The following is a 62,580-nucleotide window of genomic DNA, read 5'->3' as shown; positions in this document are numbered from 1 at the left end:
AGTGAAAATAACAGCAGCAGAGTAACAAAGACAGCTGTAGTGATTATAGTAAACAGCAGGATTAAAATACTGTAGGCACAGGGATGGATGAACGGGCGTTGCATGGATGAGAGAAACTCATGTAACAATCAAAGAAGGGCATTTGCAGATAATAATAAAACGGTGTCCAAGTACTAAGCAATCCATAGGCATGTGTTCCATATATAGTCGTACGTGCTCGCAATGAGAAACTTGCACAACATCTTTTGTCCTACCAGCCGGTGGCAGCCGGCCTCTAGGGAATCTACTGGATATTAAGGTACTCCTTTTAATAGAGTACCGGAGCAAAGCATTAACACTCCGTGAACACATGTGATCCTCACATCACTGCCTTCACCTCCGGTTGTCCCAATTTCTGTCACTTTGGGGCCTCGGGTTCCGGACAGCAACATGTGTATACAACTTGTAGGTAAGATCATAAAACAATGAATATCATTATGAAACAATAACATGTTCAGATCTGAGATCATGGCACTCGGGCCCTAGTGACAAGCATTAAGCATAACAAGTTGCAACAATATCATCAAAGTACCAATTACGGACACTAGGCACTATGCCCTAACAATCTTATGTTATTACATGACCAATCTCATCCAATCCCTACCATCCCCTTCAGCCTACAGCGGGGGAATTACTCACACATGGATGGGGGAAACATTGCTGGTCGATGGAGAAGCATCGGTGGTGATGATGGCGATGATCTCCTCCAATTCCCCGTCCCGGCGGAGTGCCAGAACGGAGTTTCTGGTCCCGAGACGGAGTTTCGCGATGGTGGCGGCGTACTGGATGGTTTCTAGCGACTTCGACTTCTTCTCTCGCGTTTTTAGATCGAAACCCTTAAGTAGTCCAGAGGGAGGCGTCAGAGGCTGGCCGAGGGGGCCACACGCTAGGGCGGCGCGCCCCCCCTACAGGCCGCGCCGGCCTGTTGTCTGGGGGGCCTGGGCCTCCCCCAGGTCTGCCCTTCTGGCTCCGTGATTCTTCTGGAAAAATAGGCCCTCTGACATAAATTCCGAGGATTTTCCTGATAGTTGAATTTCTGCACAAAAATGAGACACCAGAGCAATTCTGCTGAAAACAACGTTAGTCCTTGTTAGTTGTATCCAAAATACACAAATTAGAGGCCAAACAATAGCAAAAGTGTTCGGGAAAGTAGATACGTTTTGGACGTATCATGCACACACATTATTAGAGGCACCCGCGCCTTTGCGCATAAAGTGCATGCGTATATATATAAGTGTGTTTCTTGGCCACCAACGATATATAGATCGAGAGAGAGAGATTGAAATATACATATATCCAAAAGAATATGTTCAAATATATATTGAAATATATGCACGAATGATATGCAAGGTATTCCATGCGCGCATGCACACTAATTATATATATATATTATGAGGCAACTTAATCAAATGTGTTTTCATTCGAGAGAACTTGTCAAGATTCAAGTTAATTAATTTATCAGCGCTAATTAGTTGGTCGCCTGCTTGATGCGCAATTAAGTGTCGTTGGCCTATATATATATATATATAGGGTTTAATTAGGGTTTAGGGTTAGCTAGCTAGGGTTTTAGGGTTAGGGTTAGGGTTAATTAGGGTTTAGGGTCTAGGGTTTAGGGTTTAGGGTTTGGGGTTTAGTGTTTAGGGTTTAGGGTCTAGGGTTAGGGTTTAGGGTGTTTAGGGTTTAGAGTTTAGGGTGTATTGTTTAGGGTTTAGGGTCTAGGGTTTAGGGTTTAGTGTTTAGGGTGTTTAGGGTATACGTTTAGGGTATAATTAGAGATTAGGGATTAGGGTTTTAGGGTTTAAGGTTTAGGGATCATCGATTGAGTGCACACACACATTATTAGAGGCACCCGCGCCTTTGTGCATAAAGTACATGCGTATATATATAAGTGTGTTTCTTGGCCACCAACGATATATAGATCTAGAGAGAGATTGAAATATATTTAGGGTTTAGGGTTTAGGGTTTAGGGTTTAGGGTTAGGGTTTAGGGTTTAGGGTTTAGTGTTTAGGGTTTAGGGTTTAGGGTTTAGGGTGTAGTGTTTAGGGTTTAGGGTCTAGGGTTTATGGTTTAGTGTTTAGGGTGTTTAGGGTATAATTAGGGATTAGGGATTAGGGTTTTAGGGTTTAAGGTTTAGGGATCATCGATCGAGTGCACACACATTATTAGAGGCACCCGCGCCTTTGCGCATAAAGTGCATGCGTATATATATAAGTGTGTTTCTTGGCCACCAACGATATATAGATCGAGAGAGAGAGAGATTGAAATATATATATCCCCAAGAATATGTTCAAATATATATTGAAATATATGCACGAATGATATGCAAGGTATGCGATGCCCGCATGCACACTAATTATATATATATATATTATGAGATAACTTAATCAAATGTGTTTTCATTCGAGATCGAGAACTTGTGAAAATTCAAGTTAATTAATTTATCAACGCTAATTAGTTGGTCGCCTGCTTGATGCGCAATTAAGTGTCGTTGGCCTATATATGTAGGGTTTAATTAGGGTTAGGGTTAGGGTTAGTGTTAATTAGGGTATAGGGTCTAGGGTTTAGGGTTTCGTGTTTAGGGTTTAGGGTTTAGTGTTTAGGTTTTAGGGTTTAGGGTTTAGTATTTAGGGTTTAGGGTTTATAGTGTTTAGGGTTTAGGTTTAGTGTTTAGGGTTTTTAGGGATTAGGGATTAGGGTTTTAGGGTTTTATGGTTTAAGGTTTAGGGATCATCGATCGAGTGCGCACACACATTATTAGAGGCACCCGCGCCTTTGCGTATAAAGTGCATGCGTATATATGTGTGTTTTTTGGCCACCAACGATATATAGATCGAGAGATAGAGATTGAAATCCCCAAGAATATGTTCAAATATACGCACACACATGAATTATTAGAGGCACCCGCGCCTTTGTGCATAAAGTGCATGCATATGTGTGTTTTTCTGGCCACCAACGATAGATCGAGAGAGAGAGAGAGAGATTGAAATCCCCAAGAATTAGAGGACCCCCTTGCACAAGTGTTGGCCATCTATATATAATATGAATCCCAATAATGTTCATACATGATATAGGGCATATGTGTGAAGCAAATTTTTTCCGAGAACTTGTAAAGATTCAAATTTATCAGTGCTAATGGAAACTAGTGCACATTAGAGGACCCCCTTGCACACGTGTTGGCCATCTATGTATATTTTGAATCCCAATAATGTTCATACATGATAGGCTATATGTGAATCAATTTTTTCTTCCAAGAACTTGTCAAGATTCAAATTTATCGGTGCTAATGGAAACTAGTGCGCACTAGACGAGCCCCTTGCGCAAGTGCTGGCCATTACATATAGTTTAAATCTCAAGAATGTTCATACATGATAGGCCATATGTGCAAAGGAATTTTTTTCCCGTGAACTTGTCAAAATTCAAGTTTATCGGTGCAAATGGAAACTAGTCCAAAAAATTACATAGAGGTCCAAAAGAACTAGACAATAACTAATAGGACCCGCAACTTTACAAAAAGGACCCCAAAACATATAGAAGAAAATCAATTGAGTCCTTCCGGACCGCACATCGGATCTCCGCTTCTGCATCCTTTCCAGCAACTCCGTCGCCGGGGACACACCACTTGGGATGGTGTCGCCGGTAGTCGCCAGGACGAAGGAGAAGAAGGGCCTCAGCAACGGCATATTGGCTCTGAGAAGGGCCGATGAAAGGCCAAGATGTTCACGGGCAAGACGGATGACGCTCGCTTCTACTGAAACAGGGTCGACTCATCGTCTCCCGCGTTCGCCGCCGCTGGAATGCAAGTTGCCGCCCCCGTCCACCCCGCCGCAGCTTGGTTAGTACGCTGGCCCGTTAGATCGCGGTGTTTCTTTAGCCATGTTTTGTGTAGTTATTTGCAGATCTCATATGACATTAACTTTCTTGATGTGTTACTTCGCATGAAGTTCGTTTAAGTATTGTACAGTACAAAAGCATTATCCGGTCGCTACCATCCTGTTCATTCTACTGACACCTGTGTGCATCCACATATTTATAGCCTTATACCCATTCATTTGCTGCCAACTGTTTTTGTACTGCATGTTATTCCTTTTATAGTCATGCTATGGGCATTTCCAATCTGGTTGTTCTTATACCACGTCATTAGCTCACCGCTAGTCGCTAGCTGTTTTCTCGTGCCTGCTATTCTCACACTGCTTTTATAATCATGCTATGTGCATTTCCAATCTGCTTGCTCTTATACCTCGTCTTTAGCTTATAGCTATTTTTTTCCATGAATGCTCCTGTCGCACAGCTTGTATAGTTATTGTTGCGTGCATGTCTGGTCTTTGTATTATCGTAGACTAACTTGTCAATGTTATTTTTCCTAGGGATTGATCATGCGAACCACTTATTAGAATATCCAACATTAACAGCGGGGACGCTAGGGAAGGTTGGAATCTGAGTTCTTGGTTGGTAATTTTGGCGGTTTACTTCCGTTATTATCTATAACCTATATGCATTGTTCCTTATGCAAGAGATTAACACTTGGAACCCTGCCATAGCAATGCCATCCATGCTTTACTATGTTTCTGCCTATTTGATATGCTTGTCTTGGAGCAACTGCGAAGGTGATTTGATCCTGATATTTGGTCATTCTTAATGCCAGTTTACTTTATGTGGAAAACCTTGGTATTACCCTACTCTAAATCTGAATGTCTGAAATTCGTATCTCATGCAAAGCAACATCTAGTTGGTTTTAATCTGATATCTGGTAAATATTGGCTTATTCATTTGGCAGCTCAAGTTTTTTGTTATTTGAAACCAGCTGACTTGGTCTTAAATGTGATATCTAAACACGGATTAAGGACAATGGAGCAGGAGGATTAGCATTTCACTTGATGGCTGAACCTAAAATGACAGGCATGTCGACCACGACTAGTGCACGCAAGAGAAGGACCTGCAGCGAGCCAGCATGTGCTTAGTACATGCATCTTATCTTATCTTGTGCTTATTTCTGCTACATGCTGTTATCTAATCTCTACATTGCGTAATACATGTTTGAATAGTTAATTGTTATAACTATGTTTGCAATATTACCAGAATGAAGTTTTAGTGAAGCAGTCATCATTAGAAGATAGTTGCCAAAGCGACCCTGTGCAACATTATGATGTAAGTCTGCTTAGTACAAGTTCCATACATTGTCTTATTTATGCAACTTGTTATTATCTTATATCTACATTGCATAATAAATGTTTGAATAGTTCACTGTTGTAACTATGTTTGCAATATTACTAGAATGCAGTTGTAATGAAGAAGTCCTTAGTAGAAAATAGAGCGCCAAAAAGGTTCCGGGGTGAGCCTATGCAACGATATAATGTAAGTCTGTGCTTAGTACTTGTGACTATCTCATATCGACAATGCTTAATACATGTTTGCATAGTTCATCGTTTAACTCTTTTTGCATTATTATCAGAATGCAGTTGTGATGAAGCAATCTTCATCAGAAGAGAGGCCCACAAAAAGTTCTGATCTTTCTTCTGATGCATCCTCTCATAGACATCAACCTAGACCATTCCTTTCATCAAACAGTAAATATCTCAAGGCTGTACTTTATAAAAGACATGATATTTCTGCTTTAAGATCTGTAGCTGATATGTTGACCAAGAGTACACAAGATTCAATCAAGGCGATTGCCAAATGTCAACGTGTTATTGATGATGCTAATAGAAGTCCTCAATGATTCTATGTAATTTTTTTATTTGCGCACATTAATTGCCTTGTAATTTTCCTAGTTATTTTATTTGTGTATGTAATTGTGTGTATCATTGATATCAGATTTTAGGCTCATGAAATTTAATGCAAGTTGACTACTCAAACAACTAGGGCCCTACAACATATTGGGCTGGCCCATTTACAGTAGTGTGGGACCCACTTTCATTTTGGGCCGCCTCACTTACTTATTGGGCTGGCCCGTTAACACGATAGTGGGCCCACCTGCTTATTGGGCCGGCCCACTATCTTGTTGGGCTGGCCCACATGCTATATGGTGGACCCCACATACTAAATGGGCCGGCCCTTTAACAGGGAAGTGGGACCCACCTGTGATTTTGGCCCGGCGCACTATCTTGTTGGGTCGGCCCACTTGCTATATGGTGGACCCCACATACTAAATGGGCCGGCCCTTTAACAGGAATGTGGGACCCACCTGTGTTTTCGGCCCGACCCACTTTCTTGTTGGGCCAGCCCACTGGCTATATGGTGGACCCCACATACTAAATGGGCCGGCCCTTTAACAGGAAAGTGGGACCCACCTGTGTTTTGGCCCGGCCCACTATATTGTTGGGCCGGCCCACTTGCTATATGGTGGACCCCAATTACTAAATGGGCCGGCCCTTTAACAGGAAAATGGGACCCACCTATGTTTTTGGCCCGGCCCACTTTCTTGTTGGGCCAGCCCATTTGATCTATTGTGGACCCCACGTACTAAATGGGCCGGCCCGATAGCAGGAAAGTGGGACCCACAGGCTAATTGGGCTGGCCCAATAACTTCTTGGGCCGGCCCACTTGCTTTAAGGTGGACCCCCTTGTTAAATGGGCCAGCCCGATAACAGGAAAGTGGGTCCCACATGTCTTGTGGGCCGGCCCTTTTGCCTGTTGACCGGTCAAATGAGTGCATTCGGCCCGGCCCACATGCTTAGTGGGTCGGCCCATTATAGTTTTGACCAGTCAACCTTAGAGGTTAGGCCCGGCCCACGTAACTAATGGCCTAGCCCAGCTATATAGTTGACCGGTCAAACTAAGTCAGCTGGCCCGGCCCGCAAACTTAATGGGCCGGCTCGCTTAAGACGTGGCAGGCCTCGTGTGGGCCTACCATCTACCATGGGGTTTCAGCCAGTTAACGCCGTTAACTGCCAGTTAACGGCGTCTGCCACGTGTCAGTTTGCATGACGTCAGCGGTCAACGGGCTCCCGGAAACACTTCTGCAACGGTCCGATTTTCCGTGGCGGAAGGGCGCCCAAGCGCGACAGACCGAAAAAAAACATCGTAGGACTTTGCCTGACGCAGTTTCGACAACAGAACCCATATCGTCGGGTTAGGCCCATAGGCGACAAAAAATGGCCCTTAGCGGACGACTTTGGGACGTTGTCTATCTGAACTTTTCTTGTAGTGATTTATCTGGTTTGAATATATGTCTAGACCTTGTTTATCAACTTGAATGCTTACCATATGACATAAGAAGACTATGTGCTTTGGTTTTTCATTTTTTTTTTGATTTTCTTCTGAATTTTTATGCCCACTTGAATCTTGGTCAAATCCTATGTTTGACCAAGATTTAAACAAGTTTAAAACATGAAAATGAAAAGGTAAGCATGTATCCTTCTTAGTCACTCTAAATTGAAGCTTTTGGGAGGTTTTTAAAATTTCCATGTTTGAAACCCAAAACCACTTCTCTTCATGCTTGACTTCACAAGAAAGAGTTTAGGGTTAGGGGTAGAGATACATGATTTTCCTGGTTTGAATATGTGCAAACCTTGTTTATCAACTTTAATACTTACTAAATGACATAAGGAGACATTGTGCTTTGGTTTTTCATTTTTTTGATTTTCTTTTGAATTTTTATGCCCATTTGAATCTTGGTCAAATCCTAGGTTTGACCAAGATTTAAACAAGTTAAAAATATGAAAATGAAAAGGTAAGCATGGATCCTTCGTAGTCACTCTAAAATGAAGCTTTTACGAGGTTTTTAAAATTTCCATGTTTGAAACCCAAAACCACTTCTCTTCATGCTTGACTTCATAAGAAAAAGTTTAGGGTTAAGGGGTAGAGATACATGATTTTCCTGGTTTGAATATGTCTAGACCGTGTGTATCAACTTGAATGCTTACTATATGACATAAGAAGACTATGTGCTTTGTTTTTTTTTTTTGATTTTCTTCTGAATTTTTATGCCCATTTGAATCTTGGTCAAATCCTAGGTGGTTTGACCACGACTTAAAAAACTTTAAAACATGAAAATGAAAAGGTAAGCATGGATCCTTCTTAGTCACTCTAAAATGAATCTTTTGGGAGGTTTTTAAAATTTCCATGTTTGAAACCCAAAACCACTTCTCTTCATGCTTGACTTCATAAGAAAGAGTTTAGTGTTAGGGGTAGAGATACATGATTTTTCTGGTTTGAATATGTCTAGACCTTGTTTATCAACTTGAATGCTTACTATATGACATAAGAAGACTATGTGCTTTGGTTTTTCATTTTTTTGATTTTATTCTGAAATTTTATGCCCATTTGATACTTGGTCAAATCCTAGGTTTGACCAAGATTTAGACAAGTTTAAAACATGAAAATGAAAAGGTATGCATGGATCCTTCTTAGTCACTCTAAAATGAAGCTTTTGGGAGGTTTTTGAAATTTCCATGTTTGAAACCCTAAACCACTTCTCTTCATGCTTGACTTCATAAGACGGAGTTTAGGGTTAGGGGTAGATACATGATTTGTCTGGTTTGAATATATGTCTAGGCCTTGTTTATCAAGTTGAATGCTTAATATATAACATTGGAAGACTATGTGCTATGGTTTTTCAATTTTTGTTGTTTTTCAATTTTTATGCCCATTTGAATCTTGGTCCAATCCTAGGTGGTTTGACCAAGATTTATACAAGTCTGTCACTTACGTGTGGTGCCCGAGTTTTTACACCAATAGGTCTGTCACTTACGTGTGGTGCCCACGCGTGAGGTCCCACACTTTAGTGAGCACAAGTTACGTGCAGTAGGTACGCAAACTCCCAGGAATCTTCTTTGTCAAGAGAAGACCCATCATGATGTGTACTGGAAGTCTCTAGGTCCTTATCCTTCCGCAAAAAAGCATCTCTCTCATTCTCGGCAAAAAAACATCTCTCTCATTCTCGGCCTCGCTCGCTCGCAGCCTCGCTCCTCTTGTGCACTGAAAAACCCTACGCACTGACAAACCCTGCACAACAGTCAGCATCACCCGAAAAAGGATAGACACCATAAATAAGAGGGGCCTCGTGACTGCTCTCCCTTCTTCTCCTTCTGTGTGATCCCTCTTCCTCCGAGTTTCACTGGACGGGAAAACACATGTGTTGCCTAGTAATAATAATAAAAACATAAAAAAATGACCTACGAATCTATGATTAAATAGGTTAAACTAGGGTTTTGTCCACTGCTGAAGATCAAGTTCAAAAAAATCCAACTACGGGGTTCAAACATCCCCATTTCAAATCCAAGCATTTTTTAAATTTTTATGCCCATTTGAATCTAGGTTAGTCTCGAAGATTATTGTTTCTGATCGTGACGTGAAGTTTATGAGCCACTAATGGAAGACACTTTGGGGAAAGCTGGGGACAAATCTACTTTTCAGTACTACTTGTCATCCCCAAACTGATGGTCAAATTGAGGTGGTGAATAGAACATTGTCACAACTGCTGAGATCCATGATCAAGAAGAACCTGAAGGAGTGGGAAGATTATTTGCCGCATGTGGAGTTTGCTTACAATAGGGCGGTACATTCTACCACCGAGTTGTGTCCCTAATTTGAGGTGGTGTATGGTTTCAAACCCAGTACTCCACTTGACTTGTTGCCTCTACCCATACATGAGAGAGTCAATATGGAGGCATCAAAGAGGGCATATTTTGTACGGAAGATACATGTGAAGACTAAAGAGTTGATAGAGAAGAAAGGCAAGAACAATGCTGCAAGGGTGAACAAGAAGCACAAGGAGATGTTGTTCAAGCCTGGTGATATGGTCTGGGTATTTTCGCAAGGATAGGTTCTCGAAGCTACGGAAGTCCAAGTTGCTTCCTGATGGCGTGTATTTCACACGTTCGTTGGGAACCCCAAGAGGAAGGTATGATGCGCACAGCAGCAAGTTTTCCCTCAGAAAGAAACCAAGGTTTATCGAACCAGGAGGAGCCAAGAAGCACGTTGAAGGTTGATGGCGGCGGGATGTAGTGCGGCGCAACACCGGAGATTCCGGCGCCAACGTGGAACCTGCACAACACAACCAAAGTACTTTGCCCCAACGAAACGAGTGAGGTTGTCAATCTCACCGGCTTGTCTGTAACAAAGGATTAACCGTATTGTGTGGAAGATGATTGTTTGCGGAGAAAACGATAAAACAAGTATTGCAGCAGATTTGTATTTCAGTATTAAAAGAATGGACCGGGGTCCACAGTTCACTAGAGGTGTCTCTCCCATAAGATAAAAGCATGTTGGGTGAACAAATTACAGTCGGGCAATTGACAAATAGAGAGGGGATAACAATGCACATACATGTCATGATAAGTATAGTGAGATTTAATTGGGCATTACGACAAAGTACATAGACCGCCATCCAACTGCATCTATGCCTAAAAAGTCCACCTTCAGGTTATCGTCCGAACCCCCCCGGTATTAAGTTGCTAACAACGAGACAATTGCATTAAGTATGGTGCGTAATGTAATCAATAACTACATCCTCGGACATAGCATCAATGTTTTATCCCTAGTGGCAACAGCACAACACAACCTTAGAACTTTCGTCACTCTGTCCCGGTGTCAATGCAGGCATGAACCCACTATCGAGCATAAATACTCCCTCTTGGAGTTAAGAGCAAAAACTTGGCCGAGCCTCTACTAATAACGGAGAGCATGCAAGATCATAAACAACACATATGCAATAACTTGATAATTAACATAACATGGTATTCTCTATCCATCGGATCCCGACAAACACAACATAGAGTATTACGGATAGATGATCTTGATCATGTTAGGCAGCTCACAAGATCCAACAATGAAGCACAATGAGGAGAAGACAACCATCTAGCTACTGCTATGGACCCATAGTCCAGGGGTGAACTACTCACTCATCACTCCGGAGGCGACCATGGCGGTGTAGAGTCCTCCGGGAGATGAATCCCTTCTCCGGTAGGGTGCCGGAGGAGATCTCCAGAATCCCCCGAGATGGGATTGGCGGCGGCGGCGTCTCTGGAAGGTTTTCCATATCGTGGTTTTTCGCATCAGGGGTTTCGCGACGAAGGCTTTAAGTAGGCGGAAGGGCGGAGTCGGAGGGCTGACGAGGGGCCCACACCATAGGGCGGCGCGGGCCCCCCCTTGGCCGCGCCGCCATGTGGTCTGGCCACCTCGTGGCCCCACTTCGTATGCTCTTCGGTCTTCTGGAAGGTTCGTGGCAAAATAGGACCCTGGGTCTTTGTTTCGTCCAATTCCGAGAATATTTCGTTACTAGGATTTACGAAACCAAAAACAGCAGAAAACAGAATCGGCACTTCGGCATCTTGTTAATAGGTTAGTTCCAGAAAATGCACGAATATGACATAAAGTGTGCATAAAACATGTAGGTATCATCAATAATATGGCATGGATCATAAGAAATTATCGATACGTCGGAGACGTATCAAGCATCCCCAAGCTTAATTCTGCTCGTCCCGAGCAGGTAAAACGATAACAAAGATAATTTCTGAAGTGACATGCCATCATAACCTTGATCATACTATTTGTAAACATATGTAGTGAATGCAGCGATCAAAACAATGGTAATGACATGAGTAAACAAGTGAATCATAAAGCAAAGACTTTTCATGAATAGTACTTCAAGACAAGTATTAATAAGTCTTGCATAAGAGTTAACTCATAAAGCAATAAATCAAAGTAAAGGTATTGAAGCAACACAAAGGAAGATTAAGTTTCAGCGGTTGCTTTCAACTTGTAACATGTATATCTCATGGATAATTGTCAACATAGAGTAATATAACAAGTGCAATACGCAAGTATGTAGGAATCAATGCACAGTTCACACAAGTGTTTGCTTCTTGAGGTGGAGAGAGATAGGTGAACTGACTCAACATAAAAGTAAAAAGAATGGTCCTTCAAAGAGTAAAGCATCGATTGCTATATTTGTGCTAGAGCTTTTATTTTGAAAACATGAAACAATTTTGTCAACGGTAGTAATAAAGCATATGAGTTATGTAAATTATATCTTACAAGTTGCAAGCCTCATGCATAGTATATACTAATAGTGCCCGCACCTTGTCCTAATTAGCTTGGACTACCGGATCTTTGCAATGCACATGTTTTAACCAAGTGTCACAATGGGGTACCTCCATGCCGCCTGTACAAAGGTCTAAGGAGAAAGCTCGCATTTTGGATTTCTCGCTTTTGATTATTCTCAACTTAGACATCCATACCGGGACAACATGGACAACAGATAATGGACTCCTCTTTAATGCATAAGCATGTGGCAACAATTATTATTCTCATATGAGATTGAGGATATATGTCCAAAACTGAAACTTCCACCATGGATCATGGCTTTAGTTAGCGGCCCAATGCTCTTCTCTAACAATATGCATGCTCCAACCATAAAGGTGGTAGATCTCTCTTACTTCAGACAAGACGGACATGCATAGCAACTCACATGATATTCAACAAAGAATAGTTGATGGCGTCCCCTGAAGCATGGTTATCGCACAACAAGCAACTTAATAAGAGATAAAGTGCATAAGTACATATTCAATACCACAATAGTTTTTAAGCTATTTGTCCCATGAGCTATATATTGCAAAGGTGAATGATGGAATTTTAAAGGTAGCACTCAAGCAATTTACTTTGGAATGGCTGATAAATACCATGTAGTAGGTAGGTATGGTGGACACAAATGGCATAGTGGTTGGCTCAAGGATTTTGGATGCATGAGAAGTATTCCCTCTCGATACAAGGTTTAGGCTAGCAATGTTATTTGAAACAAACACAAGAATGAACGGTGCAGCAAAACTCACATAAGAGACATATTGTAAACATTATAAGACTCTACACCGTCTTCCTTGTTGTTCAAAACTCAATACTAGATATTATCTAGACTCTAGAGAAACCAAATATACAAACCAAATTAGCAAGCTCTAAGTGTTTCTTCATTAATGGGTGCAAAGTATATGATGCAAGAGCTTAAACATGAGCACAACAATTGCCAAGTATCAAATTATCCAAGACATTTTAGCAATTTACTACATGTATCATTTTCCAATTCCAACCATATAACAATTTAACGAAGAAGAAACTTCGCCATGAATACTATGAGTAGGCCTAAGGACATACTTGTCCATATGCTACAGCGGAGCGTGTCTCTCTCCCATAAAGTGAATGCTAGGATCCATTTTATTCAAACAAAACAAAAAAAAACCGACGCTCCAAGCAAAGTGCATAAGATGTGACGGAATAAAAATATAGTTTCAGGGGAGGAACCTGATAATGTTGTCGATGAAGAAGGGGATGCCTTGGGCATCCCCAAGCTTAGACGCTTGAGTCTTCTTATAATATGCAGGGGTGAACCACCGGGGCATCCCCAAGCTTAGAGCTTTCACTCTCCTTGATCATATTGCATCATACTCCTCTCTTGATCCTTGAAAACTTCCTCCACACCAAACTCGAAACAACTCAATAGAGGGTTAGTGCACAATAAAAATTCACATGTTCAGAGGTGACACAATCATTCTTAACACTTCTGGACATTGCATAAAGCTACTGGACATTAATGGATCAAAGAAATTTATCCAACATAGCAAAAGAGGCAATGCGAAATAAAAGGCAGAATCTGTCAAAACAGAACAGTCCGTAAAGATGAATTTTATTAGGCCACCAGACTTGGTCAAATGAAAATGCTCAAATTGAATGAAAGTTGCGTACATATCTGAGGATCATGCAAGTAAATTGGCTTAATTTTCTGAGCTACCTACAGGGAGGTAGACCCAGATTCGTGACAGCAAAGAAATCTGGAACTGCGCAGTAATCCAAATCTAGTACTTACTTTACTATCAAAGACTTTACTTGGCACAACAAAACTCAAAACTAAGATAAGGAGAGGTTGCTACAGTAGTAAACAACTTCCAAGACTCAAATATAAAACAAAAAATACTGTAGTAAAAACATGGGTTGTCTCCCATAAGCGCTTTTCTTTAACGCCTTTCAGCTAGGCGCAGAAAGTGTAACTCAAGTATTATCGGAGAGTGGTGCATCATCCTTACCTTGGGCTTTACCCTTACCTTTCTTGTTGTTTTTCTTTCTCTTTGATTTAGGAAATGTATGATTCCCCCTGGTATAGAGGTGAAATCCAGGATGCTTTCTCCCACATCTATGACTGCTCCCAATAGTTTTAGCAGGGATCTTCCGAGTGTGATTTTTCCTGTCCCTACACATTCAATAACAAGATAATCAATGGATATTGTTCTTCCAAGAATGGTTGTATGCACACCTGCGGCTATTCCCTTAGGAATTATAACGAGTTATCAATGAGAGTTATTTCTTCTCCTCCTTCATCAACTCCCCAAAGTTTCAAAGATTTATAAATGCTCTCCGGTATAAGGCAAAATTCAGACATAATATCACAGTTGGCACGAAGAGTTTGATCACCGATAACAATTTTAACAGTAGGATCCCATAATGAAGGTTTAGAGTTCACTAAAACTTGTTCAAGACGATTACGAACATTGTGATAGTTGTCATCCAGGCGAGATGTACTTATCTTGAGATTGTTTAATCTATTATAAATGCTAATAAGGGCTGAATCAAAGTTATTAGCTGAATCATGTGATGCAACCAACTTCTTTATGGCATTAAAAGCTTGATCCCCATTGCAATGAAGGAAATCTCCTCCCACTAAAGTATCCAAAGCATATCTATAACGAATCATAAGACCAAAATAAAAATTACTAAGGAGCAAACTTAGAGTCATTTGAGGTTCAGTTTTACGATAAGAAGTAAAAAATTCTAGACCAAGCATCCTTAAAACTCTCCTCATCCCCTTGTTTAAAAGTGAAGACTAATTCTTCAGGCGAAGAAGTAACAGGTTCAGAGCTAGACATGGTAACAAAAGTAACTAATTTTTTGTATTTTTAATATAGAGTGCAAGACACTAAATAAAGCAAACTAGATAAAGTAAATGCAAGTAACTAATTTTTTTGTGTTTTTGATATAGCAAACAAGACAGTAAATAAAGTAAAGCTAGCAACTAATTTTTTTGAGTTTTGATATAATGCAACAAACAAAGTAGTAAATAAAATAAAGCAAGACAAAAACAAAGTAAAGAGATTGAGAAGTGGAGACTCCCCTTGCAGCGTGTCTTGATCTCCCCGGCAACGGCGCCAGAAAATATGCTTGATGGCGTGTATTTCACACGTTCGTTGGGAACCCCAAGAGGAAGGTATGATGCGCACAGCAGCAAGTTTTCCCTCGGAAAGAAACCAAGGTTTATCGAACCAGGAGGAGCCAAGAAGCACGTTGAAGGTTGATGGCGGCGGGATGTAGTGCGGCGCAACACCGGAGATTCCGGCGCCAACGTGGAACCTGCACAACACAACCAAAGTACTTTGCCCCAACGAAACAAGTGAGGTTGTCAATCTCACCGGCTTGCTGTAACAAAGGATTAACCGTATTGTGTGGAAGATGATTGTTTGCGAGAGAAAACAATAAAACAAGTATTGCAAGCAGATTTGTATTTCAGTATTAAAAGAATGGACCGGGGTCCACAGTTCACTAGAGGTGTCTCTCCCATAAGATAAAAGCATGTTGGGTGAACAAATTACGATCGGGCAATTGACAAATAGAGAGGGCATAACAATGCACATACATGTCATGATAAGTATAGTGAGATTTAATTGGGCATTACGACAAAGTACATAGACCGCCATCCAACTGCATCTATGCCTAAAAAGTCCACCTTCAGAGTTATCGTCCGAACCCCCTCCGGTATTAAGTTGCTAACAACGGACAATTGCATTAAGTATGGTGCGTAATGTAATCAATAACTACATCCTCGGACATAGCATCAATGTTTTATCCCTAGTGGCAACAAGCACAACACAACCTTAGAACTTTCCGTCACCGTCCCGGTGTCAATGCAGGCATGAACCCACTATCGAGCATAAATACTCCCTCTTGGAGTTAAGAGCAAAAACTTGGCCGAGCCTCTACTAATAACGGAGAGCATGAAAGATCATAAACAACACATATGCAATAACTTGATAATTAACATAACATGGTATTCTCTATCCATCGGATCCCGACAAACACAACATAGAGTATTACAGATAGATGATCTTGATCATGTTAGGCAGCTCACAAGATCCAACAATCAAGCACAATGAGGAGAAGACAACCATCTAGCTACTGCTATGGACCCATAGTCCAGGGGTGAACTACTCACTCATCACTCCGGAGGCGACCATGGCGGTGTAGAGTCCTCCGGGAGATGAATCCCTTCTCCGGCAGGGTGCCGGAGGAGATCTCCAGAATCCCCCGAGATGGGATTGGCGGCGGCGGCGTCTCTGGAAGGTTTTCCGTATCGTGGTTTTTCGCATCAGGGGTTTCGCGACGAAGGCTTTAAGTAGGCGGAAGGGCGGAGTCGGAGGGATGACGAGGGGCCCACACCATAGGGCGGCGCGGGCCCCCCTTGGCCGCGTCGCCATGTGGTCTGGCCACCTCGTGGCCCCACTTCGTATGCTCTTCGGTCTTCTGGAAGGTTCGTGGCAAAATAGGACCCTGGGTCTTTGTTTCGTCCAATTCCGAGAATATTTCGTTACTAGGATTTCTGAAACCAAAAACAGCTAGAAACAACGAATTGGCACTTCGGCATCTTGTTAATAGGTTAGTTCCAGAAAATGCACGAATATGACATAAAGTGTGCATAAAACATGTAGGTATCATCAATAATATGGCATGGATCATAAGAAATTATCGATACGTCGGAGACGTATCAAGCATCCCCAAGCTTAGTTCTGCTCGTCCCGAGCAGGTAAAACGATAACAAAGATAATTTCTGAAGTGACATGCCATCATAACCTTGATCATACTATTTGTAAACATATGTAGTGAATGCAGCGATCAAAACAATGGTAATGACATGAGTAAACAAGTGAATCATAAAGCAAAGACTTTTCATGAATAGTACTTCAAGACAAGTATTAATAAGTCTTGCATAAGAGTTAACTCATAAAGCAATAAATCAAAGTAAAGGTATTGAAGCAACACAAAGGAAGATTAAGTTTCAGCGGTTGCTTTCAACTTGTAACATGTATATCTCATGGATAATTGTCAACATAGAGTAATATAACAAGTGCAATACGCAAGTATGTAGGAATCAATGCACAGTTCACACAAGTGTTTGCTTCTTGAGGTGGAGAGAGATAGGTGAACTGACTCAACATAAAAGTAAAAAGAATGGTCCTTCAAAGAGTAAAGCATCGATTGCTATATTTGTGCTAGAGCTTTTATTTTGAAAACATGAAACAATTTTGTCAACGGTAGTAATAAAGCATATGAGTTATGTAAATTATATCTTACAAGTTGCAAGCCTCATGCATAGTATATACTAATAGTGCCCGCACCTTGTCCTAATTAGCTTGGACTACCGGATCTTTGCAATGCACATATTTTAACCAAGTGTCACAATGGGGTACCTCCATGCCGCCTGTACAAAGGTCTAAGGAGAAAGCTCGCATTTTGGATTTCTCGCTTTTGATTATTCTCAACTTAGACATCCATACCGGGACAACATGGACAACAGATAATGGACTCCTCTTTAATGCATAAGCATGTGGCAATAGTTATTATTCTCATATGAGATTGAGGATATGTGTCCAAAACTGAAACTTCCACCATGAATCATGGCTTTAGTTAGCGGCCCAATGCTCTTCTCTAACAATATGCATGCTCCAACCATAAAGGTGGTAGATCTCTCTTACTTCGGACAAGACGGACATGCATAGCAACTCACATGATATTCAACAAAGAATAGTTGATGGCGTCCCAGAAGCATGGTTATCGCACAACAAGCAACTTAATAAGAGATAAAGTGCATAAGTACATATTCAATACCACAATAGTTTTTAAGCTATTTGTCCCATGAGCTATATATTGCAAAGGTGAATTATGGAATTTTAAAGGTAGCACTCAAGCAATTTACTTTGGAATGGCTGATAAATACCATGTAGTAGGTAGGTATGGTGGACACAAATGGCATAGTGGTTGGCTCAAGGATTTTGGATGCATGAGAAGTATTCCCTCTCGATAGATATTCCAGTTGATGAGTTTGGTGTCAGCAATTCATTCAATGTGTCTGATTTGACACCATATGACGGAAAAGACCTTGGAGCGTCGAGGTAGACGCCTTTTGAAGGGGGGAGATGATGAGGACATCCCTACTACACTACTACCTCCATCATTGAAAGATGAAGACGATGCTGCTGTGAAGCTCAAGTCCAATGAAGTTAGGATTGGACCCATTACAAGGGCTCGTGCGAAGCTACTCAAACAACAGGTGAACTTGTTCCTAAACGATACTTTGATCGATGAGAACTTAATACTGCCTAAGTATTATTACTTATGTATGATCATGTATGAAGAGGGAGCAAGCATCGCACTAGGAGAAGAGGAGCAGCTAGACGTGAAGCTGGACATGGAGCTGGACATGAAGCTGGACAGGAAGACATCCCATGGATGCACGAGCGAGGAGCGGGAGACGAAGTTGTCCATGCCGGTGCCAGGCCCGGTCCGACCGGCCGCCACGCCGGCTGACCCGGTCACAGGCTCGGTCCAACCGGCTCCCACGTCGGGAGCGCCCGGTTCCGACCGGCTTCTACGCTTGTGCCATCCGGGCGGGTGTACTGAGCCACCCGACCCGCGCCCGGTCACCACCCGGTGCCAGGCCCGGTTCCGACCGGCCTGCCCCAGTCCCAGGCCCGGTCGACCGGCTCCTGAGCCGGCCGTGTCCGAGTCTGTCTCGACCAGATCCAATCTGGGTCGGTTTTCTATGTATCTTTTCGACTCCTGGTTGTCCTAAACCCCTATATAAGTGCCCAGGACGCCCCCAAATTAGGTTAAGACCACGTTTAAGATAAACCCTAGTTCATAGTTGATTGCTTTGCAACTCTATTGAATCTCTACACCATATTGCATTGATTTGGTGTCTACCCCTGAAAGTCTTGTGTGATCTGCTGTTCCATTGGGAGTTAGACGGTTGCAACTTACCGCTTCGTGGTCGGCGGCTACGTGCGCAAGTGTGTGGAGTTGCGAATATCTTGCAGGGTTGAGAGCTGTTGCATTGGTGAAAGGGACCAATCGAGAGACTTCGTTGCGTCATACAAGTTATCATCCACTTCATCATCGTGTTATCTCCGCTGTGTTCATCCCGTTATCATCATCAACACCATACTTACTGACAAGATCGGGCCACCCCTTATCACATACCTGACGAAAATTTGACGCCGAGGATCAGAACTTTTCTTGTAGTGATGACATGCGGGTCCCATTTTGCAGCAACGGTATCAACGTTTTAGAGGCGGCATGAGATCGAAAGAAAAATTCAAGAGACCAAATATCAGGTGCCAAAAATTACTCCAAGAAAAGAGACTTGACTACACATAGAGCATGACACGTGGGTCCCATTTTGCAGCAACGGTCTCAACGTTTCGAAGGAAAAATGGGATCAAAAGAAAAAGGAAGTAGCCAGAAATCAGGGTGTCAAAAAAATCCAAGAAAAGAAAGATTTTTCGTTCATAGAGGATGACATGCGGGACCCATGATCATGCATCGTAAACGGATCGATCAGAGAGCGTTGAACGAGATGGCGTGATCAAGAAAAAAAACAATGCTAGAGAGGCTGCCATTTGGGCCCTAGATCCCTGGGTGGTGCGTATTTGCGTTGACTCGGCCGACGCACCCGAGAATTCACCATGCACCACGTCTCGGGCCACCATATGCGACGTTTTCCACGTTTTCGTCGGGCTAGGTGGCCTCAAAAACAAGGAAAAAAAGTTTTGACATGCACCAGGGAGAGAGCAAAAATCGTCAGCCATGGTAACTTTTTTGTAGTGATTGTGCGCTGAGACGAAGCAAGGAGCTCGCCGGAGTTCATGTCCATGGCGGTGGAATGCAGTGATGTCTCGATTAGACTATGCGAGGAAGCAAACGGGCGGAATAAAGGGTGGAGGTGATGCGGCTGCTCACCTCGAGGTCATCGGCGAGGTGAATCAACGTTTGTTGGAATCCGGGAAGAAGGCGCGGCGGTGAGGCCGATTTTGGCTGAACTTGGCGGCTCCGTGAAGCGGACATTGAGAATGAGGAAAGCATGTTGATTCGATTTCTCTATTCATGTGACCTCGACGGCGTCCATGGCGATGCAAGCTTGCGAGGATGGCGACGGTGCTCTCGGTATGCTCACAGAGAAGGTGGAGAAAGTGGAGAAGGAAAAGGGCAGCGCAGACGAAGAAGGGGGGAAGCTAGGGTTCGGTGGAGCTCCGTGGCAGCTTAAATGGGAGAGGGGAAAGCATCGGAGCCGGTCAATCCAAAGCTCCAGGACATGGCATCCATGGCGCTCGTTTTTGCCCGATATGTGTGGTTTTGTCGACGTGTGAAGGAGGGAGAGATGGTGGGGAGCTGGCATACCATTTCGGTATGGTCGTGGGCTGGGCTGGAGTTGGGCTAGGTAAGGTGGGCCGCGCGGGTATAAGAGAGGGAAATCAGGCCTCCGGGTTGGTAGTTAGGTTTGGCTGCTGTGTTAGGTTAGGTTCGTTAGACTTTTCTTTTCCTTTTCTTTTCCTCTTTCTTGTTTTTATTTCTTTCTCTTTTAAACCCTTTTCTTAAAATTGGAGAAGAGATAATTTGAAAGTTGAAAAGGAATTTGAAATAGAGAGGATTCAAGCATTGTATTCCAACTATCATAGCTTGAGGAACTAAAAGAAGGAAAAGAATAAGAGGGAGACATAGAGAATTGAAGAGAGAGTTAAATATTTGGAATTCAAATATTTGGCTAACCCTAATGGGCTCAACCATTTGAGAATCATCTCAAGATTCAAAACATGTGCATTGCAAAATAGAAAGAGAGGGGTAGGTTTAATAGCAACCAAGAAAATAGAAAATTTTGGCATGACCTATTTGAAAGTAGGTCAAGTACAGGGTAGGTTTAGGCTGGTTATCTCTTCTTACAACATCACAAGAGGGAGGGGTGAACCAAGAAGGAGAGGAAGAACAACAAGAAATAAGAGCAAAGCCAAAACCAAATGCAAATTATAAAATCCAAAAGATGGTAATATGCATGAATGCAACATGATGACATGACAAAAATGCACGAAAGGAAAATGTGAACTAGGGTGTTACTCTTGGGATGTTACAGGTGGGGAGAAGGAAACACCACATGAGTCTTGATCTCTTTGAACTTCTCGGATTTATTTTTATTATTGTAATGCACTACTCTATTTACTATGTTTGAATTTCATTGGATAATTTAATTTCATTGGTTGAATAATTTTATTTGGGTGAATTGCTGTTCAGAAATATGAATTGTGTTGTGATAGAATTTCTTAAAGAAGACACAACTACCAAATATTTTGAATTTGAGGTCGGCCATCTAGGGGCGTGCCGTCGTGGGTATTCACCCCAAAAATGATGGTTGCATGTGCCAGTGTTGTTGCCCGACAACATTACATGGGCGCCGGTGGTGATTCTCTTAGTACCTAGTACAGTCGGCAAAGCTCCTCGATTATTTTTGAAGAACATAAATCTCTTGCCTTTGGTTGCCGAGAGGCCGCCCCTTTACGCACTTGCGAAAATATAGACTATAACTTTACTTATCGACACAATCACAACTCTTTGTTTCGATAATAACACATTTAACCAGTGTACTACTGATTTAAGCTAGGCACACACAATAGTAGTAGATAATTTAAAAATTGTTATTTAAGTGGTACATCTTCATAGGAGATCGAGTAGCAAAGCCACGCCGTCGATTGAGGTCTTAGGCCGATCAGTGGATGCATGCGAGGTTAGGGATTCGAGGTTTCCCGCAGATTTCGAGGATAACATTGACCTTGTTGGAGACATCGATGTTGGCACGAGCATTGAACTGCAAGAAGGTGTTGCAAAGGCAAGTCGCGGCATTGACGACTGGCTTCCCACGGATCTGTCGGCAGCAGAGCTCTCTACCGACCATGCCCATCCTTCCTAGGCTGATGTCGATGCACACTCCAAATGCAGCTATATCTCCCAGCGTGCACTGCCCGAAGCCACCGACCGGTGGAGGTGGCGATACTGCCCATGGAGGAGGCCATATTGCCCATGGCGGTGGCGATGCTGCTGGTGGAGGTGGCGATGATGCCCGTGGCGGGGGAGATGATACCGGTGGAGGTGGTGATGCTGCAGGTGGAGGTGGCGATGCTGCCACTGGCGGTGGAGATGCTGTCGGTGGTGGGGGAGATGCTACCGGTGGAGGTCGCGATGCTTTCGGTGGCGGGGGAGATGCTGCAGGTGGAGGTGGAGATGCTGCAGGTGGAGGTGGCGATGATGCTGGTGGAGGTGGTGAAGCTGTCGGTGGTGGGGGCGATGCGGCCGGTGGAGGTGGCGATGTTGTAGGTGGAGGTGGCGATGCTGCCGGTGGCGGGGGAGATGTTTTTGGTGGAGGTGGTGATGCTACCGGTGGAGGTGGCGAGGCTAACGGTGGAGGTGGTGATGCTACCGGTGGAGGTGGCGATGCTTTCGGTGGTGGGGGAGATGCTACCGGTGGAGGTGGCGATGCTTTCGGTGGCGGGGGAGATGCTGCCGGTGGAGGTGGCGATGATACCAGTGGAGGTGGCGAGGCTAACGGTGGAGGTGGTGATGCTACCGGTGGAGGTGGCGATGCTTTCGGTGGTGGGGGAGATGCTACCGGTGGAGGTGGCGATGCTTTCGGTGGCGGGGGATATGCTACCGGTGGAGGTGGCGATGCTTTCGGTGGCGGGGGAGATGCTGCCGGTGGAGGTGGTGATACTGTAGGTGGAGGTGGTGATGATGCCGGTGGAGGTGGTGAAGCTGTCGGTGGCGGCGGAGATGCTGCCGGTGGCGGTGGAGATGCTGCCGGTGGAGGTGGCGATGCTGCCGGTGGAGGTGGCGATGCTGCTGGTGGCGGGGGAGATGTTTTTGGTGGAGGTGGTGATGCTACCGGTGGAGGTGGCGAGGCTAACGGTGGAGGTGGTGATGCTACCAGTGGTGGTGGTGATGCTTTCGGTGGCGGGGGAGATGCTGCCGGTGGAGGTGGCGATGCTACCGGTGGAGGTGGCGAGGCTAACGGTGGAGGTGGCGATGCTACCGGTGGAGGTGGTGATGCTACCGGTGGAGGTGGCGATGCTTTCGGTGGTGGGGGAGATGCTACCGGTGGAGGTGGCGATGCTTTCGGTGGCGGGGGAGATGCTGCCGGTGGAGGTGGCGATGTTGCAGGTGGAGGTGGCGATGATGCCGGTGGAGGTGGTGAAGCTACCGGTGGAGGTGGTGATGCTACCGGTGGAGGTGGCGATGCTTTCGGTGGCGGGGGAGATGCTGCCGGTGGAGGTGGTGATGCTACCGGTGGAGGTGGCGATGCTTTCGGTGGCGGGGGAGATGCTACCGGTGGAGCTGGCGATGCTTTCGGTGGCGGGGGAGATGCTGCCGGTGGAGGTGGCGATACTGTAGGTGGAGGTGGCGATGATGCCGGTGGAGGTGGTGAAGCTGTCGGTGGCGGCGGAGATGCTGCCGGTGGCGATGGAGATGCTGTCGGTGGAGGTGGCGATGCTGTAGGTGGAGGTGGCGATGCTGCCGGTGGCGGGGGAGATGTTTTTGGTGGAGGTGGTGATGCTACCGGTGGAGGTGGCGAGGCTAACGGTGGAGGTGGTGATGCTACCGGTGGAGGTGGCGATTCTTTCGGTGGTGGGGGAGATGCTACCGGTGGAGGTGGCGATGCTTTCGGTGGCGGGGGAGATGCTGCCGGTGGAGGTGGCGATGCTACCGGTGGAGGTGGTGATGCTACCGGTGGAGGTGGCGATGCTTTCGGTGGTGGGGGAGATGCTACCGGTGGAGGTGGCGATGCTTTCGGTGGCGGGGGAGATGCTGCCGGTGGAGGTGGCGATGTTGCAGGTGGAGGTGGCGATGATGTCGGTGGAGGTGGTGATGCTACCGGTGGAGGTGGCGATGCTTTCGGTGGCGGGGGAGATGCTGCCGGTGGAGGTAGCGATACTGTAGGTGGAGGTGGCGATGATGCCGGTGGAGGTGGTGAAGCTATCGGTGGTGGCGGAGATACTGCCGGTGGAGGTGGCGATGCTGCAGGTGGAGGTGGCGATGCTGCCGGTGGCGGGGGAGATGTTTTTGGTGGAGGTGGTGATGCTACCGGTGGAGGTGGCGAGGCTAACGGTGGAGGTGGTGATGCTACCGGTGGAGGTGGCGATGCTTTCGGTGGTGGGGGAGATGCTACCGGTGGAGGTGGCGATGCTTTCGGTGGCGGGGGAGATGCTGCCGGTGGAGGTGGCGATGCTACCGGTGGAGGTGGCGAGGCTAACGGTGGAGGTGGTGATGCTACCGGTGGAGGTGGCGATGCTTTCGGTGGTGGGGGAGATGCTACTGGTGGAGGTGGCGATGCTTTCGGTGGCGGGGGAGATGCTGCCGGTGGAGGTGGCGATGTTGCAGGTGGAGGTGGTGAAGCTGCCGGTGGAGGTGGTGATGCTACCGGTGGAGGTGGCGATGCTTTCGGTGGCGGGGGAGATGCTGCCGGTGGAGGTGGCGATGATGCCGGTGGAGGTGGTGAAGCTATCGGTGGCGGCGGAGATGCTGCCGGTGGAGGTGGCGCTGCTGCAGGTGGAGGTGGCGATGCTGCCGGTGGCGGGGGAGATGTTTTTGGTGGAGGTGGTGATGCTACCGGTGGAGATGGCGAGGCTAACGGTGGAGGTGGTGATGCTACCGGTGGAGGTGGTGATGCTTTCGGTGGTGGGGGAGATGCTTCCGGTGGAGGTGGTGATGCTTTCGGTGGCGGGGGAGATGCTGCCGGTGGAGGTGGCGATGCTACCGGTGGAGGTGGCGAGGCTAACGGTGGAGGTGGTGATGCTACCGGTGGAGGTGGCGATGCTTTCGGTGGTGGGGGAGATGCTACCGGTGGAGGTGGCGATGTTGCAGGTGGAGGTGGCGATGATGCCGGTGGAGGTGGCGATGTTGCAGGTGGAGGTGGCGATGATGCCGGTGGAGGTGGTGAAGCTGCCGGTGGAGGTGGTGATGCTACCGGTGGAGGTGGCGATGCTGAAGGTGGCGGGGGAGATGCTACCGGTGGAGGTGGTGACCTTACAGGTGGAGGTGGCGATGCTGCCGGCGGCGGGGGAGATGCTATCGGTGGAGGTGGCGATGCTTTCGGTGGCGGGGGAGATGCTACCGCTGGAGGTGGCGATGCCTTCGGTGGCGGGGGAGATGCTGCCGGTGGAGGTGGCGCTGCTGCAGGTGGAGGTGGCGATGATGCCGGTGGAGGTGGTGAAGCTGTCGGTGGCGGCGGAGGTGCTGCCGGTGGAGGTGGCGATGTTACAGGTGGAGGTGGCGATGCTGCCGGTGGCGGGGGAGATGTTTTTGGTGGAGGTGGTGATGCTACCGGTGGAGGTGGCGAGGCTAACGGTGGAGGTGGTGATGCTACCGGTGGAGGTGGCGATGCTTTCGGTGGTGGGGGAGATGCTACCGGTGGAGGTGGCGATGCTCTCGGTGGCGGGGGAGATGCTGCCGGTGGAGGTGGCGATGTTACAGGTGGAGGTGGCGATGATGCCGATGGAGGTGGTGAAGCTGCCGGTGGTGGGGGCGATGCGGCCGGTGGAGGTGGCGAGGCAGATGGTGGTGGTGGCGATGCTACCGGTGGCGGTGGAGATGCTACCGGTGGAGGTGGCGATACTGAAGGTGGCGGGGGAGATGCTACCGGTGGAGGTGGTGACCTTACAGGTGGAGGTGGCGATGCTGCCGGAGGCGATGCTTCCGGTGTCGGAGGCGAAGCTCCCGGTGTCGGAGGCGAACCTCCTGGTGTCGGAGGCGATCCTACGGGTGCCGGGGGCGATGCTACCGGAGGCGATGCTCCCGCTACTGGGGGCGATGCTACAGGAGGCGATGCTACCGGTGTTGGGGGCGATGCTACCGGAGGCGATGCTCCCGGTATCGGAGGCAATGCTACCGGTGGCGATGCTCCCGGTGTTGGTGGCGATGCTACCTGTGTCGGGGGCGATGCTAACGGAGGCGATGCTCCCGGTGTCGGAGGCGATGCTACCGGTACCGGGGGCGATCCTACCGAAGGCGACGCTCCCGGTTTCGGAGGCGATGCTACCGGAGGCGATGCTCCCGGTGTTGGGGGCGATGCTCCCGGTATCGGAGGCGATGCTCCCGGTGCCGGAGGCGATGCTACCTGTGTCGGTGGCGATGCTCCCGGTGTCGGAGGCGATGCTACCGGAGGTGAAGCTCCCGGTGTTGGGGGCGATGCTACAGGAGGCGATGCTCCCGGTGTCGGAGGTGAATCTACCGGAGGCGATGCTCCCGGTGTCGGAGGCGATGCTACCTGTGTCGGTGGCGATGCTCCCGGTGTCGGAGGCGATGCTACCTGTGTCGGTGGCGATGCTCCCGGTGTCGGAGGTGAAGCTCCCGGTGTTGGGGGCGATGCTACAGGAGGCGATGCTCCTGGTGTCAGAGGCGATGCTCCCGGTGTCGGGGGTGATGCTACCGGAGGCGATGCTCCCGGTGTCGGAGGCGATGCTACCGGAGGGGAAGCTCCCGGTGTTGGGGGCGATGCTACAGGAGGCGATGCTCCCGGTGTCGGAGGTGAAGCTCCTGGTGTCGGAGGCGATGCTCCCGTTGTTGGGGGCGATGCTACCGGAGGCGATGCTCCTGGTGTCGGAGGCGATGCTACCTGTGTTGGGGGCGATGCTACCGGAGGCGATGCTCCCAGTGCCGGGGGCGATGCTACCGGAGGTGATGCTCCTGGTGTCGGAGGCAATGCTCCCGGTGTCGGGGGTGATGCTACCGGAGGCGATGCTCCCGGTGTCGGAGGCGATGCTCCCGGTGTCGGAGGTGAAGCTCCCGGTGTTGGGGGCGATGCTACCGGAGGCGATGCTGCCGGTGTCGGAGGCGATGCTCCCGGTGTCGGAGGTGAAGCTCCTGGTGTCGGAGGCGATGCTCCCGGTGTTGGGGGCGATGCTACCGTAGGCGATGCTCCTGGGGTCGGAGGCGATGCTACCTGTGTTGGGGGCGATGCTCCCCGTGTCGGAGGCGATGCTACCGGAGGTGAAGCTCCCGGTGTTGGGGGCGATGCTACAGGAGGAGATGCTCCCGGTGTCGGAGGTGAAGCTCCTGGTGTCGGAGGCGATACTCCCGGTGTTGGGGGCGATGCTACCGGAGGCGATGCTCCTGGTGTTGGGGGCGATGCTACAGGAGGCGATGCTCCCGGTGTTGGAGGTGAAGCTCCTGGTGTCGGAGGCGATGCTCCCGGTGTTGGGGGCGATGCTATCGGAGGCGATGCTCCTGGTGTCGGAGGAGATGCTACCTGTGTTGGGGGCGATGCTCCCAGTGTCGGGGGCGATGCTACCGGAGGTGATGCTCCCGGTGTCGGAGGCGATGCTCCCGGTGTCGGGGGCGATGTTCCCGGTGTCGGAGGAAATGCTGCCTGTGTCGGGGGCGATGCTCCCGGTGTCGGAGGCGATGCTACCGGAGGTGAAGCTCCCGGTGTTGGGGGCGATGCTAAAGGAGGCGATGCTCCCGGTGTCGGAGGTGAAGCTCCTGGTGTCGGAGGCGATGCTCCCGGTGTTGGGGGCGATGCTACCGGAGGCGATGCTCCCGGTGTCGGAGGCGATGCTACCGGAGGTGAAGCTCCCGGTGTTGGGGGCGATGCTACAGGAGGCGATGCTCCCGGTGTCGGAGGCGATGCTCCCGGTGTCGGGGGTGATGCTCGCGGTGTCAGAGGCGATGCTACTGGAGGTGAAGCTCCCGGTGTTGGGGGCGATGCTCCAGGAGGCGATGCTCCCGGTGTCGGAGGTGAAGCTCCTGGTGTCGGAGGCGATGCTCCCGGTGTTGGGGGCGATGCTACCGGAGGCGATGCTCCTGGTGTCGGAGGCGATGCTACCTGTGTTGGGGGCGATGCTACCGGAGGCGATGCTACCGGTGCCGGGGGCGATGCTACCGGAGGTGATGCTCCCGGTGTCGGAGGCGATGCTCCCGGTGTCGGGGGTGATGCTACCGGAGGCGATGCTCCCGGTGTCGGAGGCGATGCTACCTGTGTCGGTGACGATGCTCCCGGTGTTGGAGGCGATCCTACCGGAGGTGAAGCTCCCGGTGTTGGGGGCGATGCTACAGGAGGCGATGCTCCCGGTGTCGGAGGTGAAGCTCCCGGTGTTGGGGGCGATGCTCCCGGTGTCGGAGGTGAAGCTCCCGGTGTTGGGGGCGATGCTCCCGGTGTCGGAGGTGAAGCTCCCGGTGTTGGGGGCGATGCTCCCGGCGTCGGAGGTGATGCTCCTGGTGTCGGAGGCGATGCTCCCGGTGTTGGGGGCGATGCTACCGGAGGCGATGCTCCCGGCGTCGGAGGTGAAGCTCCTGGTGTCGGAGGCGATGCTCCCGGTGTTGGGGGCGATGCTACCGGAGGCGATGCTCCTGGTGTCGGAGGCGATGCTACCTGTGTTGGCGGCGATGCTACCGGAGGCGATGCTCCCAGTGTCGGGGGCGATGCTACCGGAGGTGATGCTCCCGGTGTCGGAGGCGATGCTCCCGGTGTCGGGGGTGATGCTACCGGAGGCGATGCTCCCGGTGTCGGAGGCGATGCTACCGGAGGTGATGCTCCCGGTGTCGGAGGTGAAGCTCCTGGTGTCGGAGGCGATGCTACAGGAGGCGATGCTCCCGGTGTCGGAGGCGATGCTACCGGAGGTGATGCTCCCGGTGTCGGAGGCGATGCTCCCGGTGCCGGCGGTGATGCTACCGGAGGCGATACTCCCGGTGTCGGAGGCGATACTCCAGGTGCCGGGGGTGATGCTACCGGAGGCGATGCTCCCGGTGTTGGAGGCGATGCTACCGAAGGCGATGCTCCCGATGTCGAAGGCGATGCCCCCGGTGTAGGAGACGATGCTACTGGTGTCAGGGGAGCCTGGGCCGATGCTACCGGTACTGGTGCAGGTGATACATAGCAATTCGCTTGCACGGAAGTCGCGGCCTGAAGGATCATGACGAGGAGGAGGAGGACCACGGAGGACCCCGTGGCTTTGGTGGTGGCCATTGTCGCTGCTGGAACGCTGGGTGGTTTTTCTTCTTCTACTTCCATTGAGATGTGTTGTTGCTGTCTTGTAGAGGTAGTGTGTAAACCGGAATGTATTTATAGGGCCTAAGCGGTAGTGAGGGTTGATCGTGATGCGGGTTTCAAGAGTGGTGATTAGTGCGTGTACGTACAGTTTAAAGAATTATGGCTCCATGGATCGCAACTACTTGGAGTACGTGTAATTAAGTACGTTTAATTTTAGCTTATGGAATGTGGACGTTTTGAGCGATTTCCAGGTTGTCAGTTTGGTAGTTTGGCAGGTTCAGTACCTAAATTTTCGTACATACGTCGAGAAAATTTGCTTCTCTCTCTAACCCATTATATTATAACCTATATCAAAGTTGAACCCTTTTACTGGAAGGATATCAATTTGGGTACTGTTCCCTCCACGTTTTACTCCAATCAAATTTAAACACGTACTCTCTTTTTACTGTAGCCACGCGAGCGGTTCCTGTAAATGCGCCAGATTTGTTTCTTTTCCTCCTTTTTTTCCGTATGTACAACTCGCGGTTACCGGGAGCCAGCCGGTGGATCCATAAATTGTGGGCCGGTTTCCTTCCTTTCTTTCCTTCTTTTTACCTCTAATTTCCGGTGTTTCCGGTCTTCACCGATCGTGCATGTCTTTGGATTTTCATGGGCATCCTCTCATTGACACGTACCTTTTTTACGTGTCCATCTTCTTTCTCCATCCTTCTTTCAACCGCTTTTTTCCCCTAAACTTCCGAGTCCATACCTAGCTTACAGGTTTGCGTCGGCGAATCCGGCGTTTCTTCCTTCATCATGTTCTTCTTCTTTCTCATTCGGATTTCCTTGCCTCTGTGTTTTGCCAGGTTCTAATCGTTTGTTTCCCTCTGCTTCTGCCTCATATTTTGCGTTCTTTGTCCTCATATTTTGAGTTCTTTGTCCTGGCTGAGTTCATCTTCTTTGTTGCAGGTTTCAATATGAGCAGGGATGGCGGGGCGAGGCCGCCGCCTCTGCATTTGCTTCTGCCACGGCGCCATGGGCTGGAGGACTTAACTTCTATCCATGCTCAGATGCCGTTCTTGCCATTGCCTGCGCCGTCGCTTCCGTCATCCATGCCCTTGCATCCGTCTTCGTCGCCGTGTAGCCGGCGTGGCCTGGATGAGCTGTCTTTTGGGTCGATGGGTCATTGCTCATCGTGTTCCCGCGGGCGTGCCCTAGGCTTCTCCGCCGCTGGTGTTGTTGGCGCCCCAGTTGTTGATTCGGTTGTTGCTGCTGCCTCCGATCATCTGCCATCTCGGGCTTCTCTGCCGCCGCTGGTGTTGTTGGCGCCCCAGTTGTTGATTCGGTTGTTGCTGCTGCCTCCGATCATCTGCCGTCTCGGGTTTTCGTCTTGTTTGCTGCTAATTCTCTGGCTGTTACGCGGCCTGGTGCGGGTGTACACCGGGGATCTGGTTGTTCGTGTGGGCGGTCACTTTTCGCTTCGGTTCATCCACCTCTACGCTGGCAGCTTCATCTGCAAGGTGTTGCTCCCGCTGCCGCTGTTGGCTGTGGTCCTTCTTTGCCAGCTCTGTGTGTTCCTCTGCTGATTGCTGGCTCTATCCACCCTTCTTCGCCTGTGCGTGGTCAGACTGCTGATTCTTCATGCTCTTGGCCAGGGTGGACCTGTCGTTAATCGTTCCATTGCCTCCTCAACTTTGTCCGTTGTTGCTTCTTCCAGGTAGAGGCTTGGAGGCGGGAGATAGGGTTAGGCAAGCACCCTGTTGAAGAGGTTCCTGATGCAGCTGTCGTTGGTAATTCCTTCTTCTGTCTTACCTGTAGTTTCTCCTGTCTCTGCAGTTTCAGAATTTTTAACTTAGCGATGGGTGGAGCAAATCAAAGAGATGGGATGTTAATGTTGGTAGGTAGCGTAGCATTTTTTCATATCTTTTTGTTTGTAAGGCAAAATAGATTAAAGGTGTAGGATTGCACCTTACACATGACACTGGGATGCTAAATTAGGGATAGTAGTACAGATGATGTGGAATAGGGGTGTTCATCTATCAAGCTACTCAACTATCAAATCGATGCCAAGTTTCAGAATTTTTAACTTAGCGATGGGTGGAGCAAATCAAAGAGATGGGATGTTAATGTTGGTAGGTAGCGTAGCATTTTTTCATATCTTTTTGTTCGTAAGGCAAAATAGATTAAAGGTGTAGGATTGCACCTTACACATGACACTGGGATGCTAAATTAGGGATAGTAGTACAGATGATGTGGAATAGGGGTGTTCATCTATCAAGCTACTCAACTATCAAATCGATGCCAGTTTTATTAATTAGGATGTTGTGTTCACATGGTTGTGTTACTGAAAAATTTAAATCAGTATGGATGGAAGAAAACCAGCATCCACCAAAAGAATAAGAATATAGGATGCTGTTTATTATATTCCTGATTGTTTACACTTATTTGCCTACTTAGATCTGTCCAATACCCTGCACTTTACTGTACATTTATCATGGCTACTGATTTTCCAGATTTCTATATGTTTATCACGGGTGTCGATGTTTACTAATCATCCTATGTTGCAGGATATTTGCAGTAGTAGCAATGCAGGTAACCTCGGTCAGAGATATCAAACCTCGAGGATCTCCGAGGCGTGCTGTTCTGCGCATCACACGGATGTGGGACAATATGAACAAACAGCATGAGTGCTATGAGATAGGCTTCATGTTCGTTGATCATATGGTACTTTCTTCACACCAGCATGCATTACCGATCCCTTTACCGTTTCCTGCACATGAAACATATGCAATTAGTCTACCCTTAAGATCCAATTATTTATCAATTTTTACATACTCTGAGTAATTAATCCATCAACAGTTTTGTTGTCTAACATCATGCAAGCCTATTTAGCTATCTTTTCGTACTTGCTCTATTCTCCTCAGCATTACCCTTTGGTACCTTTACTTTTCGATATATATCATCACTGCCTGCGCGGACACTTGTGCTGTCCATTCAGTCATAGTCGCCTGCACTCAAAATGCATGCAATCAGCTTCACATTCGCGTTCTATTGATATTCTTACAATGTTACACATAAGCCAGTAAGTCTTAGTCACAGACAACATGTCCCATCAAATGTACATTTACATTGTACTGATGCTGCAGGGATAGAAGTTTCTCTACTCTCAGACCGGATAGACCAATTTAAAGACGGACTAAAGGAAGGCATACTTTACAAGCTGTAGTCGTTTATGATCGTTGCCCCCCGGAAGAACTATAGAGCAGGAGAGCACTGTTATAGGATTCGGATTTCACGGAACACAAAAGTAAGGAGAACATGCCTGAGACTGTGAACTTCCCCCTATATACATCGTTGCAAAGTCCTTTGATGCTCCTATCAGGTTTCTATTAGAAGCAAGCAAGGCATACATTGTACACCATGCTGTCTACACATGCTCATTTTGTTTCCTATGTATGCGCCTGCTAACAACAGTTAATCTACGCAGGTACAAGCTGAAGGTTAGCGTAACACATGTGGAACCAAACGCTGACAATGTGCCCGTCACTGGCCACTTGACGTTCCTCGGCGAGAGCAGCGAGGCTCTCGCAGGAAAAGAGGCAGATCTTGCTCCACTCACTAAATGCCATCCTAATTATGTCCCCGCTGCTATTAGTGCCATAGTTGGCAAGAAGTGCACTATCATCGCCGAGGTAGACCAGGAGACCTACGATGCTGATCCTCGGATAGTGTTTCTTACCGTCTCGAAGGCCCAGCTAATCACTAACACAGTGCCTCAGATCTTCTACCGACACTAGCCTTGCAATAGCTGATAAGACGATCGCTCCAGCCGATGACCTCGAAGGCACACAGGGCCACCTCCCAGAAGGCTCCAGCTCACAGACAACGGCTCCGAAGGATATAACTGGACCAGCCGATGATGACGAAGCAGAGGTAAAAAGTAGCCTACACGGTTCTCTATAAATAACTGCTCCGATGTGTTCTAATTTCTTTTTCTACCAGGACATGGGTAAGGCAATCAAACATAAGAAGTGAAAGAACACCAACGACAAGAAATAAGGACCTGCCAAGTGAAAAGTCCGGTTTGAACATGGGTGCATGTGAACCCTAGTTGAAAATGCATTTTCCAAATGTTAAAAAATTCTGAAATAAAAATATCCGGGTACGTACGCATGTTTCATGTGTGCGTAGAAAGTTTTCGCGGAGAAACCACTTTTTTATTTCAGAATCTAAAAAAGACAAAATACGTCACATATACACTACTATAAAGCCCTGCAAAATTTCACATTTTTGCCGAGACAAAATAAAAAGTTTTTTCGTCACGAAACTCATGTTCAGGGCACATATTTGAGATCATCTGGGAAATCATTTTGTGTTTCGATTTTTAAAACATGTTTTGACATCACAAACGGAACTTTTCAAAAAGTGGGTTCACATGCCCCCATGTTCCATATATGCACACTCCCTGCCAAGGCATTATTCAAAGGGAAGAAGTAGCATTAGCCTTGCCAGGTTATTGTCTAGCCCAGCTGATGATTATGTACCTCATATCTCATCGTAACCATCCACTGATTCTACATGTTATTTTGATTATAGGCTGTCATCGCAGGACAAGGCTAGGACAAGCGCATCGTCAAGGAAATCAAGCAAGTAAACCAACCACCCAGCTGCAAATAAAGCTTCTCATCAACCTGCCAGCTTATGCTATTAGGTCTATCTTCTTAACTAATAGTATCCTAGGTGAATAGCCTTGCAATCTCCTAAGATTGCATACCCAAAACTCAATGTGTGAGTGTTTGCTCTTCAAATCTCAAGTACGATTATCTATGTACAGTTATCCAATATGCATACCTTTAATTATCCACTACTATATGTACCCTAAGACTTAATAAAGCACCACCGTTCTAACTATGCTACCAATCTATCCTTTATTACTGTTAGTCTGGTACTTTCTTCCGTTGGCTTACATATACCGCGGCGACTCCATCAGTTGTTGCTAAGCCTGCCAACTCCTTCATTATTAACCTCCTGAATGTGCCTCAAGGTCACACAGAACCTGTTATGAACTATTCTGCGTCTTTTCTCCTGGTCGTCAGACTGTAAGAAAGCTCCTGTACGTCACTACAACCTAATGCAACAGCCAACAACGCCCCTAGATTCAAATATCAAAGAGGCTTATCTGCCGTCTCTCACATCACCAGAGAAGAGACTAAAGTAGCTCTGTTGTCTCTTACATTGTTACACAAGAGGGTATAATGTCTTGCCAAATCAACTGTTCCAAAAACAAATACATCTGTGCAACTTATACTTTATCCCCATTGGTTTTGTTTGTACAGATTTAAATCTTACATAGATCCTCCCTCAGTACACTACGAAAAAACTATTTAAATTGTTCTTTAAAATTTATTTTTCTGATTACAGATGATAAGCCCACATACAAGAAACTCTTACGTAGATTCTCCCTCACTACACTACGAACAAAACTATTTAAATTTAAATTGTTTTTAAATTTTTTTTTTCTGATTACAGATGATAACCGTATACTCCTGTTGCACAACCTTTACTGTTTTCAGCTATTACATTGTTCCTTTTAGCTTATAAGAAACACATAGTTCTCTACTCTTTCGATCTAAATACTCAGATTTCTTCTTACGGTGTCTCCTCCAGATGATGCTGCTGTATATGCTATGCATTTTAGCTTCCAAAACATGCACACAAGCAATTCAGTTACGAAAGACAGTTTTGCAACCAAATTTAAAGCAAAATTTCCCCACATACACGAGCACGGAGACGGCAGAATCATACCAGACCATCTACCCCGTCACGGCGGACGGTGGCAATGACGACCAATCGCTGGTCGCAGCAAAGTCGACGGGCGCCGCCTCCACCCAGGCACAGCCGACGGGCCCCACCTCCGCCCAGGCACAGCTTCGTCACGAGAGAGGCATCGTCACCTCCCTCTGCTCGCCCTATGTGCTCAGCTGCCTCGGCTCCCGGGCCGCCGCGGGCGGAAGTGAGTTCGTGCTCGGCGGCTCACTCGCCGACGAAGCGAAGAGGAACGCAGATAGCTTCGAGGAGGGTGCCGTCTCAGATCCCCGCCTTCTTCCACCGATCCCACCGCAACTCCGCCCGCCACTCAGGTGGATCCTATTGCAAGGATTCAGCAGAGGCATAGCACGACTGAACCATCCTCTGGGGAAGAAGATAGAGCTAGGTGATAGCAACTCGATCCACTTTTTTTTTTTTCCTCTTAAGCAACACCAAAGGCACTCACTGATTCACTGGCTCCCCTCCGCTGACTTCCTTATTTCAGTTCACGTTACAGTCTAACGGGATGTGCTTACGGAAAGTGCTTACGGGAATGACGTGGTAACAGCCGGTTGGTTCCTTTGTTTTTTCTTCCGTGATTTCAGGCCCATGAACCTGCTTTTCACGTGAGCCCGTAAGTCTAATCCCGTAAATTATTGCCCGTAGATGTAGTATTACTCGCCATAAGTTTTATATATTTCTTAACAAACAAAAATTAAAGATAATTTGAAATCTAAACCACATATTAGACAGCATGGGCGCGGCGTGCGCCGCGCCACAAACTTCCTAGTATCTTTTAATGAATGTCAGAGTCAAGGGAAGGGAGGACCTCCTATGTATTGCTTGCAACGGGCTGGAGCCGGCCCGCAAGCGCATGTATTTTTTCTTGCGACTCACCTAGCCCGCATTCACAGCACCAATTAACGAACCCTAAAAAACCATGTTAAAAAAATGACCGCTGAAAAACGCAGCAACCAACGAATTCTGGTTCGAATTTCACCCGCTGCAAGTGAAGCCAAACTTTTCGATCTTTAAAACCAGATTTCCTTTTCCGCGGTTGACCGCGTCACTTTCCACGCGCGCTCGCGCTCCGCGACAGCAGTTCTTTTGTCGCGATGTGATTAGCGCTGCTTCTGTGCGGCGCGATGTGCGTGTTTGGTTTTGCTATTCTCCCGCATGCATGGCTGGCGCGAGTGGTGTTTTAGCACCTCAGAGCATATGCTCCCGATTTTTAAATTTTATTTTAAATACATTTCTAAAATATTGAAAAGTTTAGACATAAAATTTAATAGGTACAGCTCGAAGTTCTACACGTTCATAAAGTGGTTCCACGAAAAACCAACATTTTTATTGTCGTATGTAGAAAAGACAAATTTTGGTGCAACAAAAAGCAGTGTACGTGACTTTTTTTTTCCTTTTTCACACAAGTCATCAAAATGTTGGTTTTGCAAAACTTGATGTACGTACGTATAATGTCGATACGTAAGCGCTGAAAATTTTGTTCGATTTTTTTTGATATTTCAAAATGTTTATCCGGTCGTAGGAGCATATGCTCCCATTTGCCGAATTGAGTTTCTGCATGGCCGGCTTGCTTTTTTTCTTTGGAAAACGCTTCTATTCGTTGGAGGGCACGCACGATGGCAGACTTTGGACGCCGCGCCGTTGGATGACCTTCATCGTACGGGTCACGTCATGACACGTGCTACCATGGGTCCGCCCATGTTCACAGCTGCCAAAGTCAAAGACGTGAGAAACATATCTGCTCGCTACCTTATCCTTTCGCTCGTTGTCCTCTCTCCACCGCTCCTCATCTCCACTAAATCATCTCCCCCCTCCCCCTCTCTCTCAGTTCTCTCTCCGGCAAGAATCACCATGGGTGCCATGAAGGCTGGCGCTGCTCCCACGGGTATCTCATGCTACTCCTCACCCTCTGTGATATCCTGGCCCAGGGCTTAATAGGATTGATAGGATACTCATACCAACAAGTTGCAACTTCTTTTCCGGAAGCTCATCAGCAAAGAACTCCGAGGTAAAGTGTGCTTGGCTCGGAGTAATTTGAGGATGGGTGACCGACCGGGAAGTAGTTCCCGGGTGCGCACGAGTGAGGAGAAAGTGCGCATGAAAGACATGTGTTGGTCTGTGGGGCTAGTCTACAGATCCTAGAGAGCCGCCAGGGGTAACAGGCCCGGCCAGGGGTGGTCGGGGTGTTACACCCTCCGTCGGTGTTGCTGCAAAAGGCCAGGGCGTTGCTGCAGAATGTCCACGCCGCCGCCGGATTTTGCAGTGGACATGGCGGCGGTGCTCAAGTCGGTGGCCGGTGCTGCTCCCGCATGCGGCTCTTTATGCTCCCTTGGTCTGTCGATTATGCTGTCGGCGGATGCTGCAAGCCCCCGCCGCCGGAGCCACAATCCACCACTATCGGAGTTGCAAGCCCCTTCCGTTGGTGCTTCCATGGGCGGGCGCCAAAGCTGCAATCCAACACCGCTGGTGCTGCAAGGGCCTTCCGCCAAAGCCCCCATCGGCTGGAGCTGGAGTTGCAAGGAACCATCGCAAGTGCTTCAAATGCCTTCCGCGAGAGCTACCATAGGCGGGCACTGGGGTTGCAAGCGACCAGCGGGAAGCAGCGTGCTGCAAGCTCTGCTACTATATGCCGACACGTTACAACGCTGGCGGCGGCCACTGTTGCTGTGAGTGGCGCCACTGTGGTCGACGGTTCTTCTAGTCGGAGACCGGGATCCGGCGACGCGGTATTCTTCGGCGACCCGGTCTTCCGACGACGGGGTTCTCCGGCGAGGATTCTTCGGTGACTTCCGGGACAGGTTCTATGGCGACGACCGCGGCTCAATGGGCGAGGTGGTTCTAATATTGACCTAAATTCTCGCGGTTGTCTGCGACCCTAAATTTCCAAAAATATTTGACTGCATGATAATTATTCTAGCGACACTGTAAAATATAGTCAGATTGTACTAAAATAAACAATAAAATAAGAAAATATGTTACAAAAAGTTACAACGGAATATTAAAAATTCATTCTATACTTGACTACTGAAAAGTAATTATCAGTTGACTGAATTATCCGCTAGCACATATATACTAAGGCAGTGTAGAGTATCCAGTGTATGGTACTTTCCTTTGATTAGTTCTAATAGCTAATCAAATCGAATCCATTAGTTCTCATAAAAAAAAATCGAATCCATTACCAAATTAGTGACGTTTGCGTGGATGGTGCATGGCCATAGCAGACTTGCACGCGAGAGCGAGAGACTACCAAAGATAATCAACCCAAGTCCCTGAAACATGCATGGAGGCTGCGTGCTCTGATCAGCGCAGTGCATTAGCTAGCTCACTTGATTAAAACGAGTATGTGCTTGCATGGCCAGGCCGCTGGGTATGCCATGGCATATACGGCATACCCTGTAGGTCCGCCACTGTTAGTGGGTGAGTGGTTTAGAGTCATGCGTATGTTTGCCTATTTAAGGCACGCTTTAATCAACAATTTAGTATTTATGAGGTCAAGAAGAGAGAAAACGTTGTTCTGTGAGAGACAGCCGATCGACATAAAAATCCTCCCGTGTCCAGTAATTGCTCCTTTGTGTGAGTTCAGAGGAGGAAGAAGGGAGCTGCGAGTTGCAGCTCCTACAGTGCCAGCGCAACCACGATAGAGGGGTTTGCCATTTCTGGAGTTTTTTTCGAAATTGTTTCTTAGTTCCTGGATACATAAGCAGGGAATTATGCAATGATCTTAATTTCTGCAAGTAGTTTGACTAAAAATAAATGCACTGTAATATATTATGTAGAGTAAGCTAATTAAAAAATAACCAATTTGTAGTAATCAACTATGTAACAGCTTTATTTGAAACACTGGTGGTGTAAACAGAAATTATGAGCATATACAAACTGAACCAGACCCTTTTTTTAATAAGAGAAAAATGAAATTACTACAATACGTATCAGTAGTATTAAAGTAATATAGTTGCAGATCACACGTGATGAGCGTATGAAGGCAAAATTGACCTTTTCCCACACATCATTCTTATTCTTTTATCAAGCTGGTGTCTTTTTAAAGTAACTAGGAAAATTGCTTGTGCGTTTGCGATGGGTTGCTGGTCCTATTACATTAAGAAAAACTTTAACAATGCCATATCATACATTATGGAAATTGAAATAAAAAAATCTCTGAAATAGTGTACAATGATAGGAAAATAGTTTTACAAAGCTCTATAGCTAGTTCGAACATATTCGAAATTACAAGAAGTATCAAAGGAGCACATAAAAATAATTTGCGGCAGATTCCCATGACATCCATGCAATGATCATGTTCCAATCCTAAAAATCAGAATTTGCTTTTTCGTGTTGTTAAACTGAGGTACAACAAAACACATCTATTTTTACAATTGAGATGGTTCAACAACTGTTCTGATTAGGATGAGCATAACATTTTATATTTTGGGAGAATTGCTTTGTCACCGCAATGGAAAAACATGCCGAGTTGAATAGCGACAGAGGCAATAGGGAGAGCATGGCATGCTGATCGGATCGGTGGCAGCAGCAGCAGCAGCACGAGTCCTCGGCGAGGTGTATAACGTATTAATACCTCTGTCGATCGGTATAGGCAAGCCGCAAAATATTAGAAAAACTCAACATAGTATATGCAAGCCGCCGGCAGCATATGTCCCTACCAGCCATGCTCGTCTCCTTCCCAAGCTGAGGTTGAAGAAAATCTATGAACGTTTCACATGGAACAAATCTTTTATAGCTCACACGAGGGGTGTTATAAATTCATGTATGATCATGCACATAATCGTCGAGAGTGGGCACGCTAATCCAGTGCATGATGATCATTCATATGATTTGAAAGGGCCCTCTCACCAAAGTCATCCACCGGGTAACACTCGAGTTTGGAGCTTTTCTTGCCATATATCACGAAATCCGCAATGAATAGGTTCATTAACAACTTGTTGTGTAGCATCTGCGGGCGACGAGAGAAAACGCTGCATGATTCATGATCTCTTTCAAGTTTTAGGAGTGTAACTTTTTTAATTATTGTATGCACTATTCTATTCGCTACGTTTAAATTTGGGTGAATAACTTAATTTATTTGGTTGAATAATTGTATTTCGTTGAATTGTGGTGCTTTAGAAACCTATTAAAAAAGATATATTTTGCATTTGGGGTTGGCAACGAAGGGACACATGTGTCGGCGCAGTTACACTTTTTTATCAAGAAGATCACAACTCTTTTTTTAGGAGAACGACAGGCTTAACCAACATGCTGCTGATTTAAGGTGGGCACAAACAACAATTCATATATTAAAAATTATTATTTAAGCATTACATCTGCATAGGGCGAACGAGTAGTAGACGCACGCTGTCGACTGGGGACTTAGGCCTATAATAGGAGGCAAACGGGGTCGGGGATGCGAGATATTCCACAGATTTCGAGGACGGCATTGACGTCGTTGGCGATATTGGCTCGGGCACGAACATTGAACTGCCAGAAAGTGGTGCATAGGCAAGTCACGACATTGATGATTGGCTTCCCACGGATCCTCTGGCAGCACAGGTCTCTACCGGCCATGCCCATCCTTCCCAAGCTGAGGTTGACACACACTCGAAAATCAGCGACATTGCTCAGCTCGCACTGCCCGCTGCCGGTGGATGGGGCCGATGCGTTCTGTGTCGGTGTCGGTGCCGATGCTACCGGTGTCGGGGCAATTGTTATTGGTGGCGGTGCCGGTGCGGATGGTACCGGTGCCGGGGCCGATGCTACAGGTGCCATTGCCGGTGTCGATGCTACCGGTGCTGGTGTCGATGTTTCAGGTGTCGGGGCAGCTGTAGGTGGCGGGCAGTCGTAGTGCGCATGCACGGAAGTCGCGACCATAAGGATCGTGGCGAGGAGGAGGACTGGGGAGGACGCCATGGCCTTGGTGGTGGCCATTGTGGCTGCTTGAACGCTCGATGCTTCTTCCTTTTCTATTTGCTTTGAGATGTATTGCTGCTACTGTGGATGTAGTGTGTGCAAACCGGGACGTATTTATAGAGGCCTAAGCCCAACGAGGCGTTGATTGCGGGTTTCAGATGGGTGCTCAGTAGTGCTTGTACGTACAGAGTATAGAGGCATGGCTCCGTGGATCGCACGTACGGAATAGTGGAATTATATACGTTTGATTTTAGCTCATGGATCGTGGACGTTTTGAGTGAGTTCTCAATTTTGGCAGAGTTTGGCAGGTTCCGTACCTAGAATCTGTCGTTAGTTACGTGCATATCTTTCGGTTTAGAGCATGTCTAACAGATTCTGTATTTTTCTGCCCCTTAAAACGTGAGTAGGGGATTCTGTATTCAGTTTTCACCGGCCGAAAACTCGTCCGAGCTAGCAGAACCCGTATCCTGTTTTACGGGGTGGGGATACGGGTTCTGCTACCTCGGACGAGTTGCCAACCCCTCAAAACAGGGTTTTAGACAATAATTTGCACAACAATTTAATATCAAACATAGCACATCCAAAATAAGTGATGCATAATTCATAGTTTTTAACATCACAACGCGTCATAAGCAATGTTCAAGCCACGGAAGTTCCCAAATGTGATCAACCATCAACGAGGCCATCGCCAGCGGCGCCACCACGCGCCGGAGACTCACCTTGAGCACTTGAAGCACGAGCTTCACGTGCAACCTTCTTCCTCGCCATGATGTCTGCCTTGATCTCCTTCCACCACGCCAGCTGATCCTCGTCCATACCGTCGGTGCGCATCATCATGATTTCTCTCTCCTCGGCCAAGAGCTCCTTCATGGACGTGGCTTCTTTGAGTGCGATCATCCTCAAGTCCAGCTCGGCCTTCACGTTGGCATCTTCCCGCCTTGCTTCCACCTTGGCAAGCTTCACCTCCTTCTTCTTCTCTGTGACGAGGAGCTTGGTCTCCAATGTCTTCATCGTCAATGCCTCTTTAGACTTCATGAGTTGATCCAACTTCTCCCGGAAGCTAGATGTTTCTCCTTCTACCTTCACCCTCTCCTTGGCTTTCTTGTTGCCCTCGGGCTTGCCGGCGTTTCTCGCACTCATGTCTTCCGCTTCATCATCCATGGTGAGCAGTGCCTCCTTCTTGCACTTTGGTTCGCTGTCCCTCAACTTCCACTTAGGAAGATGTTGAAGAATGGAAAAACAATGTTGAAATTGAAATTCCTTTTTCTTGGAGCCGGCCATGTCCTTGTACCTTTGTTGAGCGTACTTGGGCTGCACAACAACAATATTATGTGATGTTTGCACATCATCAACACATACTATGGATAGCAACAAATAAGGAAAACTTACATAGTCCTCCGGCACGCATCCACTAGGGGGGTTGTCGGCCACTTGATCCATGGCAGCACTCCAACGAGAACAAGCTGGTTTGATGATGTTCCATCGGCCTTCAAGGGAGCGGTAGGATCTGTCGGCCATGCTCTTGGTGCGAGGCTTTAGTTGGTGGTAGAGATCCTCGATGCGCTGCCAATAGCGCTTGCCGCCTTGGTCCACTCCCGTGCACGCATCCATCCCACCTTACTCCAAGCACGGACCAAGATCGCGTCTTCGATCTCGCTGTAGTTCGCCGTGCGTGGCTTCGGCGTCGAGGAAGAACCGGTGGCAGCCGGATCAACCTCAACCACCTCCTCGTCACCCTCGTCCTCCTCCTCGTCATCAATCTCTTCGACGTTACCCTCCCCATCGAACGCATCGATGCCGGTGTCCAAATCCACCGCTGATTCGTTGAGCATGTCCATGTACGATGTTGTGGACTCAACATCGAACACCTTGTCTACGTCCATGGTGGGTGGCGGCGACGCGGGCGGCGCATCAGATGGAACGGAGGGAGGAGGGGCCGTGGCCTTAGAAGACGGTGGAGGCGCGAGGCCGATGCGGCTGATTGCCTGTGTCTTAACCTTGGACTGCGGGGCACCCCTCGGCCCGGCCACCTTCGTCTTCATCCTGCCCCCCTTCTTGGCAGCCGGCGGGGCTGCGGCCGGCGGAGTTGCGGCCGCCGCAGGGGCTTCGAAGAATTGCTTCGAATTGCCGATGGTGGCGGAGATCATGGACGACACGTCGCCAGCCACGGGGACACCAACCACCGCGGCCGAAGGAGGTGCACCGTCGGCGGTCGGCGGCCCTTACGGAGGATCCATGGCAGCGGGATCCGGCCGCGTCATTGCCGGGAAGGGCGGGGTGGACGAGATCGGGCGGCGGCGGCGGCGGTTGGATTTCGCTGAAACCCTTCGCGCGCAGTGGAGGGGAGGATACTGGTTTCGCCCTCTATTCCCACTCCCACCCTGCACAAGTAGGGGGCGAAGATTCGCCCCGTAATCGAAACCGGCAAAAATCGACGCAGGGGGCATTTTTACGGGGCCTGCTAGACGGCCGGGTAGAGCCCACACCCGTATTTCGGCGGTTATTATACGGGTTTGGCCCTTTTAAGGGGTCTGTTAAGCATGTCTAATAATAGAATCAAATGGTGGCTTCTTTCTCTTTCTAGGAAAGTGTTCCATACCTTTTTTGATTGGGAATTGATATCTAATAATTCCATCTCTCATATCAATAATAGCACCAACAATTCTAAGAAATGATCTTCCCAAAACAATAGGACAAGAAGCATTGCATTCGACATCCAAAACAACAAAATCAACGGGGACAAATTTAATATGTGGTGTTTCTACTGTAATTGCAAATTTTAACCGCAATTGTAAATTTTCACCACCTACATTGAAAATTGTTTGCAACAAAATATGTTGTGTTCAAGTATGGAAAAACTGGGCTGCATCACTGTTATAGTTTGTTGACAGATTTTTATTTTCATTACTAAAAGTGGCTAGTTGAACTTATACATAATCCCCAATGAATCAAATGATGATGCACGTATTACTGCCACAATAAGCATCTATTTCAACACCAGAGCCAGAAGCTGGTCTCGGTCGTCGATCACATTACCCGCATCATCCTTCAGCTGTTTAATAAAAGTTCTTTTTACGTTGGGCAGTGGAAAACCGATGCAAAAACGATGTATTCTGATCTCCATGCTGAAGCCAGTTTACCCTGCCACGTTGTACGTAAATCTCCTCTTGGTCTAGCAGGTTTCATCAGTTAGGGGCCCAGTCAGACTAAATTCAATTCTTGCTGTAGCACAGTCGCTTCCTTGGCTAAATTCAACACACATACTTGTCCCATGCGTGGAGAGCCTCATGGATTTCCTTAGTGTGATCGCTCAACGAGGCATGAGCATGTAATTATTTCGCCCATTCCAATGTGTTTGTATTATATTCTCCACACATTGTTCGCAAAGCCAACGAGCTTCAAATTTCAGCGGCCCTTTCTCCCGAATCACCTGCATTCCAAAGTTGTACTATGTGTTGATTAGAATCGGCATGTGGTCCGATTTTCCGAACTCCTCATTCAACGCACCAGCTAGAGGGAACAACGAAGTCCATCTAGCATCGCATACCGCACGGTCAAGCCTCTCTCGGATTCTACCCCGTCGCCATGTAAACACATCTCCCGCATATCCCATGTCCCCGAGATTGCACTAGACAAGCGTGTCACGAAATGCCTGCATGCACCTCTGCAGTCTAGCTACCCCACCTTCCTTCTCTTTCGAGTAAAGTATCTTGTTAAATTCCCCAAACATGATCCATTGGAGATCAACCACCGCATGCAAAGATCTGATGTACTTCCAAGTTAAGTGTTTTTTTTTCCCACCTGGTTCCTCCTTCACCCCGTTTTATAAGTAAAGCCACAACGGCCGCACTGATACAAGGCAATGAATAAACTCTCTTACAAAGCAGATCAAGATAATCAAAAAAGAACAAGAAAAACCTAAACTTGCCACTGAAAACGGGAAAGATATTAAGAGTAACTGGAGCTCCACAACAACACCCTCAAGAGGGTAATGATGCAATGCGCCGTCGTGGAGACCAAGACAGTCAAGGATTTTCACACCGAGCTCTACGGGGTGAAGAAGGTACCCACAATGACGCCCCCAAAAGGGTTACGACACCCATCGTCGCCATTGGCTCGAGACACTGAGCTTTCATCCGGAAAAACCTTTTGCCACGCACATTCCTTGGCTGTTCCACCCAACGATAATTCACTAATCTTAAGAAATCTAGATTCATTATGTGAAAAAAAATTATGGCTCCAACAAATGGAGAATGACTTTTCACAGTTAAATCTTGCATAGACGAACTTAATTTACAGGAGTACTTGATAACAATGATAATTTACATAAGATGCATCAATTCCCGCTCCAGCACGGTCCTACAGAGACGCCATGTTCCCGAACCCATCCCATGTCGTCGGCATCATCCTGTCGCCGCCGTCGTCACCGTAGCACGAGACGACGCCCCCTTGAAACCCGGCCGCGGCACCGGCTCGGGCGCCGCTGCTCGGTGACGAAAAGAGGCCACACACGTCCGTAGGAACCCCGTGGAAGAAGTCGCGGTACTCGTACCCATCCTCCGGCAGCGCTAGCACCTCCGCGCCGGCGCGGTCCCCGCCGCCTCCCCCTGTCCCTTGGGGCGAGTCCGGGTCGTTGCTCTCCACCAGCCGCCGGAACATGGACGACTTGAGAAGCAGGCTGAGCGCAGTGGGCGACGACGACGACGAGGACCGCCTCCTTAGCCCTCCGCTGCCGCCTCCGGGGGAGAGCACCACCGAGGCCGCCTCGCGGCCGCTGATCCCGCTGCCGCAGCTGAGGCTGCGGTCGAGGTGGGCGAACGGGTTGCCCTGAGGAGGAGGGAGCATGAGCTGGGACGACGCCTCGGCCGGGACGAACCGGTCCAGCTCGACGGGGTGCGGCTGCATGGCGAGGAGGTGGTGGTCGGGGCTGGCGGCGAGTCCAGCGACGGGCGGCTTGAGCCACGTGATGTAGGACCGCAGGTCGAAGTTGGTGACGGCGTTCACGCCCTTGTACTCGATCGCCGCGATGTCGTATGCGCGCGCCGCCTCCTCCTGCGTGCCTGTCAAAGTCAGGTGCCAATGCTAGTTAGGCCTGAAGCTATGTGCTACAAGATCGTTGCCAACCATAGTATGAAAAGCAAACATGTAGGTACGTGTAGAGCAGAGCAGGAGCTCACCGTAGGTTCCGAGATAGAGGTACTTGTTGCCGAAGACGCGCCCGATTCTCGCCTCCCATCTCCCGTTCTGGTGATGCCTGAAAGTGTTGAAATGTACCGTCAGAACAACTGACAGAAAAAAGAAGAAGATCAAGGCGTGTTTTGGAGCCTCAAGTGTATGAATGTACCTAGCAACGCCTCTGTACTTGGAGACACCTCTCGAGAAGCCACTGCTCTTCCTGAGAGAGCACGAGATTGAAAATGTCAAGAGTCTGAATAATGGTAAGACCGGTAAGATCAAGACGGATGTGATCAGTTACCTCCTTAGTGAAGCGAGGTACTCTTCCTTTGTAAGGGTGTCCATTATCTTGAGCTCCTTCTCATAGTCCAATACCTGAAAAAGAACAAACACCAGAATAACTAATTAAGCCACTTGCATTGACATTTGGACGACACACTCGCAGTAGTCCACAGCTTTGGTTGCTGAGATCGTACATACCGGGAAGTTTGTGTAGGTGGTGGCGCCCCAGTACTTGAGAGCGGCGAGGTCGTAGGCCCTGGCCGCCGCCTCCTCCTCGTCGTACGCTCCTAGATACACTGTTTTACATGTTTTTACAGCATCAGTTGTCTGACGATGCTTATACATTTCTGTGTTGGCGAAAGCATGTCAAGAGAGAGCAACATAAATTCAGAGCAGTGGCGTGGCATGCACCTTGCTTGCCCTTCTTCCTCTGCGTGGGGTTCCACGAGTTCTTGTCCCAGAGGTGCGCCTCGTAACGGCCCGTCCACCGATGCCTGCATCCATCCATCGAGCAGAATCGGTTAACATCGTATCAAACACACCTAATCAAAATTCAGATGAACATATATAGTGAGCTGATCCATTTAAACGTTAGTAAGAAGACTTACCTGCTGACCCCGCGGAACCTGGAGCTCCTCTTGACCGCCACGCCCGGAATCGACGCCCCCTTGCCGATGCCGCCGCCGACCGGCCCGAGCGACGCCGCCGTGGGCTCCCTCCTCCGCCTCCTGACGATGACCTGCCCAGTCTCAACTTCACCGCCGCCGCGGCCCATCACCGGCGGCCCCGCCGCGTAGCTCTCGATCTCGCTCTTCACCATCACCACGCTGTCCATCTCGCTCCGCCGCTCCACTAACTCCGGACCGATCAAATCCAAGCAATGGTAGGTGAGACGCTACTCCTGCCGGTGTGCGCGCGCATCACAGGTATATATGGCATCTCCCGTCGGCTCCGACTGGCGACAGACGAGTGGAGAGAAGACAAGGAGTTTGATGATTTCGTTGCGCCGGCGTCTGTCTTTACTAGGTGCCGATTTGGCGGCACCCCTGGTCGGGAACATCGGTTCCTTAACTCGGCTGTCCGGTGGCGGAAATCGACCGAGTGTTGGTGTCACATTTAGGGTTGTTTTATAAGACTTCAGAAGAGTTTAGGAGCATCTGTGCGCGATATCTGCGTTCGGAACTAAGAGTGCAACAAGAAGCCATGTGTCGTTTCTGAGACGAGTCCAAGCACAGGTTTTGGGCGGTAGCTGGAGGAGAGGGACGAAATAGCGGCAGCCATCTGAGAAACCAGTGCTTACAATGTTGTCTGACTCTGGGCGCTCGTGTGGAGTCTTGGTGCCGTGTCTGCGTCTTTGCTCCTGGAGTAGGTGACATCTCTCTCCCTTGTGCGCTTCACCTGAGGAAACAACTGTTTTCCTTTCCGGTAGAAAATCTCGATCGGCTTGATAACAACTCGACGATGACGTCGGCCGTTACATCGTCGCTTAATTCGGCTGCGGCTGCCCGACGCCGTTGACAGGGACGCTCCCTTGTGCTATCCGCGGCCGACGCGCGGCGCAGCCCACGAGCGTGTTTCGGCAAAGATGCATGATCGAGCTGAGCCCGTAGGTCTCCTGAGGACGAGAGGTCGATCCTCTCTCACACCTAAATACGCACAAAGTCGTGATGAAATGCTCTCGTGACAACTTGGGTCGTCACGCATCGTCTGATCTTCAGATGCTACGAGCTACTCTGAGCAAATGCGCAGAGAGGTAACAAAAACAAAGGAAAAAAATAAAAAAGTGGCTTCGCCCGGGTTCGAACCGGAGACCTTCAGTGTGTTAGACTGACGTGATAACCAACTACACCACGAAACCTTGGTCATATAATTTCCTCCAGATATCCTTTGTACCGTTATAGTCACCGTTGGATCGCCATGGGAACATATTTCGCTGTCCGTGCAAACATGCTGTTATTCAGGCAACAACTTGCCATACGATTCTCTCGAATGAAGCAACATTAGTAAATATCTTTCATAAAAGTATATTTAGAAGGGAAAATATATATGCCGCAACCAGGGCTGGCTCTAGGACTTCGAAGGACTCGGGGCGAGTTTTATCAATGGGCCCAACGAAGAGAAAAAATGGGCTGCATACATAGATGGATATATTTTTGCTCAAAATTTTGGTTAATATATGTGATTCTCAAAAAAAAAATCATTACTTTCTTCCGAGATGCTTTATAGGGAACATGATTATTGATTAAGAAAAATAGCATAATTCCAACTCTCCAAAACCAGGATGATTAAATGACCGAGGAAGAGTATCTCCCTAAACAAATCGAGCGAACCAACAACTAACGAGTGAACCTTGATTCAATCGAGAGAAGACAGCCTCCCAAGCCCTGCATGGATTGCTGCGTGCTTGTTGGACTTGAACGCCTGGCCTGGCCTGGGCAGATGGGCCTATTTTTTTCCCTCTACTCTTCCTTATATGCACTACACAAGAAATAATGGGGCCCTACCTTTGCTGGGCCCCGGGCTGTCGCACTTCTTGCCCTGGGCCAGAGCCGGCCCTAGCCGCAACCTGACGGTTCTGTGGAAAATGCAAACCGGAATAAAGTATATGTCAATTGAAGAGGTCAATCTATGGTCTTAAGTAGGCTTCTAGGCAGGGGTATATCTTATTTGACACTAAACCACGGTACTTATTTTAAGAAAGTGGGAGGAAAGTTCACCCTGTTGTCTTCTTCGTCTTCGGAATGGATGTGGTCTTCTTGACTCGTTCGGCGACTTCCCGTCCGCAACCAATAACGTCAAGCCGACTCAGGGAGGAGCGGCAGCGGTGGCGCGCCGTCGACACGGTCTGGAGGTCGAAGATGAAGAGCTTCTCAAGGATCTCGTTGTAATTTTCGTTTTTCTTTGAGTGCTTTGTACTGTTCGTTGTTTCTTTTAATGCCAGTGTCCTATTCGAGAAAAAACTGCATATGATCACATGGGAACTTTATTGCAAGTGAAATCTTGGTTGTCTTCTACTTTTGATACGAAGGATATGGGGGAACCTCTTATGTTATAGGGGTGGGAATACTTAGAGATCGGAAAAAAACAAGGTTTTAGGGCTTTCACACAAAGCATACCTTAAAAATGTATTAAAACAATTCTCTGTGAAAGATTGCAATCCTGCAGATGTGCCAATGATTAAAGGAAAAAATGACCTAAAAATCTTAAGAAAATAAAGGAAATGAAAAACATACCTTATGCATCAGTTGTTGGTTCTCTTATGTATGACATGTTGTTCACTAGACCCGATCTTTGTCATACTGTGGGAATATTAAGTAGGTTTTAGAATAGTCCTGGAGAATAACATTGAAAGTAAATTCGTTATGCTTTGCCATATGCGAAAGGAACTACAGACTTTTGTCCGTGTTGTAATGGTGATAATCTTCAGATGCAAGGTTATACTATTCATATTGGCAAGGGGACCTTGATGATAGGAAATCAACAGCATCATGTTATCTATTTATGTTAGTTGGAGGTGCAATTTCATGGAAGAGCAAGAAGCAACGTTCTGTGGCATTATCTTCCATGCTTGCTACTTCAGAGGCGATGGAGGACGACGTTTGGTTAAGAGAATTTCGAGCTTCTCTTGAGATAGCTGACACTGCTGCAGATCTAGTAACTGTATATACTGTGATAATCATGCCGCGATGAAAGTTTGCAAGGAACCTCACCATCGGCGCACGAACATATAGAGGCCATATACCATTATATTTGCAAAGTAATTAACAGGTTGAAGATAGTAAAGCTTTAGTTTACCAAGTACTGAAATGTTAGCAGATCCACTGACTAAGTCTTTAAGTCAAGTATTGTTCTGCAAACATATCAGTAACATTGGTCTTAGGAATTTTAAATAAATATTTCCAGACAAGTGGGAGATCTAGAAAATTTTGGTCTCTTCCAAAGCATTTTACTTTATTACAGAAAAGTACCTAATCTTGGCATATTGATCTCCTATGCTTGAGGAATTTTAAGCAAGGTTGTTGGAAACAATTGCACTGGAAATAACAGTAATTTTATTTGTTGGAATTGTTTTGCCCGTGCACGGTTTGTAGTCGGCAATATCATGGACTGTCTACATTGTAGATTAATAAAGTACACATGTTTAACAAAGAGATAAGCTTGTTTAAACAGTGCACATAAGCTTGCGTATGTGTGTAAGGATGGAAGCAGAATTTCACTCGTAAGCTAGTTTCTTATGATCGTGGTTGGTTAGTCTAACTAGGAGTGTAACCAAATTCAAATTTGGATACAAATCTGAACTTTCAGGAGACGAGTATATATATGTCCTTACCTCCAAGCCTCCGAACGCATTGTGAGATGCATCACGAGTTGACCAAAGAAATTAGGAGGTAGACAATATACTCTAATCAATCTTTGATTACACTGCTGAATCCAACAGTACAGATATAGTGTAACACACATGCTAATGTCATAGATGAACGTGATGGTGTTGTGTTAATATATCAATGTCAGTCGTGGAGCTACCCTAGAGCGAAGGGGGGGCGTGGCCCCCCTCCAACATTCACGAATTCCATTTACTAGTAGTGAGTAATGATGCGCAATTAAATGATTAAGATGAGAATATCACATGTGTATGAGTCATCACCATCATACTATCAGACATACAAGTCGACTCACCAAACCATGACCACAACATGGCAATCCCTTTGGTGTTCTTCTAGGGACAAGATGTTTCACCTTTGTGCTTTTACAGGGACAATGGGAGGAAGTAGAAAAGAGACTAGATTTCACATGTTCGCATATACGGATTCTTTCTCGAGCTTCTTGCTTCTGCTAGAATTTCTTTTTTGATTCCTCCTCTTCCTCCATCGACAACCTATGTTGTTCTTGAAGCATCTTATGTTCTCTCTTTTCACTTTCTTTTTCTTTTTCTTTTTTGTGTTTGGTTCTTGGGATTTGGGCGTTGTGATGTCTTGCCTAGCATGAAGGTGATCATTTTCTCCGTGAGATCAAGGGAATTCCATTTTTTAGTTGGTTGGTTTGTTTCTGGAAGGCGGATATAAATCAAAAGAAAATCCAGGGGAGAAAATGTGCAGGTGGATCCGAAGATGGATCCGGATGAATGGTGGGGATAGAAAGTGGTGTCAGACATGTGTCACACGCGTGGTGAACAGATAGTATGACTGCTCCTCAATTAAAAATCAGTTGATTGTTAAATAGACACTTAATAAAGCATGATGAGGCACCTCAAAATGCACATGAGCAAGCTTACCAACTCCTTCCTGTCACGAGATCAAAATGACTTTGAAGTGCATAATCATAATTGGTGGGGTTGGCCAAAGAAGAGCACGCGCGCGTGCACATGAGCAAGCTTACCAACGCCTTCCTGTCACAAGATCAAAATGACTTTGAAGTGCATAATCATCATTGGTGGGGTTGGAAAAAAAGAAGGTCACGCCCGCGCGCACACAACAAAATCTGCATGGAAAAATTGATGATGAAAAAGCCAAAACTCCTCCTACATACAGGTAGGAGCGAGAAATGCTACACCTACGGGATTCCTGTTACGGGTTTGCATTACGGGATGATGTGTCTGTTTTAGGTTGGTGCAAATCAGTTAGCCTCCCATGATTTCAGGGACGTGATGCCCCCACCTCTCTCCACCTCTGCCCGTAAGTAGAATCCCGTAAGGAACATCCCGTAGATGTAGTGTTATTGGGTAGGAGCACTACTAAGTGCAAACGATCTCCCCGCAAAAAAAAAGTGCAAACGATCATCAAGATTATGAACACAATCATCAGTATGAATAAAGTCCAGAATAGTACACCACTACGTTCATGATAGTACTACATATCACAAGTCAATGATACAAAACTGATGCAACATATAAACAGCCAAGAGTGTCGTGTTAAGTCAACCTTACAAAAGAAAACCATCGACCGTACAAGGGAGAGCAACGACCTCATCGCGACCAAAGTCCCCAAACTACGACTCACATACACATCGCCGGCCATGTCGGTCAGTCACCGCCACGAGTCCCCCGAGTCAGCAGGGTGCGAATCCTCCCTGAACATGTCGCCGGAGTGGTAGCCGCCCGTGTAGGTGCCGCCGGAGAAGGAGTACCCCGCCACGGACGCGTCCGCCTCGTACGCCTCCGTGTCGAACAGCTCCCCCTCGAACGCCTCCCCGACAAACGGCTCGCCGCCGACGAACGACTCCGGATCGTGCTGCCGCGCCTTGGCTTCCTGGAACCGCCGGAGCACGCCCGTGAGGTCCGTCGCCACCTCCGCCGCGCCGGGCGGCGGCGCCTTGCTCAGGTACAGCCGGAGCAGCTCCTCCTTGGTCTCCTCGATGCGCTTCTCCACGGGGCACGCCCGTTGCCCGTCGTCGGCGCCGTCGTTGGTGGTGGACCTGGCGGTTGTGTGGCTGCTGAAGAGGCGGCGCGAGGCCACTATGGCCACGGCGGCGATGGGGGCCACGGCCGATGCCGACGTTCGCAGGAGGAGCGCGCGCGCGGCGGCTGATCGGAGGAGCATCGCCATCGTTTGATTACTGATCGATTCGATGTTCTGCAACTTTCTGATCCAACTCCCCGGTCGCGTGGTGCCCTTTCTATACTGGCTTGGGCTCCAAGCAGATGAGACCACTTTCCGGATTGGATTTCGAGTCGGAGTTCCTTGGAGAACAATCCTTAAAGGACTCGTCGTCTTATAATTTTTTGAGGGCCCTTTAGGTGTGAACTCGGTAGTTGCGCGGCAATCACACTCGGACTCGAAGACGCACAAGCTAAAAGAAAACATAGCCCGTACTAGAAATAAAACCGGACATAATTTTGATTTGTGAATTTTGTTTCTTCTCGAGGTGCAATATGAAGTGCCTAAACTGCGCCTAGACCCCAGGATCTGGCATCAACCTTTCACAGATACAAACTCAGTGCTCCTGCATACATACATTCCCAAAGAATTGAGTGTACTGTTGCATCTCCAAAGCACATTACGACCATTGTAGCATTCCAATCCTAGCATTGCCATTTTATTGTGTTCTTGCGGGGAGTCGAGAGAACGCCTAATTGCCTAGATGAAGCTTCTTCCATTATTCAAACACGGCTCACTATCAGTTCACGACTAAATCCGATCCATATCGCTTTCTCTCCCCCAATTTATTCCTGATGGAAGGTCGTCTTCTTCTAGCTAGCTAACCTAGGCATATCAGGTAGCGGAAGGAAGCGCCCACTTCTTAGGTAAGGGCCCAATGTCATATATGATCTCCCTGTGGCAGGACCAGACGAGCTTAATGGCTTCTGGAGTTCCGATCCCTGCGCCTCTTGGGTCACCAGCAGGACCAAACCTGAATTGCAACATAGGAGAAGTGTTGGATTATTCAGTAACATACACCGATGATCACTGATACTGGCAACGGGTCTTGGCTCACCAGTGGTTCTGCGGAGCGCCAGTGGTCCTTGCTCGAATTCCAGCGTAGGTTGTCCCGTTAACTGATCTGCCGAGCACCTCCTGGAAAAATAGACGAGGACAGCGAATCATTCGCCAAGCTGAGGCCATCTAGATGTTTTATTACCGATGGAAACGACTACCTAATGGTACAAAAAAAAGCTAGAAGATGACTTGACAAATGACAACTTCATCAGACTGGCTTGGTAATGGGAATGAGGCCTTTCCTAACAACCAACCAAGTAAATGAATATAAATGTCAACACGCTCAACACAGATGAATGAACTTGCCTGTAAGAACAACGGGTCATTTGAAACGACTGCAGCTGTTAGATGTGCATTCATCCTTTCTAAGGCTTCTAATACCAACTCAAGTTGATCGTCTGAGTATTCTGTGACCACCTGAAATTATGAAACTCGGAGTATGAAGTACTGTGGTAATTAACAAAAAATGCCAAAGAAATGTAACATAAAACAAAGTAATGGCAGTAGTATGGTAGAATAGCATTGAAAAACCTAGCTACCTTCTATGTGCGCAGATGTCGCTATGTCATGTCAATAAGGGTAAGATTAGTTTTAGTTTGCAATGGCCTGAAGTATAGGATGGAGCTAAGAAGAGTTACAAATAATGTTATTACATTCCATAACCAAGGAAAAAAAAACTTCAGCCATGCCATAAATAAGCACTTCACCATGGGCACATCCGATACAGACTTATGGACGAGATCAGTAGGTTAAAACGCTAGCAGTGTAAGAAAACCAGTTACAGTAAAAATCATATTTTACCATGACATAAATAAGCGTCAGCATCTGAAAATGTATTACCTGGAACGGCCCAAATATCTCCTTTGTCACAAGCTCAAAGTTATCACTTTTAAGGATTTCTACCAGAGGAACAAACACAGCAGTCGGCTTGAAGGCGCCATATACTTCTGGGATGGAGTGATTCTCCAAAGGTTCGCCACCAAACAGAACCTTCGATCCTGGTATTTTGAGAAGGTTGCTCGTGTGTTCTTTCATACTTGCTGTTGTAACCTGAATGAGCAGAAAAGGGTTACAATTCGATCTATACTGAAACTTGAAACCAAACGATAAACTAGGAAGCAAGTGGCATGGGTCAAGGCATCAGGCTGATCCATCGGCCCATTCTAGTTCATATGCTTCGACTTGTATACAAAGGGAACATCCAATTAAGTTAGAATACATCGTTAAATGTACTGATCGACCTGCATTCCCACCTGAAACTTCATATACTGTCATCCAGTTGGGCAACGACACCAATAGTTTAAAACAAATAATTTGGTGTTAAATGAGTACATGTTCTTTTCTCCATATGTATTATACTTTGCAAAGACAAGTTCATTTCTGTTCTCATCTTATTTTATGTAAATTCAGTTTTCTTCTTGACACACTACCTGATGTTTGGGTTATCACAGCTACCAAAGTATGAGGAGACAATTACTGTTAGCTGGCTCTTTATAGCTCAGCTCAGGTTTTGAACAAATGTTACCAAAAACAGCAGCATGACAAAAGATCTACTAACAAATATTACGTGATAACTGATTAAGCATTAAAGATGATCACTCACGGTAAGGACTGGGCCAATTGTCAAATCTTCAAGTTTCCTTCTTTCAGAAAGTCCCTTCATTTTCTCAAGTAGCCCACTAGCTGACCAATTCTGCAATTAGAAGAAAACTATCAAACAAACTAGAAGAAAAGATGAACACAGTTATTGCAGCACAAGCTTCTAATGAACTCTAAAAATTCATACATAACAATTCGTATTTTTTTTTCTTTGTCTTCAGCATCTTGCATAATGTATCCAAATAGTGATCTATGTGCCAGAATCTTAGTTTTTTTTTATCTTTTTTCTCTCTCCTTTTTTGTTTTGCTTTCCTTTTTCCTTTGGGTTTCATATCTAGGCATCTAGCCTACCCCAACTTGCTTGGGCAAAAGGCTTTGATGTTGTTGTTGTTGTTGTTGAGCTTCTTGAATAATGTATCCAAACAACAGAAATGATTATGATAAGAGATAACTGGACTTCAACCTAGCATTCATCAACCTACATGTACTAAAGATATCAGCACATGGGTTTATAAGTGATGGATAACCCACCAAAAAATTTGGCAATTGTGGTTTCATTATTTAGTCTTTACCTTGTGTATGAATAAAGAACAATTCATATTTTTGCACACCATTATTATTGCAATCTATTGACAAGGAAGCACAAGCTTCTAATGAGCTCTAAAAGTTCATAAAGAAAAAATCATATTTTTTTTCTTTGTCTTGAGCATCTTGCCTAACGTATTCAAACAGCAAAGATGAATATGATAACATGTAGTTGGACTTAAACCTAGTATTCATCAACTTACATGTACTAAAGATATCAGCACATGGGCCCGTAAGTAATGGATAAACACACCAAAAGAAACTTTCACAATTGTGATTTCATTATTTAGTATTTACCTTGTGCATGAATAGCATAGACTGAGCAGAGCACTTCTGACCACTACAAGCATACGCATCCTGATCGCAAACCCATGAAATATAATCAACCTGTTTGGGCATCATGTCACAAAAGCAATTTAATTCAACAACGGCTTGGTAAATTCACGATACAGAATTATGAATATACAGCATCAAAGATGGAACAGAAGCGACTTCAGACCTCTTGTACATCTGGACCAAGAATCTTCCAATCAAAACCAGCATCTTCCAACTTGATTCGGCCTTGCAAATCAGCAGCCAATTTCTCTGCTACACGTGAGCTCCCAGTGAAAAGGGTCATTTTTGGATTTGCCTACAAGAGATTGTGTGAAAAAGAAAATACAACCATAGAAGATGTGCCGCATGTAAAACAATAGTGCTAGGCTGCTAGCCCACATGATTAATAGCCAGTTATGTCTCAGAATACAGAACTAACCGATGCATTTTGTTACTATGTATTGAACTCCATAAAAACTCTACTGCTGAAAATGATGCACCAATTACTGCAGACTAAAAGAATGTGGCCATAATGTTGTTCGTCACTAAAATGACGAACATGATGTTACATGTATATAGACAAAAGGGGAATTTGCTTGTCACAGATCGATTAACTAGTTATTATATCATCTTGCTACAGCACTCATTCTTCCAATAAGTGATCAGATAGAATTCAAACCTCCAACAGCAGCTTGTTCATTGTGATACCATCAGAATTTATGAAGTCCACATCTTCTGCAGGCAACCCACAGTCATGAAGCAACCTGATCATTTGTTCCATCACAATGCTAACTTTGCTGTCAACTTTGAGGACTGGTTTATTCCCCATATAGAGTGCACCCATTAGTTGCAGCAAAGGAATCTCTAATGGGAAGTTGAATGGAGTGATTATGGCAACCTGTTCAAAGTTTGGGATATATTAGAGCTAACATGACATAGGTGATTAAAAAAATTGATAGTGCTGAACTTGGAACAGCTCGACACCAAGTTAAATATTTAGAGCTAATAAGTGGCAGTTTGCATGTGAATGATCAAATACAAAACCGGGCATCACTCAGGAATGAGTTATGGCAACAGTCAAATCGAAAAACATATTTGCCAGGATTAGATCAACTTGATCCTCCACAAAACGATTGCACTTGTTATGCTTGTTTCAAAAAGTTATTCATGTTACCTATACTGTCATACATCATAATGTCTACAGCATGAAGTAACTCCAAATTAATTAAACCATTAAAGCTTATTTGTGTTCAATCTCAAAACTCAAAATAATCGAAGGGAAGCTAAACAGTTGACTGAAAGTATGAAGCCAACCATCTTTTACATTGACATGAAAGTTACCTTCTAGTTCAAATGGGATTGAGTCTACTATTGACAAATAATTATGTTAAGGATTTGAACTTGATGTCTCTCATCTAGCAGCTTCACAATTTCGGTCCATTCATCAAATAACATGTCTATAAAGAGAAAACGCACTAGGAGGTTATGCTAAGCAATTATTTTGCCTGTTGTAGCAGATGCAACTGACATTTTGCACACCATTAATTCCATGTGTCTAGTAGCATATAAATGACATTACCAGCCTTTCAGTTACAATGTAGCGTAAGATAGGCTGGCATGTAGTGTAAAGACCCAAAAAATCAACAAACATAAATTACAACTGATCTACCAAAGAAATTCTGAGTACTTACCGGACCATACGGCCAACGATAGCCATTACTCATTTGTCCAAGATGGTTGCCAGGCACAGCAAACGACCGAGCCAGAAAACGTACCTGTTATACGAGAGATGGGAAAAAAATTATAACCAGGGGTTCTTTCAAACTGCAGACTGAAGCATGTGTAAGCTCCTTGGCAACAATGCATGAATTCATATAAAAGTGTAGCATGATACTTGTGAACAACTGTTAATGAAGAAAATGCTATGCAGATTAACGGACCTGATCTCCACAGAAATTCTCTAAGAACTTTTGCGTAACTTGAACTTCTGCAAGAGCTTGTTGATAGCTCTTTGGAGCAACCCTCTGTACGAGCTTAGCGAAAAAATCTAAGACCTGCCAATGAACAATGACAATGATGAGAGGTGTAAGGGAGTAAATTGCAAGAAACCACGACAATTGAGGGAAGGTTAACATTCATGTAGAAAAAAACCGCCACAAATCACATGAAATGGTAGGTGGCACGTTTGCCCCAAATGTGGCGCTTTTTTGCAATTCTCTCAGTGTAAGGAAATAGATGAAAAACGAGTGTAATCTTTCTTTTCTCTTCCTTTGGAATTTGACATGCTTTTGCATTCGTAGTAAATCTCAGGGAAAATTGTCAATATACATGTACTCCCTCCGATCCATATTACTTGATGCTAAAATGGGTGTATATACAACTAAAATGTGTCTAGATACATATATATTAGCGTCAAGTAATATGAATCAGAGGAAGTAGAATTATTTACAAACATGTTGTGAATAAAAGGTAGTTGAAACATTTCGATTTCAAATGGCATACCTCAGGTTGACCAAGCACGCGTGCAGCTTTTGCAGATATATCTCCATACATGAGATACCTGCATATTGGAGGTTTCCAAAATTCATCAAGGTACAATTACTAATATTAGCAGCCATTGACACTATTAGAAGTTCTTGAACAAGTTGATATAGGGCATGTGAGTTTTGTTCATATACCATGTTTGCTGCCTACTCTTTCGAGTCACAAAAACATGTTACTCTAGGAACCATGGTTGAACCTTTGGATATCTGACCAACAGTATTTTCAAAAGATACTTAGATGTGAAATGAAAATAAGATGTAAATTGTTGCATTTTGTATTTTCATGAGTTGCTAAGTGTATTTGTGGTAAAAATAATAATAATGCACACGGAGACTAAGAAGTGTAGACATCAATAATCTGTGGTCGTAGGGAGAATAGAATAGCTATGAATCACTTGTCTTTAAGGAGATGTTGTGTTAGGGATAAATGTACAGAAAATTAGTATATACCATAATAATTTATGCACTATAGCTGTGTGGGGTAAAAATTGCAGCGACCAAGTAAAGGGTGAGAAAGATCATTGGAAGTTGTAGTTTGTGATAGATTGGAAGGTAGATAATTAGATAACTGGACTAGTCAAATAAAATCTGTTAAGCAACCCGTTATGTTGGCCTTGAATCATCAAGTAAAAAATATCAGAGAGCCAAAAAACAGCATTGGTTGGTCTGAAATGTTTTATACGCATTACACATGCAGTACAAGAAAACGTCAAATACCTCTCTGGAGCTCTAAGTGGGTTGTGAAGTCCATGCTTTGGGCATTTAGATAAACTCTCCACGAATGGCTGCATCACAAAAATTATTGCATATTTGCAGAGCACATTTCAGAACTAACATATACACATAGAGCACTTAGAGATATAACTAAATTACACTCATAGCACTGTAACATGGAAATCAGAAGTGAACAATCAGAAGTGAACAATCCAAAGCATCCATACCTTCAATTCAGCTCCCTGAATCTCAGCAACTTTGATAAATTTATCACCATTCAGAGGATCAACTATCCAGTTCCAGTTAGCAGCCTTTATCCATTTACCTTGCACTGAAGTTGACTTATCAACGACCATGTTGAAATAACATGTTCCACTCTGATTCAGGTACAATCTTTTAAGAAGAACTAGCTCAACAATAATGAATATTCGTGCTAGCTAGAAGTCAAATACATGGCACTGCTCTGAAAAACCGCTACACGAATTTGTGGCATCACGGAATCGTAACAGGAGCCTCTAAAATAAAGCAGGACAATGACCAAACACACCTTGCGCCTTTTTCCTATTAGAAACTACATAGGACTGGCGTCTGATAGTACAGATCACACACAGTGGAAAGTGGAAACTATATTCTCAAGTAAAAAATGATTTCCATCCACCTTCGTCGTAGATTCTTATCTATGCTTTTAAATCATTATCATACTTAGGACAATCAGTAATTAATAACCCCCTGGATAGAGACGATTTTCAAAACATACATACTCCAACAAAGGCGGACCCAAGCTAAACTAAAACACAAGCAGATCCACACAAATGACTGGCTGTCTTACCAAAATTCTGCACTTCCGCTGGGCTTGAACCCGAGATCTCCTCGGGAGACACCGTCGCAAATGCTGGCGTGTGCAACCACCTGCGCATCGTACAGACTATCAGTGAACGCCCAAATACAACCAAATGATCCGCGGTCAGAGCAGAATCGAGCAGTAGCAAATCAATCGCAGGTCCCCAAAAAAGAAAAACCTGACAGCTACAAACCCAGATCGCCCCTGAAATCGAAACCGCGGGGTAAGCGAATTCGAGCGTCCGCGTAAGAGAGTCGGATCATCAAATCACCCAGCGGCGCCACGGAGTAAGCCCCGCGAACGCACTGATGAGGATAAGCTTTCCGCGGAACCGGATCACCACAGAAAAACGGAGCGGGATGAGAGGGGAGTAACCTGGAAGCGAACGCAGCGGCAGCAGGGGATCTTCGGAGGGCCGCGGCGGCGGCGAGGTGCCGCCGGGAAATGAGGCGGCTCATCGGCTCGATCGGGAGGATGGGACGCGGCGGACCGGCTTGTGTGGAGTGACGTTGTCGACTCGCTCACTGCAGTCTGCAGTGTCGACTTTTCCTGGGCACGTTTTTATACTGTAAGAGAAAAGAAAATACACGGAATGAATTTAAGAAAAACGGTGACCAGCGGAAATAATTCCTTGCTTGGCTATAGGTGGTTAGATTACATTCCCTCGATTTTTCTCGCTACAAATGATAACCCAATTTAATTCGCCCTCATTTAGATGGGATAAGGGCATCTCCAACGGGGCAGACCCAAATGCAAAAAATCGTCCGTTTGGGTCTTTCCGGACAAAACCTGCTCCCAACGGGGCAACCCAACTTAAAAACGGACAGGTGCAGCGTCCGGTCTGACCCAAAACTGACGCAAATTTTGGAGACTTTTGGGGCGAGCCGGACGCACGCGGGCGTCCGTTGTATCCGTCCATGTCCGCGTCCTGGCCCATGTGACAGAGACACAAAATGCAACCACATGGTCCCAGACTTCTCTCTCTCCTCTGTCTTCCTCTGTTTGTTTTTCCCCCATGAAAACCTTGAACGCTACTCGCCGGATTGGAGCTCACCTAGCCGAGCTCCGGCGCCACCCTCGCCTGGAGACCCCTGCCGCCGCCGCCTCCTTTTTCGGTCATGCGTCGGAAGTCGCCGGAGCAGAAACGAGCGCCGTCGGCCTCGACGCCGCCGGCCTCAACGCCGCCCCGTGCCTCGCTGCGCCCCGCGCCCCTCGCGCCGCCCCGTGCTACCTCGTCGCGCGCCCAGGACCGCCCCGCCCCCGCCGACCGGCGGCGGAGACGCGGGCTTCGCGGACGTGCCCGGCGGCGCGCTGTGGGAGGAGGTCCTCCGTCGAGGCGTGGGTCTCTCCGGCGCAGGGGTGGAGCGGACCGGGCTGTCCGTGCGCGCCTCGACGCCGGCCGGGCGGGCACGGGCGGGGCGCCGCCGGCGCGCGCGATGCACGGGCGGGGCGCCGCCGGCCGCGCGAGGAACGGGCGGGGGCGTCGGCCACGGGCGGTGGCGGAGCCGGGCGTGCGCGCAGCGGGCCGGGCTGTCCGTGCGCGCCTCGATGCCGGCCGCGGGCGGGCACGGGCGGGGAGCCGCCGGCCGCGCGAGGCACGGACGGGGGAGCCGCCGGCCGCGCGAGGCACGGGCAGGGGCGTCGGCCACGGGCGCCTCTCTGGCCTCTCCGGCGGGCGTGGGTCTCTCCGGCGGGCGTGGGTCTCTCCGGCGGGCGGTGGCGGAGCTGGCCGCCGGCAGCTTCGGCCACGCGCGCCTCTCTGGCCTCTCGTTGGAGCTCCGGCCACGGAAGGGCTCCGGCCATGTTTGCAACTAGTACCAGTATTAGTATATTTGGGTCTTATGCGCGTTGGGGACTACTACTCCAAACCGGACTCCGCGGGACATCCGCGTGTCCGGGCAGACGACCCAAACGGATAAAATGGACGTCCGTTTGGGTCTTTGGGTTGGAGATGCCCTAAGAACTCTAACAAAGCATAAATTATTTTAAAAACGTATTGATCACACATATGTATTACTCCCTCCGTATAAAAATTGACACTCATTTTTTAACGGAGGAAGTACATTAACAAGCGCTAGAAACTTCTGTTTTTCTTACACCTTAGATACACAAACCTATATTATTGCTTTTTTACTCATACACTTGAAATAGATAAGCATGACACTATGGACTTGTTTTGAGATATTTTTATATAAAATGTGTTATAGCTTTGGGACAAGGTACATTTAAATGCGTTAGAGTGACACAAGTTAATCAATGATGATAGTGTGTGGTTTTGTTGTTATTTTCATGCAC

The 62,580-nt window shown here is 47.0% G+C and overlaps 3 protein-coding genes and 1 non-coding gene across 4 annotated transcripts; all 4 read right to left on the bottom strand.

Moving 5' to 3' along the window:
- Positions 1-25,761: 25,761 nt before the first annotated feature.
- On the bottom strand, positions 25,762-29,995 carry LOC124648381 (basic proline-rich protein-like). The gene is made up of 4 exons (XM_047188160.1): positions 29,850-29,995; positions 28,079-28,959; positions 25,886-27,960; positions 25,762-25,782 (listed from the first exon to the last, which is right to left on the bottom strand). The coding sequence occupies exons 1-4, from the start codon at positions 29,993-29,995 to the stop codon at positions 25,762-25,764; spliced, it is 3,123 nt and encodes a 1,040-aa protein (XP_047044116.1).
- A 15,150-nt stretch (positions 29,996-45,145) lies between these two features.
- Positions 45,146-47,090, bottom strand: LOC124650637 (AP2-like ethylene-responsive transcription factor AIL7). The gene is made up of 8 exons (XM_047190153.1): positions 46,864-47,090; positions 46,667-46,749; positions 46,454-46,551; positions 46,275-46,348; positions 46,143-46,193; positions 45,976-46,052; positions 45,589-45,858; positions 45,146-45,534 (listed from the first exon to the last, which is right to left on the bottom strand). The coding sequence occupies exons 1-8, from the start codon at positions 47,088-47,090 to the stop codon at positions 45,158-45,160; spliced, it is 1,257 nt and encodes a 418-aa protein (XP_047046109.1). The 3' UTR covers positions 45,146-45,157.
- Positions 47,091-48,039: 949 nt separating this feature from the next.
- TRNAV-AAC lies at positions 48,040-48,113 on the bottom strand. Its single transcript has one exon. It is a non-coding gene; the product is annotated as a tRNA-Val (tRNA).
- A 4,951-nt stretch (positions 48,114-53,064) lies between these two features.
- Positions 53,065-60,779, bottom strand: LOC124707233 (delta-1-pyrroline-5-carboxylate dehydrogenase 12A1, mitochondrial). The gene is made up of 15 exons (XM_047238899.1): positions 60,661-60,779; positions 60,274-60,353; positions 59,672-59,775; positions 59,448-59,515; positions 58,690-58,747; positions 58,128-58,241; positions 57,879-57,962; positions 56,867-57,085; positions 56,372-56,503; positions 56,170-56,259; positions 55,292-55,381; positions 54,529-54,738; positions 53,995-54,105; positions 53,687-53,766; positions 53,065-53,602 (listed from the first exon to the last, which is right to left on the bottom strand). Exons 1-15 carry the CDS (start codon positions 60,741-60,743, stop codon positions 53,464-53,466), a joined length of 1,662 nt encoding a protein of 553 aa, XP_047094855.1. The 5' UTR covers positions 60,744-60,779; the 3' UTR covers positions 53,065-53,463.
- Positions 60,780-62,580: the final 1,801 nt, after the last annotated feature.

This window comes from Lolium rigidum, chromosome 4 (genome assembly GCF_022539505.1).
Source record: "Lolium rigidum isolate FL_2022 chromosome 4, APGP_CSIRO_Lrig_0.1, whole genome shotgun sequence".
NCBI lineage: Eukaryota > Viridiplantae > Streptophyta > Magnoliopsida > Poales > Poaceae > Lolium > Lolium rigidum.
The sequence above is the reverse complement of the archived record's forward strand: the minus strand, read 5'-3'. Positions and strand labels throughout refer to the sequence as shown.

What these genes read in the sequence shown, in the direction of transcription:
- LOC124707233 (XM_047238899.1), bottom strand. Translation starts at nt 60,743, where the DNA reads ATGAGCCGCCTCATTTCCCGGCGGCACCTCGCCGCCGCCGCGGCCCTC. An exon ending in TTCAGGGAGCTGAATTGAAG is followed by an intron (nt 59,516 to 59,671) that starts GTATGGATGCTT and finishes TTTGTGATGCAG; the next exon opens with CCATTCGTGGAGAGTTTATC. An exon ending in GGCGCTCCGCAGAACCACTG is followed by an intron (nt 53,603 to 53,686) that starts GTGAGCCAAGAC and finishes GTTGCAATTCAG; the next exon opens with GTTTGGTCCTGCTGGTGACC.
- LOC124650637 (XM_047190153.1), bottom strand. Translation starts at nt 47,090, where the DNA reads ATGGACAGCGTGGTGATGGTGAAGAGCGAGATCGAGAGCTACGCGGCG. An exon ending in GAGGAAGAAGGGCAAGCAAG is followed by an intron (nt 46,552 to 46,666) that starts GTGCATGCCACG and finishes CATGTAAAACAG; the next exon opens with TGTATCTAGGAGCGTACGAC. An exon ending in AAGTACAGAGGCGTTGCTAG is followed by an intron (nt 46,053 to 46,142) that starts GTACATTCATAC and finishes CAACACTTTCAG; the next exon opens with GCATCACCAGAACGGGAGAT.
- LOC124648381 (XM_047188160.1), bottom strand. Translation starts at nt 29,995, where the DNA reads ATGAGGACAAAGAACGCAAAATATGAGGCAGAAGCAGAGGGAAACAAA. An exon ending in GAGCATCGTCACCGACACAG is followed by an intron (nt 27,961 to 28,078) that starts GTAGCATCGCCT and finishes CGGCACCGGTAG; the next exon opens with CATCGCCTCCGGTAGCATCG. An exon ending in TAGCGGGAGCATCGCCTCCG is followed by an intron (nt 25,783 to 25,885) that starts GTAGCATCGCCC and finishes CGCCTCCGGCAG; the next exon opens with CATCGCCACCTCCACCTGTA.